The following is a 71,646-nucleotide window of genomic DNA, read 5'->3' on the forward strand; positions in this document are numbered from 1 at the left end:
AACTTTATTTTAATAATTCTGTTTAGTATATTTATTTTAGGCATAATTTCCTCAAAGCAGCTAATTCTGTAAATTACTTTCATATATTCTAAAGTTCTTAGAGCATTAATTTATTGCTGCTTTCTAAGTTTATATCTTCCAGAACACTTTTTTAAAAAAAAAAAAAAAAAAGGTTAGATCTTGTTATTTAGGCAAGTTATCATTATTCCACCCTAACATATCTGTGCTAATGCAGCTAAGTCATAAGACAAGCAGGGAAAGGCACAGCTTACATAACTTAGACTGTAGTCAAATAGGAGATCCGTTGTTCTGGAGTAAATGTAAACAAGTGATGGTTTCAGCTCTCCTACCATGGGGTGCTGCAAGCAAAGCAATGACTTTAGCAAAACAAATAGGGTGTTGGACTAAGGGTGAATTAAATAAGACATCACAGATATTAGATATGCTAACTGCAGATGTACAAAGTGTTAATCACGCTGTTTTACAAAATAGAGCTGCTATAGATTTTTTACTGCTCGCACAAGGCCATGGTTGTGAAGAGTTTGAAGGGATGTGTTGCATGAACTTATTTGATCATTCTGTATCTATTCATGCTAAGTTAAAAGAGCTACGACTAGAGCTTAACAGCCTTAAGGAAGAAGAAGGATTGGGAATTGATGAATGGCTTAAAAGCTTAAGATTGGGACCATGGTTAAGAAATCTTGTAATATATGCTATAGGGATATTAGGTGTACTTCTATTGCTTTTATTTATCTTGCCTTGCTTCTGCAGCTGTATCCAAAATATGATCAGTAGAACTATTGAGAAGACCTGGCAAACTAACCTCTTTTCTCTCGAAGAAAAAAGCGGGGGAGATGTGGAGAGGTTAGTTCAAGAATGGCTTAAAGAAAAAGGCCATGAAACATACAATTGAGAGAAAAGTAAGAGGTAAAAGTAAAAGCAGTTTCTAACAGCTCTCAGCCTTCTGATTTGTATAAACAATTAGACTCTCTCAGGCATCATTCTATAAACAATGGAGTTCTCAGCTTGTCTTCCCATGGCAAGCAGAACACCGTCCTTGGGAAGGCCTGTTATCCTGGGAACAGATGCAGAGGTTTTGGGAACACTAGTTTCTGTTGTAGTTTCGGGTTTCTGTTTTGGTTTCTGCTTATGATAAACAATTGTAGGTATTCTAAAACAAAAGGTGTGGTTACAGTTTTCTCTGTTAGCCTATCATGGAGTTGGATTGCAGAATATTCATGAAGTTCGTTAGTATTGTTATATAAGGTGATTGATTGATCAATAAAGTCGAGTTTCGATGCATAACTATGGTCGATTCTCCCCTCATTCTCCAACAGCAGCCTCAGACACAGATTTCTATTAAATATCTACATTTTTCTAGGAAAGAAATATGGCAAACCTTGTTTGCATCCAACTTTGCAAAATCAACACAAGCTCTTCAGAAAGGGCTGCCGCCCACTTTTCTTATTTTTCCCCATTTGGTGGAACATTTTCATTCTGCTGTTGTTTGGAGCAATATTTTAATATATCTGGCTGAGCTGCTTAAAATAGTACAGCAAGACACTTGTGTGAGGGGTGGAAAACTGAGCTCTTGCACATCTAGTGTCTCTGTTGTTGGAAGTCTTCAATCCCACTTCTCTGGTGGGATGAAATAGGTGCTACTAATCCAATTTCTAAAGTATCATGCATCAAGCTGACACTGTTTTAAGACTTTAAAAACCCCAGTCAATTTAAACAAACCTCTGCTCCTTTCCATTTTCTCTGTTCCACAGTTTATGACAGAAGACAGGAGAGAAAGATTGTTTTGCGAACAATGTTTTCAGCACTCTAAAAATAATATAAAAACTGCTGTGCCACACTCTCAGCTGTTACAGCCCCAAAAAGCACAGGCTGTCTTTGCTCACAGACTCACAATTGTGGTGGGATTTCTACCACACCAGAGGACAATCAATTTTTTGTTTTCTCCTGAAAATAACTACAGCACTTCTGGGTAGCAAGGCAAACATGAGCCTCTTTCAATGGCCCTTGAAACTGGCCATGTGAAATGAGGGACACAAAGCCAAAGGCCAGCTGAACCTGTGATCTCTGAATGTCTTCACAATCTTCCCAGGAAGATGAATGGCAATCACTGTTCTGCCAGGGAAACTGCATCTGCTGGGAATGGGGTGTAGAAAATGTGCTTTCTGCTCCTCTCAGAGCCAAAATTCCTACACATTTCTTGTAAGTCCCTCTTAGAAAAGGACCATGTTCAGCTGAGTGACAGTGAAGCAGAATGGCAATCCAGGAATAAATGTTCCTGTGCACAACATCCTCCATTCACATGGATGCTTCCTCACTGGCACACAGGAACAAGGAAGGAACAAAAATGCATCACTGTACATAAAGTCAGATGTGTTGAGGGATGAACAGATCTCACAGGCATATGGAAACCTCCCCTGAAAACCCAGTCCAGGGAGAGCCTGAGCTGTTTTGTGGTTCTAGGCATGAAGATGCTCAGGATCTTCCACAGATGCTCAGGATTGTGCCTGGATCTTGCTCTGGAAATGCCAGTGGCTCAGCTGAGAGCTGTGGGGATGATTTACACTGCACTGAGAGGGGCCACAGTCCTGCAAGGGTCTTTTATCAGGAGCAAACAGCAGCCTGGAGGGTGGGGAATGCTGGGTCTGAACCACTGCTCATCCTTCACCTTAATGTGGAGCTGCCCCCAAAGTTGCCATGTATCACTTTTTATTTTTCTCCTGTTGGGTATATTTTGGAGCAGCTGTTTTATGTGGCTTTTTATGGTGATCCTGTGGGAAGCAGCCATTTGCCTGATGTGATATCCTCACAACTAACACGAACTCCTCATTCCCTTTGGTTTTATTTGGGGTTTTTTATTTGTTTGATTGGTTTGCATGGGTTTGTTTATTTGGGTTTTTGTCTGTTTTGGTTTGAGCTTTTTATTTGCTTTTTTATAAATGACTAGTTAAGTTGGCATAGCCAAACTCAAGAAAATGTAAACCAGGCTTGACTTTCCAGAAATTACTTTTGGCTGGGTTTAGCTGCATCCCTAGACTCAGGATCACCAGTATATTTGCAGGTTTTGCTCTGCATCATCAGCCTGCCCAGACTCTGCTTGGTGTTTCACAAATGGAGAAGACAGTGGACATTATGCCAAGCTTCCTTTCAAACAGAAAAACCATCAGCATGACAGAAAAGAAGAAAAAAATAAAATTCACCAGTTAGACCAAGTGTCCCACCATCTTTCCCTCCACTGTTATTAATTTTGTACATTTAGAGGCAAATCTGGGTCTAAAACTTCCATCTCTCAGTTCCTGATGCTATTTGCTACCCTTCAGCCTTGACGTCCCCTGATCTGACTGACTGCTGTCCAAGTGGGACTGGGGATGCTCAGTCTGAAAAGAGGAGACACTGGGAGGCTCCACTGTGGCTGTGCAGGACTGGGAGGGTCCCACAGGAAAGAAGGGGACAGAGAGTTACACAGGGCCTGTGGTGACGGGACAAGGGGCATGGCTTTCAACTGCCGATTGATTGAAGCTGGATCTAAGAAAGCTGCTGTTTTACACTGAGGACAGTGAGGCACTGGCCCAGGCTGGGCACAGAGGCTGTGCATGCCCCATCCTTGGGAACAGGGCTCCCCCAAGGTCTGGGGGAAGATTGCTCAGCTTGGAACAAGATGATCTTCAGGGTCCGTTTCAAGCCCAACCATTCAGGGATCCCCAGTGACCACTTCTGTTGACCCTGGAATCTTGGGATCTGTGTGATGTCACTTCCCACGTTCCAACTGGAACTGCCACCCCCCAGCAAAGAGAACAACTCAACCACTGGCCCTTGTGTCAGCCCACCGTTCAGTCCGCTCCTGCTCATCCTCGTCACCGTTCTTGCCGCCCTTCTTGTCACCTGCCCGCTGCTAATCCCATCAGTGCTGAGAGCTCCCTAGTGCCTGGATTTTGTCATCCATCACTTCAGGATGCTCACGTTTATCCTTTGTCTCATTTGTCAACTGAGGGAGGTACGGTGCCATTCCATGGAGGTGGACACCTCCAGCTGCCCGAGTGGGCTGCAGCTCTGTGGGAATGGTGTGGGACAGGGACCCCACTCTGAGGTTTTGCCACCTCTGCAGGCTGTCATGGACAGAGAGGAAGAGATGGAGGTGGACATCCAGACTCCTACAGTGGAGGACGTGGAAATGGAGGAAGAAGAGACTGAAGAGGAAGAAAGGGAGGTGGATATGGAAGAAGAGATGGAGGTGGATGTGGAAGAGGAAATGGAAGTGGATGTTTATGAGGAAGAGGAGGAGATGGAAGTGGAAATGGAAGAATACATTGAGGACATGGACATTGATATAAAAGATGAGGAAGAGGATATGATTTTGGGATGAAGACCAATGCCAGCAGCAGGACAGGCACGTGATCCCCACAGGCAGAGTGGGTCCCCTGCTGCCCGACTGGAGCTAGGCTGGTCCCTGTGCAGAGACATGGTACCTCGCGAACTGGAGTCTGGTGGCCACACACTGCCTGTCCTGTGCTCACTTTGGGCCACTCAAGCTCCATCCCACAGCCAGCCAGGCTCAGCTCTGGTAGCAGAGTCCTGCTTTGCCCACATGTGCCTACCTGGGGACACATGGAAGAGCCCTCTGTGCCTGACTGCAGTGACCACGGCACCTGCTTTTCTTCCAGCACTGATGAACATTCCGGACAGAGATGCCACCCTTTTGTACATATGTTCTACAGTTTTTTGTCTTTAGGAATAGGATTTAGGACTTAAGACTTTTAGAATTTTTTTATCTTCTACAAATGCATTTCATATATTTTAGCTAGTTAGGTTCTTATGTATATACATTCTAAGGATTGTTGTTGTTACAAGTGTTCTTACATTGTTCAAGTGTTCTGTATTGTTGTTGATGTTCTTCTGTAATAAACAATTTTTTTTTCACACCCCGTTCTCTTACCATTTGCATTGGGCACAGGCAGCATTTGCAAAGCTGTGGTTTCCACTTGCTCCAGGTTCTCAGGGCTGGAGGTCCCTGGGGGAGCTGGCACAGCCACCCCAGGAGTGGGGGCACCTGTGCACAGAGGGGTCCCACTGACAGAGGTCACCCCCTCCCTGCAGTTTCTCTGGACACACCTGGTAGCTGCAGGGGCAAATCCCAGCGTGCCCTGTCCCATGGGATCCCATGTTGGAGCAGGGCTGAGCCTGCCTGCTCCTGCAGAGCCTCAGCCATGGCTCTGCCCTTGGGAGCCCCAGGGCTAAGGAGGGTGCACTGGGCTGTGGGGAACCCCTGTTCCTGAGCACCCTGAGGGGCTGGACCAGCCTGGAGGGAGCCCCAGCCCTACATGGACCAAGATTTCCCTTGGAAACCCCGTCTGTGCCCAGACTCTGGTACAAGCACAACAGGAATTGATCCTCCTAGTTAAAGGTGTTAATTGGCACAAATTTTTCCCTTGGACTTTCTAGTACAGTAAATGTCAGCACTTGTAATCCCTGTTCTGCACTCCCTGGTCAGGCACCAAAACATCTGAACCTGACAGAACATCTTTAATTAGCACCAACCTGCAGAGAGCTATGGGGGAGAACCTACCCCCAACAGCCAGAGAAACACTTGACATTGATAGTCCGGGGCAGAGCTGAAACTAAAGCATTTTAATGCCAAGACAGAGGATTTTTTTATTGAACAATAATGAAAGCTTTTGGTCTCCTCACCTGCCACAGATGTGTATTGCCAAGGTTTGCTTCTGGGTTATGACTGATTTTTATTAATCTGTTCAGAACTCTGCTGCTGTTCCTGGCTAAGGTGCAGAGATGATATTTCAGAGCCAGATGAGCTCAGCACAGCTTGTGCAACACACAATTTCCACACCAGACATTCACGCCATGCAAACTGATACTTTTTCATCTCTGTGCAAAGATGAGTGTTAGGACATCACTGACGTACCACACACTTCTCAGAGCTGTCCCTTTCATCCAGCTCTCCCCAGTCACTTCACAGACTTCACTCCAAGCAGTTTATCTCTGATAGAGTTCAGTGGCACATGGGATTTAATCCTGGTTTTTCTTCATCTTCTCCTGAGCTGTCTCCAGACACAGTGTGTGGGCACTGTCTGACAGCAGCAGCATTAACGTGTCACCTCCCTGACACTGAGGTTCATGTCACAACTTTTCACCAAAAACAGCAAATAAATGATTCCCACTGTGTCCCACACAGCTCCATGGGGAGTTTGTGTGGCTGCAGTTCCAGCACCAGCCCTCGTGCACAGGAATTTCAGGAGGAGATACAGAAGGAATCAGCCATTCACAGAGAAAAACATCACTTTGCATGGCCCAGATCCCCACAACACTGCAGACTCTGGTGACCCAGACTCTGCGTTTACACTTTGGCCTCTGTGCCTTCCTTTTCTTCTCACTAAACTCCTCCCAGTTTCCCTCATGCTCAGGTTCCCAAGATAATTAAAAGCAGCATTAGGAGCAGAGATAGATGACAGGAACGGTCCCAAGGCTTGATAAAATTTATCTTTTCAGAGAATTCCAGCCAAGGAGAGAGGAAAAGCCTGCGTGAAAGAGGTGTGAAATCAAAGCAGTAATCAAATTTAAGTATAATGAGAGAAGCTGAAGAGGTTTTCAATGTTCAGAACAAGATTAGCAGCTCCAGGCACAGGAGGGATGGGACAATTTCCCTGCTGTAACAACTCTGTGATGCAAATTGCATCTCAAACCATTCTCCCCAACTCTGGGACCTCCTCAGCCACAAACGTGGTGCTGAATTTTTTAAAGCAAAGTGGAAGCTGGTCAGGGAGGTGGTTTGCAAATAAAAACCACAGAGGACAGCTGGGAAGCACCACCTGGAGCAGAGAGAAGCAGAGCCTGGCCCTGAGGTGCAGCACAGCCTGAAACTCTAACAAATTAAAGAACTTACCACTTGGGTTTTTTTCCCCCAGGAGCTACAGAAGCTGCTTTATGGAATCCCTGCCTCCTTCACATCGCATCAGCCTGCAGGAGAGCCCAAGGATGAAGATTACAGCCCCTTCAGCTGCTGCTTCCATCTCCTGACTCAAATCTCACCAAAATCTGTCACCACTGGGCCTTCCCAAAGCCTCAGATTCACTCGGTCTGTGCAGGATTTCAGTTCTGAGGAGCACGAAGGGAGATAAAGGCACTTGCGGACACCAGAGAAGCAATTGCTGCCTGAGGTGCATTTCACTGCCCAGGTTAGTGCCTCTAAAACCATCAAAATCAGCCCCTTTGACAGCACCAAGCCAACAGCAGGACATCAGGGCCTGCACATGGTTGGAAATGCCATTTTTTAATATTCCTCTCTCCGTCTCTCATTTCATGGTGCCATTGCAGGAGTTAATCCCATCACTTGGCAATCAGCTTCAGATGGATTTTTAGTGCTGAGCAAATAAGAGGCAATTTTACTTTGTCTCCAATGAATGAAATTTCACCTAAATCAGATAAACTCTGTGTTCTGAGGCTGGCCAGCCACTAACCACTGCTAGGTCCCCAACCTGGATGTCAAACTGCTCTAATACTGAAAAGTTAAATTTATTTGGCTTTGTGTACAAGATTATTCTCTCTCAAAAGAATTGGAATCCATATAATTGCATTTCCAAGCACTAAACTCAGACCAGCTACAAAGAGCACAAGAGACAAGAAAAGAAATAGAGATTTCTAAGGAGATGGAAATTGAATGCTGAGTTTTTTCCCATTATAGAAAGTTTCATAAATTATCACCTGCCGGCTCCTTGCCTTCACTTGTGTGGCCACCACTGAATACACTCACAGATAATGTGAAAATGTTTGTCCTACTGAAAAGTGGGACTAGAAGTAGAAAAAGGCTCAGATATCTGAATTAAGACAACATAATGAAAAGAGCTGCCTTATAATAGCAAGATATGATGGACAGCAGGAATGGCTGAAGCCAGCAGAGATAAGTCCATGAACTATTCATGCTACAAAGATTTCTGACAAAACCCCCAATAACCCAAATACAACGTTTTGTCTGGCAGAGCTGATAGGAACCCTGTGCATTTAATTCAGTCATTGGCAGCAAACAGAGATCAGCTTGAAGCTCCTTTGGTCCACTACTACTTATTTTTGCACCCAAAAAATGTAATTACATCTACTCTTTGGGAAGAAATTACTGCTTTGAGTGGTTCAATGCAAAGAGATTCTTCCCATACCCACTCATAATCAGTCACCAAGAGAAATATTTTCTAAAAGGATCTCTTCAAAATTTTGGAGTGACTTTCAACATAAATAACTGGGTTATTTTGCTCAAAATGATAAGGGAATTGAATTGGGCTCCCTCATCTTAAAAAGAAGTGTTTCTTCCTGGTTCTTCACAAAGAGGAACAAAACACTGTTGCAGCAGACTGAAGGGAGGAAGAGGTTTTTTTCTCCCTGAGCTGCACAATAGGAGACAATTTTGTTGCCAAGAGGCAACAAAACCCAGACGATTTCCAGTTCTTTTAGTGTAACGGAAAAGCTCTGAGGATCTCAGCTGTGGGAGACACAGAGTGGCAGGAGCAGGGGATCTGCTGGGGGGTTTTGGGGCAGGGGACAGATTAAAAAATACTCAAGCAAAACCTGTGAGAGTTCAAGACTCCATCCCTCAGAGGAGAAACTCGATTTGACCCAAATGCCATTCAAATCCAACCAACACTGAGGCATTTCCCCAAGCTCTGCTGAGCCATCAGGTACAACCCAAATCACTCTGTGGGACCAGGGCAGCAGATCCCAGGCATGGGACAGGGATGCTCCCCTGGGAAGTCACCTCCATTGCCCATGGGACTCACAAAATCTGCTTCTTAAGACCCCAACATCCAAAAAACTCCACATTAAAAGTCTTTAATTTGGGGTTTCCCTTCTCCACCTGTCTGCTGTCACTAGGCAGCTGCTCCACTTCAACACCCTTCTGATGAGTATACATTTTCTCCTGATTCCCAGCCTAAAGAGGAAGTTATTTCCATTTATTCTTCTGCAAGTACTGGGAGCTTGTACCTGCTTTGCTCTTTCTCTCCTGGTGTGCACATAAAATGCCAAAGCCAAGAGCATTTCCTTGTTTAAATCATGTCATTTGTCCTTATTATTTCTTTCCCATAAAATTGCATGGATTCGGTGCTGGCTCAACACTCAGAATATTGACAGCACAAAGTCCAGTTCTTACACTGACCTCTCCAAGTTTTGGACCAAGCCTGAAAGGAAGGAAATACAGCAAAGAAATTCCAAATAGGGGCCCTAATAAAGGTAATAAAATGCCACCTGTGTTTGCTGCATGGAAGAATAGTGCTGCTTATTAAATCATTACAAACAATTAAAGCAGCAGAGGGGAGGAAGACAGCGCTATTGTTTCCAGCTCCCCAGCCCTCTGCCACTGGCAGGAATTTCATAAAGCACAAATCTCCCAGCAGAAATCCCTCAGCAATTGATTTGCTGCTCGTGGAACACAGCAGGCACACACCCTGGTTTTCCTGACCAGAAAAGGAGAATTTGCCTCGATGTTTTTCCCTCGATGTTTTGTGATGTCAAATCCCCCTCCCTGCCCTGAAGTGACATGTTTCTGTAGGGTGACAGCCCTCTGGAGAGGCACAGAGAGCTTTGTGTCAGTGTAAGGGATCCCCACAAGGGCAGATCCCTAATTCAGGCTCCATCTCTGCTTACATGCAGTTCCTAGCAGAAAATTCATTGCATTTCCCCAGAACAGGTAATTTCAAGCACAGAGCTGTTCTGCCTTCCACAAAAGCAGCGTTCCAGGGATTGCTTTGGAGACCAGCATCAGGAAACACAGCAACACCTAACAGCCAGGACCATCCAAACCCACTTATCAGCTCGCCCCCACATCTCCTGGACTCACTTGAATGCCCAGGAGAGTCTGAAGAGCCAACTGTTTTCTAAGAAATGGTTGTGCAATCAAAAGGTAAATGACAGGGACAACCAACCCCACACAGGTGCCCCAGGCAGGAGAAAGAGCAGGAGGGATCCATCCCTTACTGACAGAGGGCTCAAGTGATGCTCTCTCACTGTTTGGGTTGTTTTTGTTGCTTTTACATTAAAAACACATCCTCTCAGGAGACAGTCTCATTTAAATCTTCTACCTCTTTAGCTTTGTACACTCAGCCCATTACATTGAAAGATTTTATCTTAATTTCTTCTCCAGGAAAGAAGTAATTGATCTTTTATTTGTGGCACTTTAAATTGGCATGTTGACTACAAAAATCCACTGCTCATCACATCAAAAGTTATCCAATAGTGCCAATTACTCCAGTAATGGAGATCTTTAGAAGGATGGGTGGAAAGGAACAGGATCAAAATGGATGGGTCTTCTCAGAGGAAGAAGCAGCATCTGGGAAGACAGCACAGCTTTAAATTAGGATATCTGCTGTGCATGGCAAGACAAAACACAGCCCATTCCTCATTCTGGCTCTGGATGTGGTTCAACCCACTCGTCCCCAGCTCTGCAGGTGTGGTGGAGTCTGATCCTCACTCCCCTGGCAAATGACAGAGCTGAGTTGATCTCAGCCTGGAATCCCTGAGGGTTGACAGCAAGGACTCCTACCAGATGTAACTTGTGTTTGCAACAAGCACAGCATCCACTGGCAGGGAATGATTTGCTCTTCATCCTTCCCACTCTCCAGGTATTTCTCTAGGAAAATCCACTCTCTAATGGGGACAAAGCAGTAGATATGGAAGGCTCTGTGTGCCCCAAAAAGCCACCAGCCTGTTCACCCCACAGCTCTGCCACTCACAGCCACCAGCTCTGCACAGAGCAGGCAGCAAACTGGTCACTACTGGCACTGCCTGTGGTCTGAACTGGGAATGGTGGATCACCATCAAGCTGCAAGTGTTTTCTAGTGGGAAGTATTTTACCCAGTTCCATACAGATTCTGGTTCTGGGTCAGCCCCACAGCAGCTTTGGGGAGTGTTTAGGTCAACAGGATCTCCCCAGGCTGCAGCTGGAGGTTGGGGCCTCCTTCCAAACTACAGCACAGTAAAAAAGATATACGAAGGTCACAATGAAAAATCCTCTGCTTAGCCTTCTTTAGTGTCTCTCAACTCCTAATTCTGATTGTAAAATGCTATTTAGGAAGATCAGACTGATCAAAATCAGGACACCTTTGTGGATTTTTGTAAAAATGTGTTTTGAAGCTTTAAGATGACGGATTTTCACTGAAGTCGTTATTCCTCTTACAAGTTTTTCAGCATCCTGTTGTTTTGACTTTCCAGTCTTATCTCCTGCCAACTTTTACCTGCCCAGAGCCAATTGTTTTGCTGACAGCTGCCATGCCCATGTGCCATTTTCTGAGCATCACCTGCATGAAGCCTCAGGGGCTCACTAAGGAAAACTCACTCCTTCATATTCTTTGCAGAACCAGGGAAGATCTTGCTTGGAAGATCTCTTGCCCAATAGAAAAAAAGAGTTTTTTATTCAAACCTACTCTATGTGCCATCACTGATGTATTTTTGACTCAAAGAAATTTGTTTATTTTCTGTTCTTAAATCAGGAGTGAGCAGCTCCATGAGCAGCACCACAGCAGAGGAAACACAAAGAGGCTGTTACTCAAACGCCATCTCTGAAGAGGTTGTGCTCTGCTTTTCAGATGAGATTAAGAGCTCAATTACAGTAGAGAAAAAGGCTTTCATTAAATCACAGATAGAACATAATAAGGACAAATTACAAAGCTCTTCAGAAGCAAATCTGTGTCAGACTGCTGGGTAAGGAGGCCCTTTAGAGGAGGCCTTCAGAGGTCTCTCCTGCCCTTCTGAAGAAATGAGTCCCGCACACTTCATCTCACCATGTTTTTGAGGAAAGCTCACAACCAGATTCCTATGGGGCATCCAGTGTGCAAATCCCATGGACAGAAATATCCAGTGGCCTCTGGATTTGCAGATGTGAACCTGGAGGTGAGGGACTGGATGCTTTTCCCTCCCCAGAAACCCAAGGCACTGCATGGCAGAGCTCAAAGTGGCCAGCAAAGGGTTACCCAGAATCCTGCACCTGAGAAAGGGGAAGCCCAGGTTCAGTCACAGAGTCGTCACCACTTGATTTTGTTCCCTTGTTATTTTGCTCTCCTGGAATGTATTATGGTTAATTAAAGGCAGTTAGCTAATTGGATGGTAAGCAGATGCTGGTTAAAAAAAACCAAACCACTGTTCCCCTTTGAAATGTCAGATAGGAGATTAATTGAAATTCCCTTTGAAAAGATATCCCCAAACCTCCTAATCTGTTGATGGAAAAAGTCAAGGAGAAAAGAAAGAACAATGTTTTTCAGGAGGTTTCACAACTGAGGCAACTGCAACCGCCATCAAGCATTAGGATTGAGGATTGTCATTGCCACACCAGGAAACCTTTCAAAGTCTCAAAATCTTCCACTGAACAGCAGTGCCAGAATGCCCCAAAGCTGAATAACAATCCCATGAAGGCATAATATTTCCACCAAGACCAGGATGAGATGAGTAGGAGAGGATGACTGGGGCTCTTCAAAAGCCAGACCTCAGAGCTGAGACAGGATTTAATCCTGATATCCCTCTGGTTATCCAGAAAAGGATCAAGACACCTGAGGGAGCTCAGAAAGCCAGAGTGCTCAAAAAAGCAGCATGTACACAGAAGGAAGAAGAGAAATGATACAGCTGGATGCTTCCTAATGCTCTTCTTTGGACCGACCTGGTGCAGTGAGTCACAGAAAACTTGCTCTAAACATGAGTGACAGAACTGAAAATGCTCACTGATAAGTGTGGAGAAATGGCTACATGACAGAGGTCATGTAGACATTCGCTTGTTAGCCAACCAGGGGCTGGGAAAGTACCAAACACAGCTAGTTTGAGTTTTTGCACCTGCAAGATAGCGTGTCCTTGGGCCTAGCTGGGTATGATAACAAGTAGACAGAGAGACGTGGGAAATAGGGAATGTAGGCCCAAAGGAATGAGGAAGAGTTGATGGTATAGTTTAACCAATAGATCGCTTGGCTTACAGAATATTCATAAGCTTATTATTTGGTGTATAAGTGTCTGATGCTCTCTTCAATAAACGGAACTTGCTTATCACTCATATTGAGTGTCCGAGTCTCCCCTCACCAACAAATGGCCCATCCCCGACAAAGGCCTCATTCTGCAACAAATGGCTGCCCGAACAGTGACCCTATGGACCCTACAGACTCTACAGACCCTACAGACCCTACGGACTTTACAGAAGATTTGGGCCTGCGAGCCATGGTCGGTACAGTATTTGGGTGTCCGTCCCGACGCAGCCCGGGAGGCACAAAAAGCGGGCCCTGCCTTAGGCGACCATACAGAGCAGTCTTGGAAAAAGGCGAAAGGGTGGGCTTCAGTGCCCTGGCAACCTCACAGGAGAGTTCAGCTGACTGAATGCCTGGCGACCTCACAGGAAAGTCCAGCTGATTGAATGCCGTCAACGTTTTGCAAAGGGTTGCAGCAGCGCTGACTATCAGGTTAGAAGGTAATGGAAAGGCAAGAGGCTAATCACCTTTTTAGATGCTTTTTAGAGAAACGAGGATTACAGGGTATAGATTTCCTTTTTAGAAAAGCGGGGACTATAGACTGTTGACTTGGGAAGAGAATTCCAGAGATTGCTGCATATACACTTGCAAAAACGTGCGTTATGGTGCTGGCACTGCAAGTATATGCACAGTGGGTCAGCGACCCTGCTGTGATGGCGGCAGCAGCCACGGCTCGGGGCACCTGCGGGGCTGTGCCACTCCGAACTCGGCATGGGCGCTGTGCCGTGGGGAGCAGCCACGGCGGGCAGCTCACCTGAGATGCTGCGCTGCAGCGGCGGTAGCGGCGGCAGCCGCAGGGGGAGCGGAGCCGCCACTGGGGGAGCGACCCGCGCCGCCATGGGTGCAGTGCTGGGTGCGGCGCGCGCAGTGAGTCAGCCTGCCGGCGAGTCTCGCGAAACAAGGAGCCCAGCGCAGGGGGTTCACCCGCTCCGACACAAGCGGCGCAAGACCAGAGCGCTTTTCCAGTGCGAGCGCTTCTCCCTCCGCCCCGCAGCCAGCAGGGGCCTTAGTTTCGACTTGGCAACCTAAACAAACTGTACCTTAACAGACTCCAAGTATAGCTGCGCAGCTCAGCCGGCGCCGCCATGGACAGTGTCTCCGGGGCGCAAAACTTGGTGCGGCCGGCTGGCGCTCAGCGAGCAGCAATACGAACAGCCACAGAGCCCGAGCGAGGCGGGTGGTGCCGTGCCCGCGGTGCGGTGCGGTACGCACCGGCAAGGCTGAGTGTGCGGAACTCAGCGGCAGGCGGGCAGCCCGTGGTGGGGGCCGCCGTGCCCTGCTGGCAGCCTGAAGCGACGGCAGCGACGGCGCAAAGAGGGCGCAGCGCGGTGGGGGGGGCCCACTGCCGTGGGGCTGCGACTCGCGCCGCCGAAATGCTGCGCTGCGTCCAGCAGCAACTCCGTTAACCCACTGCACCACAGCGACACCAGCAGCGGCGACCCAATCCCAGGGCCTTCCAAGCGTGACTACTTTCCCACCTCCGCCCCGCGGCCGGCAGAAGCTTCAGTTTTAGACCTAACAGCCGTAATAAATGTGACTCTTGTCAAAAAAAGAAAAGATCCCTACTGCAGTTAGGAAACCAGTGATAATAAATAGGCGACACCAAGGAGCATTACTATCAAGACGTTCCTCACCTAAGTTAAAAAGACTTTTTGTTCTTCCTGTCAGAGACTGTGAAATAGAATGAGTAGTGAATGCGTGGGCCAAATTTCGGCCGATTTGGCTTAGCATCCATTATTGCTGCCTTAAAATCACCTGTATTAACATAGACTTTAACATCAGAAGCCCAGATAACTCAGTCGGTGGAATATCAAACTCTGAAATTGTATTTTGAAAAATTTAAAAATGTTAAAGACATGTTAAAGCGATTGTATAAGCAAGATGTAATAAGTGTACTTTTTGTATTCTTTGAGCTTTGCTTGGATGTAGTAGATGTAAAAGCAAGCACTGAATTCAAAAGAATTTTTCCACAGCTACACCTTGGACAAACTCCTTATGTTTAGGTGCATTCAAGTGTAAAAATGCTGTAGCAAACACATGAAAGAAGTTGTTTTAGCTTAGTATTTTAGAGTCAGGCCTATAAGTAAGTTATAGTAAATTCTACATTCTATTCTATTTCTATAGTAGGTTCTATCTGTTGCTAATAGTTTAAGTTAAATTATCTATTTAGTGCCAATAAATGTTAAATACTGTTAAGGTTGTTTTGTTAAGTTTATGTCCTGTTAGGTTTAAGTGCTGTTCAGTTTAGTTTCTGTTAAATTTAGGTGTTATTAGGTTTAAGTGAAGTTAGATTCTGTAACATTTAAATTATATTAAGTTTAAGTTATGTAGAATTTAAAGTCAGTTGATTTCTGTTAAAATTAAGTTCTGTTAAATTTAAGTGATTTTACATGTAAGTTCTGTTGATTTGAAAATCTGTTAAGTTTAAGTTCTGTTAAGGCTAAGTTTTGTTAAGGTTAAGGTCTGTTAAACTTAAGTCATGGTAAGTTAAAGTTCGTTGAGATTAATTTCTGTTAAGTTTAAGTAAAGATAAGTTTAAGTGATGTTAAGTTCTGTTAAGTTTAAATATTTTAAGGTTAAGTATTTTAAGTCTAAGTGCTATTAAGTTTAAGTGATGTTATACAGATTTATGCTTTTATGCTAGGCATTTATTTTATGACTTTTGTGCAAGGTGTTGTCGTGAACATCAGAGAAACTCTAGTTAGAAGAGACAATCAGAAGCATTTGTGAGTAGAGCCACTCCTGTTTGAAGTATATCTGCTGTTTGAGAATGGAAAGCAAACTTACCAGACAATCGATGCAGATGAAACCTGCGCACATGTTGCTCCTGTAGCTTATTTTTGTAGGTTGTATTGGCACACCTGAGTTTTGTTTGAGCCTTGTAGCAGCATAGAATCCTTTTTGTATCTGTCTTATGGCATACCCTATAAATAGTGATAGCCTTTTCGGTTTGTCTCCCTGGCTTAGATCCCTTGTAAGAGAGAAACCTTGCTAGTGGAGAACACTGCTTGTAATGTAATAGTTGTTAGAATTGCCTATTCTTGAATTGCAAAGAGTATGACGCAGTTAACCCATCAAACCTTGCCTGTGCAACAAGAAAACAGGGGAATTTTGGAGAAATGGCTACATGACAGAGGTCACGTAGACATTTGCTTGTTAGCCAACCAGGAGCTGAGAGAGTACCGAACACAGCTAGTTTGAGTTTTGCACCTGCAAGATAGCGTGTCCTTGGGCCTAGCTGGGTATGATAACAAGTAGACAGAGAGACGTGGGAAATAGGGAATGTAGGCCCAAAGGAATGAGGAAGAGTTGATGGTATAGTTTAACCAATAGATCGTTTGGCTTACAGAATATTCATAAGCTTCTTACTTGCTGTATAAGTGTCTGATGCTCTCTTCAATAAACGGAACTTGCTTATCACTCCTATTGAGTGTCCGAGTTTTCCCTTACCGACAAATGCCTCATCCCCGACAGAGGCCTCATTCTGCTACAGAGACCTATTCTACAAAGTTCCCTTAGCCAAGGTGCAAAGCTCTGTCCTTGGAACAAATCATCTAACCATGACCCACCATCTTCCTTAATTGGAGCTGTCAAATCTTTCAGCTTTTGTATGCTTTTGTGGATGGATTCAGAGTGATCAGAAAGGTTCATGCAACACAATCCTTCAAATTCCTCACAACCATGTCCATGTGCCTGTAAAAGAAAATCAATTGCTGCTCTGTTCTGTAAAGTTGCATGTCTGACAGCACTAACATCAGTCATCATGTCACTAATTGCAATGGAAGTAGCACTGTCTTCTTTCTTCAGACAACACCCCAATCGGTATAGTGGTTTCATGCCTCGCCCGAGGCAAGTTGATGGAGAAATCAAGTTGATGTACCTCATTTTGCAGGGCCCTAGGGTCTGAAATTGCTATTACAGTTTTCTTTTTAATGATGGGCACATCTTTTTTCTCTGTGTTTTCTCTTGATGGCTTACTTAACACTAGGTGCTATCACAGTGAGTTGTCTGATGCTACATGAGCCACATTTAATTTCTGAGGGAATGTCCTGCCAGGCTTTATCTCCACAAATGAGCCAATATTCTGTTGCTTATTGTCATGGGGACTCATCTAGGTCATCTACTTGTCAGCAGTTTCACCCTTAGGGGACACTGGGGTAGTACAATTGCACCCCAAACTTTAGTATCTGTCCTCAGGATGATGGGGAGTAACATTTAACTGTGGATCTCCCTGGTACTGAAACTCAGCACAAAATTCCATCACCAATGAACCAGGAATTCCAATTCTTGAGGTTCAGAAGGTGCTTTAAGAGGATCAGGGGCTCAGTGATGCCAGCTGGTTATGGGATTGGTCTCGTTGGCAGCCTCACACCAATATTTGTCACGATTGGGTATTGGCTACTCCTTGGCTGGCACAGGCACACCGACCAAACAGGTTGCAAAGGATTTGTCTGGGCTCAAATTGGTCAAACACATGGTGTCTGAGCCTGCTGACTTGGCTAAAGCAAGGCAAACATTCATTTTTGGTTGATCTACAGGCATGTATGCATGCAAAAGCAAGCAAGAAAAACCAACAAATGCCAGTATATCATTTGATCAAACTCCATGTTCCTGTTCAGCTGTTTTTTGGCAAAAGCTTCCCCATCTATTTCAGTTCTCAAGCAAATCTTTTAGCACTTGTTCAGGGACTGGCCAACTATAGGGCACTAACCTTCAATTTTTACAAATTTGGATATCTTAGACTTCTTTTGAACACAATGGACACCACGCTTTTGCTGAAAGAGCTCTGTGATACAAACCATTTCCACAGTCCAAAAATCAACATCAAACTCAAGATTTGTAGCTTTCACAGGTTGAACAGGGAACGTCTGGCATGAACCGTACCTTCTCCGTGCAGCTCACGTCTGCGTGCTCATTTCCCTGCAGCTGGAATTGTCGCTGTGCTCTTTCACATCCTTCGTGGGGACCCACTTAGGTCCAGCACCTGTGCAAATACAAGCATACCCTTTGCCCCAAGCGATTAGTGCAAATGGTCCTTCAATTTGTCCTAACTGAAGGTTTCTGATCAAAACTGAAGGATTTTCTTTCAATTTTGCCTGTGTGCTGTTTGAAAAGTGCCTAAAAATTGGAGGATTAGGTCCTGCAAATGAGCTATTCAAAACATAAAGACGTCTAAAGCTTTGCTCAACCTCATCTGGGGTATTGCTTCAGCCATTCCCCCTTTTGTTGATCTAGAATGGGTTTTACAGTGGTGCATCCTTTTAACAATTTCCTGACCTGTATGGGAATAGGGAATTCCAAAAGTGTGGCGAACATCCCGGTCCATCAAAAATGTGGCCAATTTTTGAGCTGTGTATGTGGGACCATTTGTCAGTTTTCATCTCGTGGGGGATCAGTTTGGCGAGCTGTGGACCCAGTGACACTGACAAGGACAAAAGCAAAAGACAAGAGGCGCTCTCTCTTCCCGGGACCAAAATCCCACAGCTTTAATGGAGAACAGCTCCAGGAGAGAAAAGGAGTGTCCAAGGGAGGAAAGAGGATGTCCAGGGGAGGAAAGAGAGCGTCCACCTCGTGGCAGAAGACTTTAAACCCTTGGGGAAGGGGGTGGTAGAAAGGAACTGCCATAGTTCAACATGATAAATCACCACACTGTAGTTTTCTGCATAAATTGCTGCACTTGTTGCAAACAAAATCCTAAAATCTCCCCAAACACAACCGTGCAGTCCCAAATGACCACAGTGTGGGAGAAAAACCATTCAACCCCCCTGTATACCCAAGCACCAGGTGTCACAGGGAGCACCAACCCCTGCAATTAGAAAGTCCACACACACAGGCTCACTGGGAAAGGAGTATCTCTTTACGAGGGGACAGAGTGCTCACTTTTCTCAACACAACACACACCATCCACCACATCAGCATCCACCCACATCATCTTCCTCAAACATTCACACACTGAAAACACAACCACAATTACGACACACAGGAAAGAATGCAGCAATAAAACAGGATTTGCTCCATTCACCCCCAGAATTGCTAGCAGGTCCTTATTGACACAGCAAATGCTTTCTGCCAGCAGCCAGACCCAAACCCAAACGGTACAGGTGTACGTTGTGCACAGGACATCTCTGTGTGACTTGTGAACAGCCCTTTCCCTGTGTACGCCTTACAGGTTACTTTATACAGAGTTAAACGTTCCCTTTCTCCTCAGTCCCAGCAGTCTTGTCTGTCCCCCACGAGGAACAGCCAAGAGCGGAGGTGCCTCCAGGAAAGGAATGTCCTGGCAGCGCCCAGAGACGTCCAGAGCCCGGCTGTTCTCACTGGAGCAGAGAAGCGTTCCTGCTGCGGTCACCAAATGAGGTGTGGAATAGAACTCACCACAGTTAAAGGTAGAAGGTGGTATGTTTATTACAGCCAGGCACACAAGGAGTTGTCTCCTAAAGACATGTGTGAAGAATCACTGCCTCTCTACTATCTAAAAAAGTCTTACACATTAATATAATTTCCGAAATTATTAATACATATTCATTAGGTAACCCCACCTGCTCCCTTTGTATTCAAATGTATTATAACTGAGTCCAAAGTTCCTTCACATTTGCGGATTCTTTCACTTCAAATGGGTTGGTGGCTTTTAAAGTGGGGAAAGGTGTCCTTCTGATGAAGGCCAAGATGTCTTCCTCAATTTGACCTCTTTCCTTATGACCTGTTTGCAGGCTTTCGAACCCCTTGGCTATAGCTGAAGTTTCAGGGCCCAGGTGCAGGCTACAGTCCTCTTCTTTGTCACAAAGAAATCCGCATCCCATCCCGCTTCTTTAACCATAGTAAAGACAGGCAAGTGATATATTAGCCTAGCCTTAACTACCTTATCTGCTAAAAATTAACCATCCCTTATTATTTCTACTCTTCTTGCTATACTCTTTCCCCCAAACTAAATCTTGCTAAAATGTTAACTCTTCCACTTCTTTTAAATCTTTGATTCATTGGCCTCATCTCAGCCATCCATGTGTGAGCTGATGCCATAACTGGGAAATTCCACTCTTGAGCAGGAGATGTAAGGCCTGGTTCTGAGCTGGAAGGGTGAGAAGAATGAGATGCACAGCGTTTTGATCCAGGGGATGTCCTGAAAGTGCACTGCCTACCTGCTCCTGCTGCCGAGCACCACGCTCCATCTCCTTCTCCTGCTCAGCAAATTTTTAGGAATCCAGGGCTTGGTATGTATTATTTGCTACTGCAACAAATAGAATGAATTTGCTTTGCAATCCCAGTTTTGTCCTGGGTTATTTTGTGCATGGGTCTCCTCCTGAACCCGTGTCAAAGACCGGCAGGGACCTACAGGACGCTCCTATTTTCATGACAGTAAATTCGGAGAAGTGATTTAAGTATCAATAAGTCAATAAGTATCAATGAGTAAATCAAATAATTTGGGGGAATATTTAGCCTGTGAGTTTCAGCAAAGTATTGAATATGTCTTAGATCCATGGATACAAAGTAGTAAGTGAGATTGCTGGGGGTGCATGTGTTAGGGAAGTGATTCCCCACATACCCAATGCTGAGATCAAGGATTGCCTCTCTTCTAACCCTGAGCTGGCAGCAGGGATCAGGCTCTTCTTGGTAACATTCATTTTGAAGACCTATGTTGAGCAGGTAAGAATGGTCAAAATGAAATCTTTTCCAGCTGTTTCCCTTTGATTTACCTGTTTGAGGGTTAAAATTCTGTGCTGCAGGTGTCCTGGGTGTGTGCAGAGCAGTGCAGCCCCAGAAACTCCTTGGCTTGCCCACAGGTTGTCATGCCTTGTTCCCAGGTGTGCCCAGCTGTGGCAGGAGAAGGAGCCCGCAGTGCAGTGGGCACCGTGCCCTGCCCAGCCGGACTCTCTGGCACAGAGCAGCAGCAGCGCCAGCACCGTTCAACCCGCTCCTGCCTTGGCTTCCCCTGGCACACAGAAGCCTCTGGAAATCAGCAGTGCCAGTGGCGTTCCCAGCTTGGAGCAGCTGCTGCTGGCGGGCAGATGCTGCCAGTTCGACTGCTGCCAAAGGGGAAGAAAGGCAGAGATGTACCCGCACCGGACCCCTGGGCATGTCCAAAAAAGGTGCAAATATGTGGGGAGATTTGTTAGGAAGCATTTCAGCTGTGATGCCAACAGTGGCTTCTCTCCTGGTTCTGTGTGTTCTGGATGAGTAATGCAATGGTTGGCTCTGACAATTACGAAGCAGATGTTATGTGGATGTTCAAATGTGTAGTGATGATACTGTAATATATCCTTCCATAGTCCTCTTTCCCATCCCCCTTGTAGTCAGGGCATTTGGGGAGGGCTGGCTTGTGACCAGCAGGCAGCACACCAACACCTGACCTCCAGTCAAGATGCAAGAAAGTAATCTCCACCAATGGAACAGCAGAGAAAGAGTTGACTGACAAAACTTTTGGAGGAGCTAGGGGTATAAAAGGCAGAGCATCGTTTTTGTAGATGAGCACATGGCTGCTAGTCACAGAGACTCCAAATGCTGCAATTTTTCCTTATTTAGTCGTTTGTTGAGGTTTACTAAACCTTTAAAATTTTAAAAGTGAGAGTCATTTCTCACATGTGCAATGCTGTGGGCCATTTTCTTGGCCTGGTTTCCTTTGCTTGTGTCCCATCTGAGTGCTCAGCTGGGGTACAGGCTGTAGGTCTATGGGACACTCTTGGAGTTCCTCTTGGATCCCCTGAACAACAAGGTTTGGCCCATGAGGGGAATTTTGTGCTGCTTTGTGACAGAGAAGAACTTTCCAGACTCTTTTGTGTTTGCTGTAGGGAAGGTTGGTTATTGCTTTGCATAAATTCACAGATCAACGTGGAGCGTTTGCTTTGTGATGTCGGTGCATGGTTGCCACCTTGTCGTAGTGACATCAGAAGGTTGCCTTGGTGCACGGAAGGCCTGAGTGTCAGCGCAGCTCTAGTGCTGCTCACATCAGGAGAATCCTCCTGGTTGGGGAATTTGTCAGTGGGCAGCTGCACTCTGACAAGAGTCTTGTGTCTTTCAGTGTTGTGGTGAACTCCCAAAACACTGCTACCATGTTTCACCATCTGGCCACGGCAGCTTTTGCTGCTTATGGTGTTTGTTTTTCCGCGTATTACGTGACACACTTTGTTTTTAAGTAGAGTTTTCCATTCTACTTAGGTCTGGTTGCATCCTAACCTGGCTTTTGTATGTCTTCCTGCTCTTTCTTGGTGGCTGACTTTCTGATTTTGAAACAGAAAGAGCATTAGGATGCCACTGGTTTGGTAAAGCTCCTGTCAAGAGGTTCAGCTAAAAAGGGGGTGTCTGTAGCCACAGGGGCAGCATTTGCAGGGGAACCTGCAGGGCTCCGTTCCCTCCACGGGAGAGTCTGTGGCAGCAGAGTCTGTCATTTCCTCAGTTTGCTGGGTCAAGCAGGACACCTTTGAAAATGTAGACTGGCAGACATTCTTTAAGGCCTTCCAAAAACTCTGCAGTTGTTCCCAGAATTCAGAGAAAGCTTCTTTCTTCTTAAATTTTGTCATGAAAGGATTTGACTGTCTAACTTAATAATCTTTTACTGAGTGCTAAAATAGTTATTCCCTTTGAAAGGAAGTGCAAACTCTAAAGCAGTGAGTGTCTACTTCTGAACCCTAGAGGTGCTGCTGTGCTCTTCCAAAATCAAACTGCCACTGCTCAGGGGAATTTTGGGAAGCTTTTCTGGGCAACCGTTTCCTGCAAGTTAATGAGAATTAGTGCATGTAACTGATTGGAAAAAATAAAAAAAAGTACCTGAAGGAGAGGATTTCAGAAGCTGTTTTATGTCTTTGGTAGAACAGGAGCATTGAGTGTTAAAGAACAATTTGCATTTTCTTGATCATATTTGTATTCATTTACTGGCTAAACTGGCTGCAGTGTAGGCACAGCCAAGAATATTGTCCATATCCCTTGCTGGCTGTGTGAATGAAATGTGTCTCCTGGAGGGATGTTGTGAAACGGGAAATCATCTCTGTTTGGGTTGACTTGTTCTGTGGGATTCAGCAGCCCAGGCAGTTTCATGAGAGCATCTGGTTCATTTTCCCTTCCCACTACAGGTCACCTGAAGCGTGTATTCAGCAGTGCTGAAGATCCTGAGGTGAGTGAGAAAGGAACATTTCATGTTCCTGGTGTTTAAGAATTGTAGAGGAAGATGTGAGCTTGGCCAGTAGCAATAGACTGTAGAGGGCCTGCTAGGGAGGCTGAAAGAAAATCCATTTCCATGCCTGAGACAAAAGTACAAAGGCAGCGATAGATATTTGTAAATTTCCTTCTCAGAGTTTGAAGAACTAAAAACCTACTTTTGAAAAGAGAACGATGCTTGCTGACAGCAGATAGGGAAAATTTAAATAAGAGCAATTTCCTGTACAGTTGAATTAGATCATTTTAATTTAAACAGAGTGACTTAGACTCCTATTCCTATCAAACTTCACGATATCTACTTGGAACATGAGGTGGTGGAAAAGGAAGGCTATCTTGAAACGGCACATGCAGTATCTGAAGAGCATTGGGCACCTTTGTGGCTGGGGAGCTGCGTGGGCCAAAAGGACGCAGGGCTGGCGGCCTTGAGCAGCTGAAGATGAGGCAGCATGGGGCCAGGGGGCCAAGAAGGCCAAGGGCACGGTGGCTGTGCCAGCAGCAGTGGGGCAGCAGGAGCAGGGCAGTGAGCGTGGCCTGTGCTGGGCAGCGCTGCGGCCACAGCTGGAGTGCTGTGTGCAGCTGTGGGCCCTGGGAAGCAGAAATCATGGAGGGGCTGCAGCGTGTGCACAGAAGGACAGGGGAGCTGGGCAAGGGGGGGCAGCACAAGGCCAGGGAGGAGGTGCTGAGGGAGCTTTAGCCTGGACAATGGGGGCTCCTGAGGGACCTTCAGGCAGACTTCCATAGATCCCTGCCTTAGATCCATAGAGCCAATGCTCAGCACAAGGGCTGTTTCCCTGCCAAACATCCCTTCACTGCATCCAAGTGCTTAAGACACTTGAGTAGGTAACACTTTCATGTTTTGTTTATTTGTTTGTTTATTTGCTAGAAGGGGAAGGCTTGTGTAATTTCTCCTTCTCCAGGGAGCAAGGGAGCTTTTTCTCAATCTTTCCTACCCTTTTCCAGCACTGGCAGAAACACATCACTTTCAGGTTAATGACTCCCGTGTCTTTTGGCTGCCCAGGGAATCAGTGTGTATTGTGTTTGGGAATTGAGCAGGAAATCAATGCCCTTGCATTCCAGCTGGTGCTCAGAGATCACAAGAGCTGGGAGGGGCTGGGCTGCATTTCTGATTCCAGCCACTTCAGCACTACCAGTGTGATCGAGTCCAAGAGAAGAACTTGCCCGAGCACAGATGCACAAAGAGTGCAGTTCCCAGTGCAATGCTCTGGGTGTCTGGTTGCATTCCATAGGGACCCACATGCTCCAGATTCCCCAAGAGTGCGCGTTACTGAAGCAACAGGAGAGCAAGTTCAGGATTGTAGCTGAGTGGGGCACTGGCTACCAAGTTCTGATGTGTGTAGCAACAGAGGGGACAGTAAAGAGAGATTTCAGTAATGAGATCTGTCTGTCTATCTATCTATCTATCTATCTATCCATCTATCTATCTATCTATTTATCTATCTATGTAACATTTACATAATTGAATCTTCCTAGCTCTGGCCCAAGGCAGTTGGAGGTGCAAAGCTCACCTAAAGCATCCCTTTCAGGAGAGGATTAGAGACATGCTCCCTCGACCAATTCTGAGCAGGCAGAGATGTTTTCCCCTCCAGATATTTTTTTCCCCTCAGAGTTGTTTTCCTCCTCCGGCCTCTTCTGCCCTCAAGTCCCCAGTTAATTCTATAAATTTCTGCCTGTCCTAGAGAGGTGCAACAATTCCATGTTTAGGTGGTGTTTGGTGAGTCTGGTCACACATGCATTATGTGACACATGGTTTCCTTCACTGGCATCCCCAGGGCTGCGTAAGTGCATTTATTCATGGGGCCTTAGGAGAGTCTTCTCTTTCCCTCAGCAGCAGCAGCAGCAGCAGCAGCAGCAGCAGGGAGCGGTGGCAGGGCCAGGACGAGGAGGAGGTGGCTGCCCTGGCCCTTTGCTCCCAGGCCCCAGGCCAGGAGGGCTCTGGCTGCAGCAGGGCGCTCTTCGGGCAGCCCCTGGCAGCCTCTGCACGGAGCACGGCACGCTGCCCCGTCCTGCTGGTGCCACTTTTCTTCAGCAATACCCTAGCTCCTCTTCACAAGGAAAAAACTCCAGCAATCTAAAAAGAGATCATTCAAGTACAGTTCTACCTGCCTTTGCATTGTAGTTCAGGGCATGTGTTTTTTTGTCTATAATTTCATGATTTTTATGAAAACATGCATTCATATCTGCACATTTTTGTGGTTTTAATTATTCATATACCTAAACACTCCGTTTTAAACTCTTGATTTATTGCAGTTGGTAATTATGAGGTAGTATATTTTAAAATGTCACAAAACAACACCTTTTGGGTAGTTTTTCTCACTCTTAAAAAAACCCCATAAGCCATTTTAGTCTCTGTTACTCCAAGTTGGTTCATTATGCCCTATTTTAAATCAGGGCTACAATACTTTTATAGGATTGAGAGAGCTCCAATGAAATGCACACCAGTGATTCCTCTTGTGGAATATCATGGCCCTACCATAAAGCCTCTATTTACTTTTTTTTTTTTCTCTCATTAGCACAACTGCAAACACATGTTTAGTTGCAAACTTACACAAGATGAGCAAAATCAAAATGATGTGATGGGCCTTTGGGATCTCCTTGCTGATCCTTCTGCTTCTTCAGCTGAGCAAGGCTCTGATGCAGGCAAAGAGATTGCACTCAGTGCTACACAACCATTTGGCTGGAACTCTGCTCATTTCTAGGAACAGCTGGAGGCCTCTGTCTCCCCAGGATCTTTTGGCTGAGCCAAGCTTTGCTGGGTTTTGGCTGCAAATACCATTGCCCTTGCTTTCCTATATCCACAAGTACCATGGCTGGGCAAAAACTGCCACGTGGGCCATCTTCCAAAGGCATTTTGGTCTGGAGTTTGTGAATGAACAAGAGCCTCATCCACTTCCAAACCACATGAAAAAAAATCATGAAAGAAAACTTCCCATCCTTAACAAACAACTGACAATTCACAAGTGGATCTAGAGCTTCTTTACGCAATGAAAAGGAAGGCAGTCTTCCAATGGAGTTGTGCTTTCGGGAGTTTTTCTTCTGACTCGCACTCCCAGCTGGCACTGGAAAAGCCACGTCTCTGCAAGTGTCAGTGTCTTCTGTCTGCCTTGAGTTGTTTTGCTGCAACAATCAGAACAGGCATCAGCCTGGAGAGAGGCTCAGCTGATGCTAGCAACAGGAGCTGCCCCAAGGAGAAAAAAGACATGAACTTTTACCTCCCAAACCCATCTCCCCAGAGGCTCAAGCAGGATTTCTCTGGTTCCCAGAAATACAAAGAAATAGGGCTGAGAAGACCCTTTGAAGCTATGTGTTCATGCCCAAGACTTTCCTGATGGCATTTGAGTTTTGCCTTTTTTCTTTTCTGTCTTTTCTGTATTCCCTGCCCATCAATTTAGAGCTCTGTAGGCTACTCGATTAGTGACTACTTTTCCCAGTCCTTTTCCATGGCCTTTGCCTAAGCAGAAAGACAAACTTCCAGAGCTCCAAGCGCCAGGGGGTAGAAGGCTCCAGTGTTATCTTGGTTCTTCCTGGGACAGACCCCTCCAGGGAGCTGGTGGACTCACCATCCCTGCAAGCCTTTGAAAGAAGACTGGAAGTGGCACTCGGTGCCGTGCTTTAGTTGAGGTATTACGCCACAGATTGGACTGGATCATCTTGAAAGTGTCTGTCTTCCAAGCCAGTGATTCTGTGAGTCTGTGACTGAGGCAGCTTTTCCTGCAGCCCTGGAAAGGGCTGCGGGGGCCCTTGGCCAAGGACGGGGATCAGGGCTCATGGAAAAGAAGCAAAGGGCTCAAAGCGAAGGCTGACAGGGCACAGCTGCCCCAGCGCGGCGCAGAGGGAGCCTCATGTCCTCCTCCTCAACCTGCGCCCTCTGCGCTGCCCTTTGCGGCGCCGGCGGCTCCTCTGGCTGCGGGGCTCCAGGGCGTGCTGGGGGCCGGGCCCTTCCTCTTCGGGAAGCGCCGGAGCCTCAGAGGCGAGCGGCCGCTGCTGTGGCCGGCAGGGGAGAGCTGCGGCTGCGGCCCCGGGCACGGCGAGCTGCTGCGATGGCCGGCTCCTGCCGCGGCTCCTGCCTCTGCTGCGGGCTCTGCTCCTGCCCTGTGCGCACAGATACGGCCGAGGGCTGCCCGGCAGCTCCCTGCCGCTCCGCAGCGGGCCCGGCCGGGCTGCTGCTCTCTGCGGCCTCTGCCCGCCGCTGCCGGCCCCGCCGCGCTCCCGCCTGCCTCTGCCGCAGCCGGCCCCACACGGGAGGCAGCACATTACCGCTGGCTCGGAAAAGCCCTGCCCGCAAACCGCCCGCCACGGCCTCGGCCTCAGGGCACAGGCTGCCGGCGTCCTCGCAGCTGCGAGCCGGCCCGGGCCGCCTGCCAGCCTCAACCACAGCTCCCGCCTGTGTCTCCATGGCCGTGGCTGCTCGGCACAGCGGGCTGAGCACAGCCAGCGCCAGCAGCAGCTCCTCACGGGCCCAGGCCCTGGGCGCTCCGAGCCCGCCCAACCCCGAATTCCAGCCCTGAGGGGCTTTGCGTCCCAATGCATCCCCTGGGGACAGCAGAGTCGGCCACTGAGCTCAGCCCATGGTGACACCACCAAGTGACCAATGGAAAATTCACCAAATCCTCATCAGAGACAAGAGAAAACTCCCATGGTGCCTGACAGCCTGAGGCAACTGCCAATTCCAGATCATTCCATCCATGTAGGAAAAGAGGCTTTTGCATTAAAGCAGAAAAGAGTTATCGAAAAGGAGGGCAGGAACAAACAACAAAGTTATTTGGACTCATGCTTCTTGTGTCTGTTAGAAAGGCCAAGAAAATGCACTCCTTGCTCTTCTGACACAGCTCTCTCTGTTCATGATGTGGGACAGCAAGTGCTGATGATGTGCAGGAGCTGATGCAAGGGAGAGGGACGAGGATGCAGCAGGCACAGTGCCAAGCTGACAGAGGGATGATCTCTGGCAGTGGAACTGAAGGAGAAGAGTTTGCAGGCAGGACAGAAAATGGCTCTTTGTTTCACCTCATCTTTCAGTGCTGCTAAGAATGTAGCCTGGAGCAAGCTGGGAACACCAGAGCCTGGAGCCCTTTCCAGGCAGGGCTGTATCAGACACAAACCAGCAGGGGACTGAGGAGCCCCTGGGGTGGCAGTGAGCAACCTCGGGCTCTGCTCACTGCTGCTGGCATTTTCTATTGAACCATCTCCAAGGACTTCTATTGTGCTCTGTATTTCTAAGGGTTTTCCCTCTTGGTTTTTTTTTGTTGTCTCCTGCACCTTTTTTTCTCCACGTTTTCCTATCCTGTCAGCAGCAGCCCTTGTCCAGAACTGGCTCTAAAATATCAGCAAAGTAGCTAGGAACAACAATGGGTGGAATCCTGCGGCTCAGGAATTCGTATGCCAGAGCCCTGCCTCTGCCTCATGCTTTGTCAGGAACTCCTTCTCTGTGCAAATCTAGGGATTAGTGGAGTTTTTTTGCCGAAGAGCTCCTGAGAAGCAAATGTTGTGCTAGGTTTCTCAGGAGTGTATCTGTTAAGTTCATTGCTGGCAAACAGAAAGTAAGGCCAGGGTAGCAGAGCAGCTGGGAGCTGGTCACTCCCTGCAAAGCGCTGGTGTAGGATGTGGGAACACCACGTTCCAGGATGGGCGAGCAGGGTCAATGTGCTCAAGGTGCTGCCAGTGAGGTTTGGGTTCACTTAGAGAGTAGTCAGGAGCAGCGACCACTGCAAGATCCAGCTGCAGTCCCCATCCATGTCCCTGTCAGTGATGGCTTTAGGGTGTCTGCAGCCTGGATCCAGAGCACCCTGGGGGGCTCCTGAGGCTGCCTTTGCACTCAGGGTGAGGATGCCCAGGGGCCCCTGAGGCTGGCAGTGGGCACCAGGGCTGGGGTTGTGGCCTGGCAGGTGTGGCTCTGGGGGCTGTGACATGCCAGGGCATGGGTCACTGTCACTGCCCTCCGCAGCCCTGGCTAGCTCTGTGATGCTCCAGGGACAATGGCAAGAGTGGGGAACTGGCTAGGTTAGGGTTTTGCCTGAGCCAGAACCTCTAGGCCAAATGCCCAGCAGTAGAGACCCTGGAGGACCGAGTGAAGGAAGCAGAGGAGGCTCTTCTGCGGTGTAAAGTGCAGCAAATTCATCAGGAGAAATAGGGGGGAAGGTCGTGCAGGCAAGAATTCCCAAAGGGAACAGATGTTGAAAAACCCCCAACATTCCTGTGACTGAATTTTTAAAATCTTTCAAAACAGGGAGTGGACACCATACAGTAACCAATAAGTGACTCTTGGGGTGTGGTTTTGAGGGCTACAACAAATCAGAACAAGGGGAGGAGAGAGCATTGGGATAGGGATTGGATCTTAGGGTGAGGGACAGGGAACTTTCTGGAGCAAAGGGTAGGGTTTGGCTGATGGATGGGGCAAAGGGGCTGGGTTGTCTTGACAGACAGGGAAAAATCTGGTGAGGAGGGAGGGGATTCCTCGAGGGACACTTGGGTAGGAGGGCATAACATAGGGGAGGAGCTAACTGTAATAACTCGGGGAACACTTGAACATACGACTATATAACAGAACATTTGACTCAATAAACTAACGCACTGCAACACAGAAATTCAGACTTTCGGCAGCTGAGAGGTGGCACTGTTAGAACCTGCAGCAGCTGGTGGAAGCCATCTCTCCCCTTCAGGTTCTTGCTGTGTGGGAAGGTGCTGCGAGTTGTGGTGGCTGCACTCCCCCTTTGCTGGGAGGATGATCTGTACCAGGGCAGAGCAGAAAGCTGCCATGGTGAGCAGAACATGCTCAGAGCATTGCAGTTCAGAGAATGGCACTGTCCCTGAAGGGCAAAAAGCTTGAAAGCATAGAATTCTGTGCGGAACCATTGCACAAATTTTCTCTTCTAGAACATGCTCATTTTTGTATGCTGTAGATGAATGCTCTGGGTTTTATAGAATACATGGGGTTTTTTTCTTAAGGTTTTTGGGAGAACTCTCAAGTTTATTTGTGGAGGATTTTATTAAGAGTTGGTTAGCTGAGAAAGGCCGCAGGAGTAGTCAGATGAATAGAGGAAGCAGCAATTAAGGAAGTGAATAATAAACGATTGTATGAGTTATTGATACAATAAGGAAAGCTTTACGAGAGAGAAATGCAGTGTATTCTGTGATTCATATTGGGAGTCATAAATGGTGTGAAGGTTTAGGAGAAGGGAATGAACGTGCAGATAAATTGGTTACCCTACCCATTGATAACTCTTGTCCTATTGATAAGCATACATTGGCCAGAGAAGCACATAGTAGATATCATCAAAATGCAAAAGGATTAGCAAAGCACTTTGAGCTGAGTTTGTCAGAAGCATTGTTAGAGCATGTCCAACATGTAGTTATCATAATGGTGGAATAGGTTTAGGCATGGGAGTTAATCCTCGAGGTTTAGAAATAAATGAGAAATGGCAAATGGATGTTACACATATAGCTAGATTTGGTAAAGTTAAGTGTGTGCATGTCACTATAGATACATATAGTCATTACATATGGGCTACGGCTCAGGCAGGAGAAAAAGCTACACATGTTATCAGGCACCTGTTAAGTTGTTTTGCTGTTATGGGAGTCCCAAAGAGTATCAAAATGGATAATGGTCGAGCTTATGTAAGTGCTAGGGTCCAGAAATTTTTGAATCAGTGGTCTGTTAAGCATGTGACAGGTATTCCACACTCTTCTACTGGATAGGCAATAGTGGAAAGAGCAAATGGTACCCTTAAGCAGTATATTGAGAAGCATCAAGATTTAACAGACCCACAATCATGCTTAGCTAAGGTTCTGTATGTGATCAATCATTTATGTATTTTTGGGGAAGACGATATCCCTCCTGCAATTAAACATCATCCGAGGTCAGGTCAGGAAATTAAAACCCGACTACAGGATTATGGGAAAAACCTGCAAAAGTATTATACTGGGGTCGGGGATATCTCTGTGTTTCCTCACCTACAGGGCCTTTGTGGGTGCCTGCTAAGTGGACTAAACCTGTTTTTGATACAGCCTCTGGTGGATCGCCTCACGGAGGAGGACAAGGAGCGACTGGGGAAGAAACTGCTTCTAGTCCTACGACCGCTACTGTTACAGTTGAAGGGACACTTGAAAGCAGTGGACAGAGCACTGACACGTCACTATCGGACGGCCCAGGAGCTGATTGGTTTTATTGACTCATTATCAACTTTTCGTTTAACAAATCCAGCAAAGGAACATTGCCTTGACTGTTACGATCCACATTGTGCTGCCTGGATAGCCCTACGTTGTGGGGGTTGTGATAGAACTTTTTGGATAGAACAGTCATTATTATGGGATTTATGGTGTCACACTTGTGAGCACGAGCACACGTGGGGTAAAAGCTGGCAAGATGAATTAAGGAGACAAACAGGGCAAAATGGATATATAGCTTTAAATCTTTATGAGTCTCCTGAACAGAAAATTCTTGCTTATTATCAATGGGAAGTACAATGCGTTGTGAATAGAATTAAGGTTCAAAGTAAATCACGTATAGTCTCTGTAAGGTGTAGAAAATTAGTACCTTTAACGCAACGTTCGATTGTAGGGCCCTTCAGCGGGAATCCTGAAAGAGCACTAGACTGCTGCATTGAAAAGTTGCAAAAATTAAGTTTGCAAGTAACAGGACCAGTAAAGTTAGGAGCAGCAAAACTGAAAACAGATAAGAAAAAGAAGGTAAGATAGGGAACGACCTCATCTAAATAAGGTTATTAGTGGTTGCTAATTAGTTTTCTATGATTAGGGCAATTTCACATCTATGGGACCCTGCCTTGTGGGATGCTGTAGCTCCATGGGACCCTGCTTCGTGGCATGCTATAGGTGTTGAAGAACAAGAACAGCGATTACGAGATAAGATACATTTTGTATTAAAGAAAGAGCTTGAACTATTAGCCCCATACAGTAAGAAAGCTAAAGAGGCTTTGCAATCACCACGATTAGACTGGTTGTATTGGATTGAAGAACCAGACTTTTATACTGGTCCTTACTTACATTCACTTCCTTGTTATGTTTGTAAAAGGGATGTTGATAAGTGCTATGCATGGATAGCTTTGCATTGTGCAGGTTGTAATAAGGTTTATTGGTACTCACAAAGATCAATAGGAAATTTATGGTGTAGACCTTGTTTTGGGAAGTGGATTCAAGATTTTGTCTGGGTTAGAGCTCTTGAGCAAAGTACTGGCCTGCCAGGAAGGGCAGGATTAAAGCTTTTTGAGAGTGCAGAACAAGTGGCTATAGCACATATTAGATGGAAGTTGCAGCAAGTACTTAGAGAGTTTGAAATTACTAGTGCCTCACGCATTATAGCAGCTCGCTGTAAAGCTGATTTGCCTTTAAACTTACCTCATGCTATACCTGTAAGCAAGGATGCTGATTTGGAATTAGACCAGTGCATTCAAAAATTGACTCAGCCTTACAATAGACATTTTAACAAACCAGGGAAAAGACAACGAAGAAAGGAAAAACAGAGAAAGCAGAAAGAAAAATGAGGTTTGTTTTTATTATACAGCTCAATGCTGTAGCAAGTGAAGCAGTAGGAATAACACACTTTAGTCAGCCAAGAGAAAATTTATGGGTAACACTTGCTAAACAGATTAACCAATCATCGCTTTGTCTTAGTCTTGGAGGAGTCACTAACCCATTTCGAACATGCCTGGTGGGACTTCCGGTGTGGTCTCCTGGAGAATTTTGCGGTTTGATAAATAATCGAACCTTATGTATGTATAACATGTCAAACATCACATTGCCAGCACAGCAAGGGTATACTGCAGGTCAGAGTGATGGCTATCATCAGTGTTTACTAATCCAATCACTTAACACCTCTTTGCATTCTCCTCCTGAGGAATTGGATCTTTTTGGAAGTGCAAATGCCAGTATATCTAACGCTACAACTGGCAGATGGTTTAGTTTCAAACCCTTGGATGTTCAAAATTTAAATCAACCTAAAGACACATGGGCCACCTTAGATTCATCCCTGAATTTGAGTGAATTCTCTCCACAGCATTACAGTCAATGTAACGGCACAAACATCACGGCACCAATGAAATTACCCACAGGAATATTTTTGATCTGTGGAGACAGGGCATGGAATGGTATACCAGCTAAACCACAGGGTGGACCCTGTTATTTGGGAAAATTGTCATTGTTTCATCCTAATGTGTCTTTGCTAATGCGGTTGAGTCAAAATTCAAATAGAAAGAGGCGTAGCATGCATGACTTAGACTGCAGCCAGATAGGAGATCCACAGTTTTGGGGTACATTCAGACAAGTAGCAGTTTCAACTATTTTGCCAGGAGGATCTGCCAATAAGGCTATGAATTTAGCAAAGCAATTAGGGTGCTGGGCAAGAAATGAGCTAAACAAGACATCCCAAATTCTAGACATGTTAACTGCAGATGTGCAAAGTGTTAACCATGCTGTTTTGCAAAATAGAGCTGCTGTAGATTTTTTGCTTTTAGCACAAGGGCATGGATGTGAAGAGTTTGAGGGAATGTGTTGCATGAATTTGTCTGATCATTTGGTGTCCATTCATACCAAGATAAAAGAACTGCAACAGGGACTTCACCATCTCAAAGAAGAAGAAGGTTTAGGAATTGACGAATGGCTTAAAAGCTTAGGGCTTGGACCATGGCTAAGGAACATTGTGACATATGCTATCGGCTTACTGGGTGTGATCTTAATGTTTTTGCTTATTTTGCCTTGTGTCTTTAATTGTATTCAAAACATGGTCAGTCGTATGATAGCAAAAATGCAGACTAGTCTTCTTGCTCAAGAAGAAAACGGGGGAAAGTGGAGGATTTTATTAAGAGTTGGTTAGCTGAGAAAGGCCATACTGACATAATGTCGCTGGTTAAGCTTGAAAGGGAGGTCAGCAATCTCTGATTCAGTTCTTGCGGACAGGCAAGAACCGGATGACCTTACTGCAGCATGAGGAAAGGGAGGTGAGATTAGTCCTGAATATCTGCAGAATGCAACAAAAGAATAAGCACAAGAATGTAGAAGTAGGTGTAGTTGCTGATATGTAACTAACCAATCCTGAGCTCAACTTTTGCAATATGTATGAAGCTTATTAAGAGCTGTATTTAACCCGCTGTATTTGATCAATAAATTGGACTTGGATGAACCAATTGGTGTCTGGGTGTCCTTCCTCCGACATTTATTTCTGTTTGTATTTTATATCTAGCATGTATACATTTTTTTTTATTATTAGTTTTCTTTAGTAAATACTTAGGGAAAAAATACCTAAGCATTTTTTAATCCTTTGGGATATTGTGATTAATATTCTTAGAAAGAAAACCTTGTTGAACAAGTGTGAAAACACAGAGAGAGGGAAAATAGCATAAAAGTCTTTTAGAACAGGGTGTGTAATAAAGACTGCAGACCTGAGTAATTCCTCCAAGTGCAGAATTAGCAAGATATATTACTGTGATAAATAGGTACGATTTGTCCTGATAAAGATTGAAACAGTAATCAATAATGATACAGTAATTAATATTTGAGAATAATAAAATAGTTAAAAGTTGTGATGCCAAGGAGGAGAGGGAGAGGAGGGGCTCCACCCCCCCCAAAATGAGCCTTGCTTGGTCTTATCCTAGGCAAGCTATTACAGCTCCAGAGCTCAGTCTCCAAGGGGACTGGGTGCCAGAAGCCAGCTCGCTCTCAGACCAAGGCCGCAGGATAGCCCTAGCAAGCAGGGAATATTCAGCTCTTAGTGATTAGGCAGCTCTTGTGATTTCAGCATTGCTTGCTAGGTAGCTTTTCCCTTGGCCTAAGGCTCCAGCAGACGGTAGAGAGAGAAGAAGATGCCGGCTGTTCCACAAGTATGGCTTTATTGGAGGGGTTCATGAAGGGTCTCAGCTCTTCTTCTTCCGAGTTAGTAGGGGTACAGTATGCTACTTTTATACCCTTGGCCCGGATCCAATCCTGACCAATGGCAAAGGTGTTAGAGTGACCATAAGTGACCAATAGTAGGGTTAACAACATATTGCCTTACATGGCTATAGGGATAAGGTACAAGGCGGATGTCCCTGGAGACAGGAAACTTCTTTGCTGCTGTGTCAGCATTCTATTCTCCAAGGGGCCTTGGCTAAAGCTGAGGGGTTTACTACACCTCCCCATCCCCCTTCCCAGCAGATGTTCTCAAGGACCACAGGAAACAAGCTGAAGATACAGTTGCTAAAAATTACCAAGAACCTGGTTGGGTACCAGAAAATGCTAATTATAAGGGATTTATTGCCTTGATATGTAGATGCAGTGATACGTTAGTCTTGGCTTACATTGTACAGGCTTGATGCGCATGTGTAACCCAAAGGTGAATTAAAAGACAAAGAGGAAGAAGAGAGGTCTTCATCCAAAACGACCCCCAAAGACTTGTGTGAACACCAAACCGAGTGGTAGCGCATGCATGATAAGGGTGGTAATGAGGGCGGAGATAGAGATACGATGAACCAAAAATGAGAAGAGATGGTATTGACACATGACATATAAGGGGTGATTTTCATTTGGCAAGCTTGTACGTGAGGTGGCAAGAGTCCCAGAACTCTGCCCTCCGTACCCCGCGGTTATCGTTTGTTTATGCGCTATTATTGGAACCAAATTATCTCTTATTTTTATCAAATTATATTGTATCAAATTTTAATTTTTTTTATTTTAACTATTCAATTAAAATTGTTACTACTTTTAATATTGTTTGGCTTTTTTATGATGGGATAATTGAGCAAACGTAACAATTTTGGTGCCGATACCCGGGACTCTTTTAAATCCAGGGAGGTGGATAGCTTCTGGGAAGGAGCTCCCCACCAGACTTTTAAGTGGTCCCAAGGCTAGACCACTCTCCCTTGGGAAAAGAGAGTCTTTTTTACAATAATGCATAAGCAAATTAGTTTTTAAGAGCGTGCAAGAGAGGCTCCCATCAGAGTGCCGGCTTGTAGGAGAGAGAGTACCCATAGAAAACTGCCTTGTGCACGAAGACCCTTGTGAGAAAAGGAGGCTGTGAGTATCAGGAGGTTTTGGGTCGGGGGGCGGCTGTATGCATGTGTGAGTGTGTGTGGAGTGTCTGAGATGGGGGCTGGGCAGTCCCGGACCCCCGAAGCGAGTGGGACCTCCCAGTACCGCGTTTTCACACTGTCCGAGAGGAGGCCGGCCGGGAAAGGAGGGAAATGAAAGAAAAGTGAATGAGTGGGGACCCCGGGAGGGTTTGACCCAGGGGGAAGGAGGGGATCCCTGGTCCAGGCACCTGTGGGAAGGTCCTTGGGCAGGAGGGATTGACTCAGTGGGGAGACTGAGAGAGTGAATGAAGAGGTTCAATTTCTTTGGATGGGTTGGTAGCAGGCAATTTAGTATGTGATTAGATGGTGAGAGAACGGGGCTAATAGATTGAGAAAGAGGAAGAGATAGGAGTGGAACAAGTAGATTGCAGAGGGAGAGATAGGAGTGGAACAGGTAGATTAAAAAGGCAGTGTGGCAGAGTAGTAAGTGAGGAAGTTGAGCCACGAGGTGAGTGTGGGAAACTAAGACTCTCCTGGTACCGGGAATTTCTTAGTTTGTTGCCGCCAGAAATGGGTCAGGGAAAAAGTAAGTTCCTTGACCCAGGGGCTGCGAATTGTAGGAAAAATTTGCAGTGGTTTGAGGTATCTGGGAACCGTGAGGGGGGGTTCTCGGGGGGGGGGCATTCCTCAGGACAGCCCACTGGGGATGATGATACGGTTTTGGGATGAATGAGAATCCCAAAGGAGAAAAAGTAAACAGAAAATAGTTAAGTATTACATGTTTAAATGGACAAAAGAAATGTTCCGGAAAGATAATTTATATTGGCCCAAGTTCAGATCATTTGAGGATTGGATTTGCCAGGCTCTAAATATGTATGTGAGTTCAAAAGACCCTGTTAATCAGGAAGAGAGTAAGTATGCTGCCTTTTAGAGTCCTGAGGGGCGGCATCAGGCAGAAGCTGGAAAAATTAGAAGACTGGCAGGACAGGGGACTTCAGGAGTTACTGAGAGAAGCACAAAGGGTGTATGTGAACAGAGATGAGAAAAAGCAGAAAGCAGATGCCAGAATTTTGGTGGTGGCAGTTAGAGAAATTCAGGCAGCTTTGAATACAGAAAAAAAGAAAAAAAAGAAAAAAAATCCGCAGGGAAAAACAAACTGCAGATGTCAGGATCTATTTTTAAGAACACGGGACCTGTGTGTTTTTTCCCGCCACAAGAAAGGGCACTTAGGAAATTCTTGCCCTGCCTTGAAGGGTGCAGGACCCACCTGGTTTTACTATTATAAAAAGGAGCACCTACAAAAAAAGTTGCAGGAAAAAACAGCACGATGCGGAAACTTTTCAGGGAGGTCAGGGGCTCTGTTTAATGAAGGGGACAGAAACGCCACCAGAAGAGCCCTTGATAAGTTATATTTTTAGTAAATATAGGAGTTTCTCAGTCGACAGTGACAAAATTACCCCAGGGATGTGAGATAAGTCGTGAGCGAGTTTCAGTAATCGGAATTACGAGAGAAGCTTTCCCTGTTCCTGTAATAAAAGGAGTGCAAATTAAAACAGATGACAAATTGGGAGTAAATGATTTATTGTTGTTATCAGAGGCCAAGAATAATTTGTTAGGCAGAGATCTAATAATAGCCTTAAATTTACAGATAAAACCCTGTGAAGGAAAACTTAAAATTTATTCTTTAACTGAAGAAGATAATCTAGAAATTAATGACACGGGTTGGCATTCAGGTGAAGTGGGAAAAAGTTGAGGGTAAAGGAGTCTGGTCCCCTTAGTCCCTCCTGGTCAGCACAAGCCTGTGAATTGTATGCATTACTCTGTGCATTATTAATACTAAAAGGGCAAGAAGGGACTATTTATACAGACTCCAAATATGCTTTTAGTGTAGTACATACTTTTAGAAAAATTTGGAAAGAAAGGGGACTTATAAGCACTCAAGGGAAAGGGTTAGTAGACGGGGAATTGATAATTCAGATACTTGAAGCTTTAAAAGGCTCAAAGAAAATAGCAGTAGTTCATGTAAAGGAACACCAGAGAGGGAGGGATATTAGGGTCAGAGAAATAATTTGGCTGATGAAGAAGCAAAAAGAGTGACCTTAAGAAAAAGAGATACTGAAATAATGATCTTACAAAAAATAGAAATTCAGCAGGAGACACTTTCCCTTCCGCTAGCAGAACTGGCAACTATAAAGAAATTAGGAGCAACATTTAAGGAGGGAAAGTGAGTTTTTCTTGATGGCAGGATTATGATGCCAAAACCAGTGGCACATTAGATCTTAGATAACTTGCATAGACAGACACACTGGGGAACAAGAGCCTTTTGTGATCACTTTTTAAAATTTTATGGGTGTATAAGGATATTTGAAATTGGAAAGCAAATTACCCAGGGGTGTCTCACCTGTCAAAAAGTAAAAAAGAAAGTGTTAAAAACCCCTCCCTCTGGAGGATGCAAAAGAGCCTACAAGCTATTTGAAAAGATCTAGGTTGATTTTATAGAATTGCCTAAAGTGGGTCGGTGGAAATATTTGTTAGTTATAATAGATGAATTAACTCAATGGGTTAAAGCATTTCCAGCAGCTCGGGCTACAGTTCAAACTGTAGCAAAATATTGTTGGAACATGAAATTCCAAGAATGTGATAATATGGTGGGATTTAAGTTGATTTATATTAACCCTGATTTATTAAGAATGAACTAGGCATCCTGGATGGCTGCTAACCGCAATTCCCTTGAGCTCGGAGGCAGAAGAACGCCGGTGGAAAAAGAATAAAAGACTTTCTGAATCAGTGGGAACGGCCTAAAAAGATTGAAGATCTCCTCCAGGGTCATGCACCAGCAACATTATTAGAATTGATTACAGAACTGCAATTCCAGAAACTGAGATTGATAACAGCTGTTGTTGAAAGAGAGCAGAGACAAGTAAAACATTGGGAGTGCAGTAAACATGGTTTAAAGTGTCATCCCTGAATATGTATTGTTTGCACACTTTGCTTTAACTCATGGTGGAAAGTAAGAGAGAAGAAAAGAAGAGACAATTTATTTGTTTGCTTTGCTATGGTTATGTATTTAGCCAGCTAACTATAGAACATATTGTTAATAATTTTTTTTGGGATACCTTTGAGACTGGAAGATGAGACCCTTCCAGCAGCAATTAGATTAATAAAAAACTTAGATCAATTGGTTCTTGCTATATTTGCTATAGCACAAATAAGAGAACGAGCAACTCATAATATTATAGACCAGTGTCTCAAAATTGATAGTTGTGGTGGAGAAGAAGTCTATACACCACATCATAGGCGCATTCCAGGGGCACATTGGCGCCGCGAGTGTGCCTATTGGAGATGGTGACTTAATGCATTCCCCGCCCCTGAAGCACAAAATAATTAGAAAAATCTTCTTGTAGTTGGCACATCCCTGAAATTTTGGAAAATACAGGTTTATGGTATTCCGGCCTAATCTTTTCCCTGTTCTTTTTGTTTTAATTATTGCTTCTTAACCAGCTAGAACTGGGAAATGGCATTTAAAAAGAGACAAGCAAACTCTGTGGGGCTATGGGTACTAAAAATACTAAAAGCACCGGTGACTAGATGCCGGGATATTACCTTTGCTACCGAGAAGACTGGCATCTCGGCCCTTGGCTGCAACCTAAGGGGCCTTGAGAAAGGTAAAATGGTAGATTTCCTGAAGATTATTTTCACTGTGATCATTCTGGTACCCTGGGCAGTTGGCCAAAGCCAGAAAGCCACACTGGACAGAGTTTCAGCAATGAAAAAGCAAACAAGGCAAAAACCAAGTCCCAGCAATTGCAACATTTGTGACTATTGTAATCAACCTGTGTGGATTAAGGACAAGGTGGAATCTGTGTTTGTAACACACCCATATGCTAGTTCTGCCTGCTAAAATCGCAGCAGTGTTATAGATGTTTGTATTAAGGAAGGAAAGATGTATTGAGTAGAAAAAAAATTGGGATATAATGGACGAGCTCCTTATCCCCCTAGTAATCAGATTGGCCCTCAATATGAAAGGTTTTTTTGTTTTGAAAGAAATCATAATAAAGATGATCCAAGTATAAGAATAGGAGGCCGGGCACTAAAAGAAAAATTGAAAAAGAAAATAAAAGAAAAAAAAAGAAACAAAGGGGAATAGAAGAAAGAACAAGAGAAAAGAGTCAACAGAATTAGCTAAATTATATAAACAGCTAAAACAGTACTACAAAGATTGGAATTTGCCAGCCTTGAATAAGAATCGGTTTGTAGGATTGATGCAAAGGATTGCTACAGAATTGGAATTATCCAAATGTGAGATTTGTAGAGGTCTAAAAAATGGCTAAAAGATGGCCGTAGAAAAGTGAGAGCTTAGCTCCAGAGCAATTTTTAAAGTAGAACCACACCCAAATTTCTGGAACATTGAAGAGACCTGAAGGATGGATTTTAAGCCATCAAGTAATTGGAACCATTTGTATAACTTGAGAAGGAAGGAAATTTAATAAAATAGTAGGGCATACTCCTTGTAAATCCACGTTGGTGGTTAATATGGATAATCATTCAAAAATTTGGCGACCTGAAAACCCCATCGGATATTGGGGACCAATAAAAGAAATAAATTGTGAATAAGATGAACAGACTAATTTATGCTGGTACAGAAGTCCTGGAGCTAACCCCTACCAGTCCATCAACGGCCTGAGGTCTTATTGGGAACAACCGGAGAAAACTGATAAGAAATGGAAAGCCCCAGATGGGATATATTAAATTTGTGGGCAACGAGCATACAGTGAGTTATCTCAAAAATGGGGAGGAACTTGTACTTTGGGAGTAATACAACCCTCCTTCTTTGTTTTACTGAGGTCTAGGAGCAATGTGCTAGGAACTCCACTGTATGAAACCCTGCAGTGGAATAAAGGAGATTTGAATTTAAATTTTCCAACAGCAGGAGGGAATCAAAACTGGGGGGAGGACAAATAGCCTGCAGAATGAATTATAGCATATTATGACCCAGCAACATGAGCTCAGGATGGGTCATGGAGATATAGGACCCCAGTTTATCTGTTGAATCGATTAATAAGGCTCCAAGCAGTAGTAGAGGTGGTCTCAAATCGCACCTCCGATGCTTTAAAAATGTTGGCCAGGCAATATACACGAATGTGGGTGTTTGTGTACCAAAACAGGATCACCCCAGACTATCTGTTAGCAAAAGAAGGAGGAGTTTGTAGGAGTTTTAATGAATCTGAGTGCTATGTAGAAATTAATAATTATGGAGAAGCTATCACAGAACTTGCAAAAAAGATTAAAAGAGTAGCTCATGTGCCGGTACAAAAGTGGAATTCAATCTTGAAAACAGATTGGTGGGGTAACCTCTTTAGAAGTGTTTGGAGGAAACTGTTAGAGTTCATGTTGTTATGCTCAATTCTAGGACTTATGTTTCTGCCTTGTATGATTTTGTATTTTATTAGGCTAATTCACTCAGTGATTCAAAAGATGCAAATTTCAACAATGTCTCTAGATTCAGAATCAGCAGAAAAAGTAAAACCAAGATCTATAATGGTATTAAAAGCTAAATCGACCCCTGTTAAAGACAAAAAAGGACTTAAAAAGATTGAAATAGACCAGGACATGCTAACTAAACTTGAAAGTGTGAAAGACTAGAAGCAGTAATAGAAATGCTAGAAAAGTTTGAAGCTGAAAAGAGACAACAAGAAAACCAAAATTCTGAAAAATATAAAAGACATCAGGGCACAGCTTTTTAAATGCAGCATGAATCATAATGATCAAAAAGAGAAATGAGAGATTTGTGATAAATAGGTATGATTTGTGCTGATAAAGATTGAAACAGTAATCAATAATGATACAGTAATTATTATTTGAGAATAATAAAATAGTTAAATGCCAAAGAAGAGAGGGAGAGGAGGGGCTCCATCCCCCCCCCCCCCCCCCAGCAGATGTTCTCAAGGACCACAGGAAACGAGCTGAAGATACAGTTGCTAAAAATTACCAAGAACCTGGTTGGGTACCAGAAAATGCTAATTAGAAGGGATTTATTGCCTTGATATGTAGATGCAGTGATACGTTAGTCTTGGCTTACATTGTACTGGCTTGATGCGCATGTGTAACCCAAAGGTGAATTAAAAGACAAAGAGGAAGAGGAGAGGTCTTCATTCAAAACGACCCCCAAAGACTTGTGTGAACACCAAACCGAGTGGTGGCGCATGCGTGATAAGGGTGGTAATGAGGGCGGAGATAGAGATATGATGAACCGAAAATGAGAAGAGATGGTATTGACACATGACATATAAGGGGTGATTTTCACTTGGCAAGCTTGTACGTGAGGTGGCAAGAGTCCCAGAACTCTGCCCTCCGTACCCCGCGGTTATCGTTTGCTTATGCGCTATTATTGGAACCAAATTATCTCTTATTTTTATCAAATTATATTGTATCAAATTTTAATTTTTTTGTATTTTAACTATTCAATTAAAATTGCTATTACTTTTAATATTATTGGGTTTTTTTATGATGAGATAATTGGACAAACATAACACTTTCCATTTTCATTTCACCTGTGGAAAGCTGTTTCACTTCCCCAGGAATCTTCTCCACACTCCTGTCTGCCCTTTTCAAGAACCTTTCCTGGAGAACGAGGTGCAGCTTCTGTCACAAGATGTGCCCCCAACTGCAGCTTCTCTTGGCTTTCCACACCGTGAGCAGCACGACTTCTGCAGCAAAGCAAGACAAATGTTTGGATTCCTTGACAACTTGTCCTTTCTTTTCCTTGTGGGCTGGACAGTTGTGCCATTGCTGAGTTTTTCATTGTGCCTGTTCTAACCCAAGAAAACGGGAGGTTTTGTTGGGGACTTGCTGGGGAATGCAAGCCTGATCGAATGCAGAAAGAATCTCCAGGACACTCTGGGAGCTCCCCGGCCTGGGCTCAGGTTCCCGCTGGGACTCTGCAGAGGGCAGGGCTCCAACTGGGATCAGCAGCAGTGCAAGATACCTCTGGGCATCTCCATTTTCTGCTGCTCCGAGGAAGCAATGAAGGCAGCCAACTTCAGTATTTTCGTTCTCCTGGTGGATTTTTTCATTTGATTTGCCACTCCAGAGGCAATTTCTGTGATGGTCTCTGTAGGTTGATTCTATTTCAACAGCACCAGCAGCAGGGCTGTGTTTGAGTGCTGCAAAAGTGGTCTGTGATGCTTTCATTCCCCTCGACTTGGTGCTCAAGGACTTGTGAGCATTTCAGTCTCTGCTAATCATGATGCCTGTGACAAAAACACTGAGTTCACCATCACAAAAGCACAGTGGGCAGCAGTGATTGAAAGAGGCAAGTGCAGTTGTACTGATAAAATTCAGGTGGCAAGCAGAAGAGGGCCAAGAGCAACCGTGATCTGGAATTCCCAAGGCAAAGGCACCAGCAGTCTCCTGCTGTCAGCTCAGAGTGAGTAAAAGAGCCTTGAAAACAGTGCTGGAGCCCGATCCTTTCTTCCTCTGAGGGCTGGCTCAGGGCAGCACAGGTGGGCCCTGAGCAGTCAGGGCTGTGTGTGGGTGCTGGCTGCTCTGCTCCAGAATTGAGCTGTTAAAAGCCCTTGGGAGCCGAGGCAGGAGCAGGTGGGAAGGGGCCGGTGCTGCTGCTGCTCCTGGCCGGGAGCCCCGGCTGGGCCGGGCCGGCGCCCCCTGCGCTGCGGCTGCTGCTGCTGCCAGAGCCGGGCGGGACTCGGGGACAGGGAACGGACACGGGGGGACAGCAAAGGCCTGGCGGCTGCAGGGATGGTGGCGCTGGAGCCAGCGCCAGCACAGAGCTTCAGCCCGCAGTTAACCCCGAGGGAAATGCTGGGGAAACGCTCCATTTCAGCTTTCTTTTCTTGTTGCTGTAATGAAGGGACTGAAATGAAAGGCGAACAAGCAGGGCCCGACCCCTCCTCTGGGAGGGGCCCCGGGACTGGGTCTGTGAGGGGCCGTGAGGGGCTGTGAGGGGCCGTGAGGGTGTTATGAATCAAAAGCTTGACTAGTCCAATATTCAAGCAGCAATCAATTTATTATTTAATATGGTAAAGTATGAGCAATACAGTGCCAGGTACAGTGGGGGAAGTTTTCCCTCCAACTGCACACCGATAATTGATGGTTACAGGTATTTACAGGGGTACCCATCAGTTTTTTTCAGCAGTTTCTATTTCCAATCTTTTACTCATCAGCAATTTTTATTCCAAATTATTACATCACAATTCTAAAAACTATTGTGATTTTAATTTCTCAGGATGTATCTCAAAGGAGAATTCCCAGATGGTGACGGTCCAGTTTCCAAAAGAAGAAAGACTAATTCCATCTGGTGGAGTCCAGCTCCCCAGATGTGTGTCCACCTTTTAATTGCAGAGACTCTAAATCTCATAACAGTGATGTCCAGCGTCCCTTTGGTCGAAACCATAAACCCTTGAGGTGATGTTCATCTTCCTTTTTCAAGCTGTTTTTCTCTGCTTCAATAAGGCATGAGATAAGCATATTTCCTTTATATATATTCCAAAGCTACAGTTTCAATAATACAAGTAATATTCTAAAATTATACTTCAAAAGATTATTATTGCAGAACTCTTTATGGATTAAATGCACGCAAAAAGCAACATCTATAACACTTTAAGTCAAATGCTCCTAAATCAACTAGGGTTAATTTGCAAACAAAAGATAGGTTCAAAAGTCTTTTTCCATGCTTTATTTTCCTCAGTTATTACTAGAATTCACAACTATCCCATTGTCGGTATCCACACATTTCTCATTCACAAGTACACACATTGCCTGTTTGTACCTGACACGAAACACAGCTTTGCATCTCACAAGGGGTTGTGAGGGGCCGTGAGGGGCTGTGAGGGGCCATGTGGGGCTGTGAGGGACCATGAGCAGCTGTGAGGGGCCCTTGCCCCTCTATGGAGAACTGTCATTCCTGTCCAGGAACCCATGGCTGAAATGGAATTCCACCCCAAAACTCCCCATATATCCAAGGGTTGCTTTCAGACAAAAGCTGCAAGGACAGACAGGTCTGGCTTGCCTTGGCCTCTGGGGACTGCTTCTCATGTGCCTTCAAAACCCTGGAGTTCTGTGATTTCCTTCCTATAGGAAAGAACTGTCCCCATTGTCCAGGTGCTCCTGGCCTCAAGCACTTGACCACTATACAGGGATGCAGTTTGACAAGAAAGTCTCACAGATGTGTATGCTTGGCTGAAAGATTTTTGAATTTAATGTCTGAAGAGGAATATAAATGAAAGCAAGTTTTGATATAAAAGAAAAGAATTGATGAGCCAGTCTTTTTGGATAGCTAAGAAGGTAAAGTGTTAGTTAGAAGGGGTTTTTCTGACTTAGAGCAAAGGATAAGCCCACCTCAAACAAGAAGATTTTACCAAGCAGAAAGATAGCACAGGCAAACAAGTCAGCAAATTTTGCAAGTAGAAAAAAGGTCTCAGAATTTTCCACTGCAAGAAAACTGGAAAACAACTTTTAGCTTAAACTGTAATGTACTAACTTTTAGTGATTGGAGAATAGTAACATGAATATGGTAATGATAGTAGTTATGATTGGCTATAGGTAAAAATTAATGTATAGATTGGTTCTATTGTGTGAAGATGCTCAGCAAAGAAAAGTATATAATGCATTTGTAACCTAAACTAAGGGTCTCCAGGCCTGCAGCTGGAGCTGACAGCTGTAGGCACAGGCTCTGTCACCCATGACTCTGGACTGCTGTATCACCTTGGATACAATAAACTGCACTTTGAAGAGCCGCCTGGAGTCCCACATCCCTCATTTCAGCTCTCACAAACTGGTGTTGCCCGGAACTGCCATTGCCCAGATGCAGAAATTTCCCAGTGCTCACAAAGCCCAAGTGCAGCAATTTGCTGGCACAGAAATCCAAAAGCTGGCAAATACCTGGGGCCGGCACCACCCAGATCTGGTGTTTTCCAGCACTGCCAGTGTCCAAACATGGCAATTTCCTGGTGCTGGCACAGCCCAATTCCAGCAAATTGCTGGCAAAGAAAGCCTAAATCAAGCAAATACCTGGATTTAAAAGGGATTTAAAGCAACCCAATCTCATGTTTGCTGACACCGCCAGTGCCCAGATCCGGAATTTTTCAGATGCCTGCACAGCATAATTCCAGCAATTTGCTGGCAGAGAAGGTTCGCATTTGGCAATTTCCCGCTGCCAGCACATTCCCCACCCAGATCTGGTGTGCACTGGCACTGCCAGTGCCCACATCTGGCAATTTCCTGATGCCAGCAAAACCCAAAGGCAGCAATTTTCTGGCAAAGAAAGCCCAAACTTGGCAGCACCCAGATCTGCTGTGTTTGGGTTGGTTTAAAAGAAGGAGACCTCGGCTTAAGGCTGTGGGAAAACCCTCTTTAGGGTGAGCAGGAGCTCCCGCCCATAATCCTCTTGTTCAGTTATGCAGATTGTTACTAGAAAGTTCTGAGTTCTCTTTGCTACCATTGGTTACTTTTTGCCCCAAAATTGTAATATTCTTAATCATTCCTTCCTCTTGGATCCTTCCCTCAGATCCCACCTTAACCCCTCCCCATAAATAAATGTATAAATATCCCTGCTAGATCCTGGACCCAGGCTTTTTTCTGCTTCGCTCTCTGTACTGTGCACGCCATCCTGTTTGTTGTGTTTGCCTTCAGTAAAGTTCTGTTTCCACACAACCAGATGAAAGCAGTCTCTGTCTGTAAAGTGGCCAGAGCTGGTTCTCAGGGAAACCACTGGTCAACGGTCCGGACGAGGACCAGAAGGTTTCACTGGTGTTTGCTGGCACTGCCAGTGCCCCGATCTGGAAATTTCCCTGTTCCAGCACCACCCATGTCCAGCAATTTGCTGGCACAGAAAGCTAAAACCTGTGGCAGCTTCCTGCTACTGGGTCTGGCACCACTCACATCTTGTGTTTGCTGCACCAGTGCCCAGATTTGGAAATTTCCCGGTGCCAGCAGAGCCCAAATCTGGCAGATTTCTGTCACTGGCAATGACACCACCCAGATCTAGTGTTTGCTGGCAGCGCCAGCACCCAGATCTGAAAACTTCCTGGTGCTGGCACAGCCCAAGTCCAGGGATTTGCTGGCACAGAAAGCCAAACTTTGGATATTTCCAGGTTCTGGCATCAGCATCATCCAGATCTGGTGTTTGCTGGGACCGCCAGTGCCCAGACTTGGAAATTTCCTGATGCCTTCACAGCCCAGGTCTAGCAATTTGGTTTTAGCTAGCTGGGGCAGAGAAGTTCCTCGGACTGTGACTTTCCTTTTTCTTGGAATTGTTTAAACCCGCTCTGGAGGGAAGTCTTTTCCTCAGCTAGTAGGGGGAGGGGCCACTGGAACTTGTTTTCTAGACTGACCCCTTTTGGAGGTTTCCTTCCAAAATTTGCCTGAAACCAGCACAAACAGTCACAATGAAAACTTCACCAGTGGCACAACTCCCCAGCCCAGCAGGAAAAGAACGGACATGTAAAGTTCTCCTAACATTTGTCCTGCTTTGCTGCAGAAGTCCTGCTGCACACACTGTGCACTGTGGAAAGCTAAGAGAAGCTGCAGCTGGTGGCAAATCTTGTGACAGAGGCTCAACCTTGTTCTCCATGAGAGATTCTTGAGAAGAGCAGACAGCAGATGATTCCTGGAAAACTGAAACAGCTTTCCAGAAGGGAAATGAAAATGAAAGAAACAATCCAAGATGTTTTCCTCTATTTATTTCTATGCTCCTCTTTTCCATGTTGCACTGCTTCTCCATCCCATTCATTCCAAATGCACCTCACCTCTAAAATCTGTGACTTGGCAAGTTTTAGACACTCTAAAATCCCATGAGCTACACACAGTTTTCCTTTCCACACAGGAAAGCAACACTGGAGGTGTAAGTGCAGTGTTTGGGTCAGGTAGGAATCCTACCCCAAGGGAAGGTGCCCTGACAGTGTCTGACCCTCAGCAAGGACAATGCTCAGCAGCAAGCGAGGGGATCGCTGTGCCAGTGTGCAGGAGTCAGGGCTCTGCATCTGGGCTCAGCGCTGCAAAGTTCCCGTGTTTGGACAGACGGAGGGGCTGTCCCCGGGGCGCGCGGGGCTCGAACGTGGGGCTCGTGGGGCGAATGGGGAACAGACACGGGGACGAACGGCCCCGGTGCTTCAGTTGCAGCAGCGGCAGCAGCGGCGGCAGCAGCAGCGGCGGCAGCAGTAGCGGCAGCAGCAGCAAAACAGATAGTTTTGAATAGTCTTTCTCTCTCTCTCTCTCTCTCTCTCTCTCTCTTTCTCTCCCTTTCCCGCTGTTGGGCACCCTACTCTCGGGGTCCCTTGCCCAGCGTCCCTCTCCTCTCCCCGCCTCCCTCTCCCGTGCCGGGCTCGGCCATGGCCCCGGCCCGCCCCCGGCCCCGGGCGGGGCTGCCCCGTGCCCGGCCCCGGCCGTCCCGCCGCGGTCTCGCCTCCGCCCGGCTCAGGCTGTACTGGCGGTGGCGCTGCTGGGCGGGCATCAGTGCCTGGGGCCGGGGCGGCATCGCCGCCCTTTGCCTCCGCCTGGCCCGAGCCCGGCCCCGGACCCGACGCAGGGTCAAGTCCCGACCCCGGCCCCGGCCCCAGCCCCAGCCCCGCCCCCGGCCCCGCCCCCGGCCCCGGCCCCGGCCCCGGCCCCGGCTCCTCCCGCGGCCCGCGGAGGACACAGGCGGCGCGGCCGCTCCCGCCGCCTCCGCTGCGGCTTCCCCGGCCCGAGCTCCGCCGCTCGGCAGCGCGGCCGCCAGCCCCGAGCCTCCCGTGCCGCGTTCCGAAGATGGAACGCCTGGGCATGGCCGGCCCGGGGCGGGTGAGGAGCGCTCGGGGGCCGTTGCTGGCCCCGGGCCGAGCGCTGACAGCCGCGTCCCGCCCGCAGGGACGGCGCAGGAGGCCCTGCAGGAGCGGTACAGGCTGGGATCGCTGCTGGGGCGCGGCGGATTCGGCAGAGTCTTCGCGGCCACGCGGCTCTCGGACGGCACCCCGGTGAGCGGCGGGGCCGGCGGCGGGCGCAGGAGGAGGGGATGGAGGAGGAGGAGGGCGGAGGGCGGAGGATGGGGCTCGCAGTGCGGGCGGCGAGCTCACCCCGCTGCTGCCCTTGGCTTGCAGGTGGCCATCAAAAGGGTGCCACGGAACCGCGTCCGGCACTGGGGCGAGCTGGTGAGTGAGCGGGGCCAGCAGCCGGGGCTGCCGGCCGGGGATGAGCCGGCGCCCGGCACGGTGGGAGCCACCAGGACGCCCCGAGAGAGAGCGGGCGTGGGGCCAGCGCAGGGCGCAGAGCATCCCGGGCTGGCTGAGGGCTTCCCCAGGCCTGGCACGGCACCGGCCCCACTGACGGCATCGTGCTCCTCCCGCAGCCCGACGGCACCAGTGCCCCGCTGGAGATTGTTCTGCTGGCCAGGGTGTCCACTGGCTTCCCCGGTGTGGTCCAGCTGCTGGAGTGGCTCGAGCTCCCCAACTGCATCGTGATGGTGCTGGAGCGGCCAGAGCGGTGTCAGGACCTGCATCATTTCATTCGGGCACGGCGGTTCCTGCCTGAGGAGGTGGCACGGGAGCTGTTCCGCCAGGTGCTGGAGGCCGTGCGGCACTGCACCAGCTGCGGGGTCCTGCACCGCGACATCAAACCAGAGAACATCCTGGTTGACCTGGACACCGGGCAGGCCAAACTCATTGACTTTGGCTGTGGCACCTACCTGCAGGACACAGTCTACACTCACTTTGCAGGTGAGCCTGCAGAGGGCTGTGCTCCCGCTGCTGACATCTCATGGCCCAACATCTCCCAGCCCAAGCTGGCTGTGGCAGTGGGGATTCTCCCTTTTGCTGCCAGTCAGGGCACTGAATCTTCAGCTGGGTTGCTTTAGAGCAGGGCTGGGTGGGCAGCCATCTTCCAGCCCTGCTGGCAGCCTTTGCCAGCCACTCTGCCCAGGACTAGGGCTGGGCCGGGGCAGCCAGCCCAACCAAAAGCCCCGTGGGTTGGGGTAGCAGAGAGGGAGGGCGGAACCTTTGCCCCAGCCACTTTGGTATGCAGATGACAGGAAGGGCTTGGGCTGCTTCACTCGCCCTGTTTCCCTTGGCTTCATATTATTTTTGGGGAAATGCAGGCAGGGAGGATAAGGGCATGTTTTTTCCCCAGCATGGAGTGGGTTTTTCCTTTGCATGTCATGGTCGGGCCTAGCCAGGGCTGCCCTCTTCCAACACCAGAGGCTTCTTTTCCAACCCTAACTTTGTGCACAAGTCCCAGATGCTGGCGAGAGGGCAGTGGTCACGCTGTGTGCCCCTGATGCAGCCCCCGCACACCCAGGGATGCTGGGGCCAGGCTCTGGGAGCAGCAGCATCCCCCTGATGAACTCCATCTGTATTCCATAGGAACACTGTCCTACAGCCCCCCGGAATGGAACGACTTTGGCTGGTACCATGGCGAGGCAGCAACAGTCTGGTCCCTGGGCATCCTACTGCACCAGATGGTCTGCGGGGAGCACCCTTTCAGAAGGGGCCAGAACCTCAGCTGGGGCCAGCTCCCGCTGCCACAAGGGCTCTCTCAAGGTGGATCCTCTTCTCTGGGCATGGGGGGAATCCCAGTGCTGGGAGCCAGCAGCGGGCTAGTGGGCATCCCGCTCTGGCAGCTGCTGAGGAGGTGGCACATGTCCTGCTCTCCTCCAAAACAGGGAATTGATGGGAAAGTTTAGGCCCAGCTCTGAGCACATCCAGCATGGCCTGGGCGTGGGAATAGTGGGGCAAAGCAGACAGGAGCCTTCTCTGGCTGACCGACAGTTTCTGCTTTCTCTTCCCAGAGTGCAAAGACCTGATCAGGTGGTGTTTATCCGTGAACTCCTTGGACAGACCCACACTGGAAGACCTGTTCTGTGATCCTTGGATGTGGGATATTCCTCTGCCATAAAAGAAGGGGGAGAGCCACAGGCACACTTTGATCCAGGGCCCTGGTAAGTTCCTGCTCCACATATGCCTTGGCAATGAGAAGCAAAGGAACCCAGAGCTTTTTGTGCTGCCTGTGTCACTGCACCGGGGTCATGGAATGGGAACACACAGCCCTTGTGCTGGAGCTGAGCTGCTCTGCCCAGCACTGGTGGCCGCCATCCCAGCTGGTTTTGCTTGTCCTGGTTCCCTGACAGCTGGGGCCCTGGGCAGAGCCCTGAGAGGCTGGTCTGCCCCCAGGGAAGGAGAAGGAGCCCCTGGAGAAGCTGTACCGGGTGGGGATGCTGCTGCTGCTGCTGCTGCTGCTGCTGCTGCTGCTGCTGCTGGAGACAGCGAGGGTGACATCAAGGATGACAAGCTCTTCCTCAGCCTGGCCACTGGAGGCTGAAGGTGGTGCACTTTGATTCTGGCACCTTCTTCAAAGCCAAACTCCACAGGGAATTTGCAGATGAGTCCCACCCGGGAAATTCTGCCAGATCTGGGCATACCCCAGCGTGGCGAGGAACCAAAGGCTCCCCCTTTGCTGGGGCAGATGCAACTCATTCTTCAGTGGCTGCCCAGCTGCTTTTGGCAGGGTGGGGCATGGGCTGGGGTGGGTACGAAATGGGATTGGGCTCCTGGCCCTGCCAACAGCCCCCAGCACCCACCGTGCCCCGGGCTGGGGCTGGGGCTGGGGCAGCCAGCCCGACACAAACAAAGCCCCATGGTGGGAGCAGAGGTGGGACTCCAGAACCTGTGCAGAGCTGCTTTGCTGTGCAGGCAAGGAAGGGCTTGGGCTGCTCCACTGCCCTTGTTTGCTTTGGGGTCACCGTGATTTTGGGGGGCAGTGCAGAGGGGAAGAGAGAAAGTGTGGGTTTCCCACAGCCATGGCTGGGTTTTTCCCTGGCATGCAGGGGTTGGGCCTTCCTCAAGACCCTGACAGAGATAAGACTTTTTACCAATTTTCTTGTTTTCCCATTTTGTCTCTAAACTCTTTTCAATAATGTGTTGTTTGTTATTCCAGAGGAAGCGTTCCAGGTGGTCCAGTGTGGATGGGGAAGTGCTTGGGAGCAGCTGTGGTGTGGATGGGCCGTGCCCCTGGAGAAGGCTGAGGCCATGGTTTGGGAGCAGCTTTTCTTCCAGCCATGGGTGGTGTGAGGTGGGTTCCCTGTGTGCTTGGCAGGGTGGGATCAGAGCTTTTGGGAGATGGCAGCGAGCACAGGAGTATCCTGCTCCGGGCAGCTGCTGAGGGCTGGATGTGCCGTGGCTGGCTGCAGGCTGGGCACATGTGCTGCCCTCCTGCTCTGTGCCTTTGGCAGCAGGGATGGGCAGCTCTGGGCACAGCTCTGGGTGCAGCCAGCATGGCCTGGGCACCGCAGGCCTTGGCACAAGGGCACAGGAGCCCTCAGCTGATGGGCACTTTCTGCTTTCTCTCCTTGCAGCCGGGCTCTGCGGGTGCTGAGGCTGCTCTGGGCTCTGCCAGGGCTCTTCTGGGCTCAGCCCTGGGCCCAGCTGGGCTGGCTCTGCCCTCACATTGCTCTGACAGCTCTGCATCAGACAAGCCCATTGCGAGCACAGTGCCTGAGCTTTCTGCTTTGGCAGGTGAGTGAGACTCTGCTGCAGGCCCAGAGATTGCAGCTGGGGACACACATGCAACTGGCAAGGACCCAAATTCTCCACAGTCCCAGCTGAACGCCTGGATCTATACAGGGTGTTTTGTGTGTCCCGTTCTTCCTTCTTGATTGGCTGGAATTGTGCAATTGCACTTTCTTCCTCCTCTAGAAGTGCCACGAGTGGGCCAAAGCTGGCGAGTGGGCCGTGTTCCTGAGGTACTGCAGTCTGGAGCTGATGGATGGAGAATTGCCCTTCTGCACTGCCAAACCAGAGCAAAAAGCTGTCAGTGGGACTTCGTGTCTCTAAGAAACTCCTGGCAGTTACAACAGGAATGTGCAGCTCATTTGCAGGGTGAGAAGGAAGGTGATCTTCTAAAGGATTTGGGGTTTGACAGAGTTTCCATTCCCAGTCCTGCTTGGAGCTGGAAGGGCACAAAGCAATTTCCTCTTGCTTCGAGCACAATTTCAAATACCAGTGTTGGGAACAAAGCCCAAAATCTTTTAAGAGGCTGCTGAGGTCAGTAAGATGGATCCATGCCATCAGCACATTTACAATGTAAAGAACTGAGTTCTCTTTTGAAAAAGATCATTTACCTCTTAATGCAAAGAATGTGTCTTTGCCTTTATGTTTTGTTTTTTTCACTAACATTGTGTTATGTTTTTTCACTAACACTTGGATTTTATTCTTATCTTTTACAATTTACCTAGTTTTTTCCTTTTTCCTTTTTTTCCTTCTAAATAGAAAACATGTCCTACAGAAGAAATGTCCTTTGCTCCTGGTTCCTGTGTGGAGCAGCTCCCTTCCTGCTGGCTGAGCTGCTCAGGCAGAGCCCGGCAGCTCCTGGCCCTGCAGGGCTGAGGCTTTTCCCCGTTGCTGGGCACAGACTGATGGAGCAGCACTGCTGAACACAGGCACACAGAGGGACCAGCAGCAGCTGCCTTTGGCCACCTGAGGCTCCAAGGCCCAAACTCTGAGCAGCCAGGGCTGGAAGAGACTGGCAGGATTTGATCCCTCTGGCCTGGGGGTGCACAAATGACCCCACAGCAGCAGCACCAGCAGCAGCAGCAGCAGCAGCAGCAGCAGCAGCAGCAGCAGATGGAGCTGACTTTGAGCACAGCCCCTGCCCCTATTCCCTCCCGTGTGCAGCGGTGTCACAGCAGCCTGAGGCACCTGGGAGCCCCCAGTGCCAGCAGGGACTGGAGATGGCAGCCCTGGGCTCCTGGAGGCTGTGCAAGGAACAGAGCTGGGCACTCCCTGTCCATGGGGAGCTTCCAGATGGAAAAGGCTGCTGTACCCAGGCAGCTCCAAGGGCACAGAAAGGAGGCTCTGGAGCACTGGATCTGTGCCAGTGCCACAGTCCTTGGCAGCAGCCAGCGAGCCCTGGGGGAACAGAGGGCACAGCAAGAGGGACAGAACCAGGCAAGGGCTGAGACTGGAGAGAGCCAGGCCTGGGAGCAGGAGCAGCTGCTCCATTGCACTCTTGGAGAAAGCTCTTGGCTGGGCTGATTCAAAGCGCTGAAAGATGTGAAGGGCAGAGAGGAGGCCACAGCAAACAATGCTCCTGTTTGCACAGCCTCCCCTCTCCGTGTCCCAGAAGGAATTGCATGGACTGTGCTCTTCTCTCCGATTCGTCTTGTTCAGCATGAGCAGCTCAGCACCAGGAGCTGAAGGAGCTGAAGCCTCAGGCCACAGGAGCTGGGCAAGAGGAGACTTTCTGAGCAAAGTAATGCTGCTAAAATAGCCCCAGCGGAATGCAGTGGATATTAGCATGGAGCCACAGAATCCTTTCTGTTGGAAAAGCCCTCTGAGCTCACCCAGTGCAGCCAGTCAGCCAGCAGTGCCAAGCCCAGCACTAAACCACGTCCCTGAAGTGCCAAGGTCTGAACACCAGCCCTGAGTGCGGCCTGAACAGCAGGCCCTGAGCCAAAGATGGCCTCTGGATGAACCTTCCAAGCAAAGGTTATCTTTGTATCTGCTCCCTGATGAAATATGCATGGTCATTAGCACTGAGATAGATGTAGCCACTCATTAGTGAAACATGTATTGACCTTTGTGTATTTAGAAGCCAGACAAGGCCATGAAATCTGACATCTGGCCTTGTTTGGGGCTGTATGGTCAAAGTCACCTCCCTTGGTTCCTCCTTGAGCCCTGGCCAGGCTTTGGGAGGAACCCAAGAGGAGGATGAAAGCAGATGTTGCCACACTAGCAGTGCTGTCAGTTTGTTCATTCAGCACTGTCAGAGCTGGGCCCTCTCCCAGCGGGGTTGGAGCCTCACCTGGGGCTGGAGGCACCTGCAGGAATTCCCAGTGCCCAGGAGTGGCTCTGCAGCCCTTGGCTGTGACAGCTTCCCCAGCTGCTGTGTGGGTCTGGGGGATGGTAAAGGCTGAGGGTAAATGCTGCTGGATCTTCGTTAATCACTGCTGCAATCTTTGGTGGTGATTGCTGGGTGCATTGCTGAGCTGCTCCTGTTGCGATTCTTTGCTGCTCTGAACTGCAGGAAATGACACTGATTCCTTCAGCTGGAGTCTGTGGCTTTGGTGCTGACCCTGCCCACTGGTAAAACAAAACTGGCACAGTCTGGCCAGATCCCAACAAAATGTCACTTGTTCAGTGTAAATGTGAGGAATCGAGCCCATCAGAAATTCCCAGCTGGGAAGCCCTTTCCTGGAGTTCCCTGGCTCTGGAGTGGGCTGAGGTCGGAGCCCCGTGGGAGCAGTGGGGCAGTCGGGTAAAAGAAGCTGCACCCCTGGATGTCTTCAAATGCAATCCAAAAATTGCACATGGAAAAGGAAAAGACCTTGTGGGTTTGGGCAGACAAAGATGAATTTGTTGAGAGTACATAGGAAACAGCACTTTCAGAAGGAACAATGATTGTTGGAATGCTCCCACATGGAGCAAGAGAAGAAGGTTTTAATCTTGAACTGATATGCATTTGTGCAAGTGAAATATCTATATACATAATAATTATATATGTATTTATAGTATAATAAGACCTCAATGTATCTATTTATATAAATTTATTTATGTCTGTATCTATCTATATTTTTATATCACTATCCATCTATGAAATTATATAATAACGTGAAATAGTGCTGACAATACTAATTTGGTAGCTTTGGCTGCTCAGGGATGTAACACTAAATACCCTACAGAACAGGACTGGCCAGGACCCTAATGTCAGTGGTCAACTTTTTGAGATTGTATACAATGAAAAAGGGAGAAAGGGAGAAAATTGGCTATTTTTGACGGATTGCTGATACTGTGGTGCAGGGTGCTTTGTCTGTTCCTGTGAAAAATACTGTGATTTTGCCTGCAGGGTTTTTCATGTACCAGATTATGCACAAGCTGCCGGATTGGTTGCACGGGTGAAGGGGTTGTTAAAAGAGCAGTTGGAAAAATAAGGAGATGGGAACCTTTGTCCATGGAGAACCCATCTCCCAGATGTGCTCCATGCCCTTCACAATGGCCCACTGGGGAAATGGAAACCCCCAGGCTGTGCATGGCTGCCCCCAATTTGCAAATCCAACCATGGGCAGTGAGACTTGGGCTGCCTGGGAAATTGTTCTGGCTGTGATGGCCCCTGGCAGGGCCAGCCCAGAGGCTGCAGGGCTGGGCCTTCATGCACTGGAATTAATTAGGAGAAATTCAAAGCCAATGAGAGCTGTCAATTCTGAAACAGGAATTCAGATTCCTCCAGGACACTTTGCTTTGGTAACTGCTCCCTTGGAGCTTGGCCTTGCAAAGTGTTCCTGTCATGGCAGGAGGAAATGATGCAGAATATCAAGGAGAAATTACAGTAATTCTGTAAACAATAGTGCCAGGATTGGATTAGTCAACCCTGTGACAGGGTAGTACAATTATTGATACTGCATTTTTAGGAATGATTGTGAAAAAAGGAGATCCACCTCCAATCACCACTGTTTGTGCAAATAAAGGGTTTGGGTGCAGCAGTCCTAATAATGGAGCCAGAGTGTGGGTCCCGAGGCCAAAAGGCCCTCCCAAGGCAGCTGAAGGAGCAACTCCTGGGAAAGACAACTCTGAGTCCTGAAACCTGGGCAGGAACAATGGGAATGTGTCCCTGCATCCAAGGATTCTGTGTGAGAACAAGGAGATCTGACAGGATATGGTTTTACACATCCTGCCAGACCAGATCTCCCTGTATGCCCCAAGGGCCCCTTTGGAAAATTTTCTGATCCACAGGGCTCCATGTGAAGGCTGCTGTGACACTGAGGGACTTGCACAGCAATTCCATCCAGGAGCCTGGGTGCCCCTCAGGGACTGGGACCCGGCCCCTTCCAGCCAGAGGGGAAAGGGCTCCCCCCAAGCCTTGTTAGCCACAGACAGCATGGTAAAGCTGAACAGCAAAGGGCCTGGGGGCATTATTCTGGAATTAAAAAGGTGCCAGCTCCATGCAAAACAGAATTCTTGTTCCTAATTGGAATGAGATTGAGAAAAAAGAATGAAGAACGGTGTCACTAAAGTACTGCTGATGTCTGTAAGGTGTACCTTGATAGTCAGCCAGAATCTTTGTCTGCCACAAACACCTCTGGTGTTTCACCAAGGGATTGGTCATCAAAATGTAATGATGGGTTATGATGGATTGCTGAGCTTCTTTTGTAATTCATTGCTAATGATGATGTGCTTTGCTGAGCTTATCCTTTTGTAAATCTTTGCAGCTGTGCATGATATAAATGACACAATTCCTTCAGTTGGTGTCTGTGTCTTTGGTAGTGACCCTGCCCACTGGAGAAACAGGGCCCCCTGTTGCCTAAGTGTTCCCTGGGAAGGCAAAAGCCCTCCCTCCAAAATTCCCCCCTTCCTCCCTGTTCCCCCCTTCATACCCTGAGCATGATGTGCTCTGGTCTGGGCTATGCCCGGGTCAGTTGGGGTCCCCTGTCCTGGCTGTGTCCCCTGCCCAGCTCCCCCACAGCCCCAGCCTCTCCCCAGCGTGGCTGGACGAGGGGCAGGACAGGCCTTGGCTGTGCTGCAGCTCAGCAAGAACAAAACCATCTCTGCGTGCTCAGCCCTGTGCTCAGCACCCAGCCCAGCAGTGTCTCAGTTCCAGGGGCTGTGCCCTCAGTCCCTGCCAGGGGTTTCCATGGCAACTGCCAGGCCAGGTGACCCAGGTGTCCCCCCAGTGCCGGTTGCCATGGAAACAGTGCCCAGCCCTGCCCCTTTCTGTCTGGCTGACCTGGCCTTTGGCCCTGGCAGTGCCATTGGCTGCTGGTTCCTGGTGCCTGAGCGGCCAGCGCGGCACAGGGCAGGTGGCCATGGTACAGCCCCCAGCAAGGGATCCCCTCTGGCTCTGGGCACTGACACCAGCCCTGAGCAAGGGCCAGGGCAGCTTTCCATGGCCACCAACCATCACAAGGGCTCCGGGCATTGGCTGCCATGGCACCAAACCAAGGAACGGGTCCCCATGGCCATTGCCATGGCACCTGGTGGCACCAACGAGTGTCACTGCAATTGTACCTGGAACAGCCCTGGCACTGCTTTGTCCCAGGGTTGCCATGGCAGCTGAGGACAGCAACAGCTCTGCAGGCAAGTGGCCATGGAACCTGGCTGCAGAAATGGCTCCTTGGGCTGGTTTCCAAGGAAACCTGAACTGATGGGGGTTGCCATGGCACCCAAACCCAGCAGTGGGGTCATTGCAGTGTCCATGGCAACAGTCCCTTGCAATGGCACCACTGCATGTTGGGATGGTGATCCACCCTCACAGCTGGCCCAGGGCAGGTCTGGAGTGCTCCTGGTGGCAGCTTGGGCTTGGCACACACTTGAGGAGGATGTCTGTTTGCAATGGGGAAACTCAGGAGTTTTAGATTGCTTCAAAAATCAAAGAAGGAAAATCCCTCTTTGGCTGTGTGCAGCCAGTTCTTCAAGCAAAGCAGGTTCCAGGTGAGTGAGGAGAGACACAATGGGCTTGGGGAATGTGGAGCAAGGTTGTCTACACTGGCTCAGAGCTCAAGGCACAGCTTCTCTGAGCAGGCCAGGGCTCCTTAGGAGAGTCCCTGGATCAATATCAGTCACTGAATGCTGCAATCACCTCTTGTGTAATAGGAACAGCAATAAAAGACACCCTTTAAAATAGGACTACATATTTCCTGGAAGCTCTTTGAACTATTTCTCCATAACTGTCAAAGGAAACCGTCCTAATGAACTGCACTGGAGCAGAGGGAAATCAAGGCAGAGCCAGGGTTTGTCAGGACTTGCTTGATCCTCATGAGCCTCACTGTGCATTTGGAGCTGAGCCCTTGAACATCAGGGCCTGGCAGGAGATTGCACAAACCTTGCCAGGAGTCAAAGGCAGAGGAAACACCCCAAGTTTCTCCAGGCATTCATGGCTCCCACTGAGGTCCCTCTCCAACACAGGCTCCTCATGCACTCCTTGCAGGAGAGAATTGGTGACCAGGATGGCACAAAAACCTCTCAGACACTCAGTGTGGAAAGGAAAATCCAAAGCACCTTCAGCACCTTGAGTGTCTCAAAGCATTAATGAGCCCCACTGAGTGTCAGTACAAAGCTCTCCAGGGACTAATTCACGCAGATAATTGGGGCCATGATTGGACAAATATCTCCCAGAGTCTATCCCAAGGGAAACACTAAGTACCTTAAAAGAACTGAAGTACCTTGAAGCATTAATGAGCCCCACTGAGTGGTGTTACTGACAAAGCCTCTCTAAGAACTAACTACAACACATAATTGGAGGCCATGACTGCACAAAGCTCTCAGAGACTCCAAAGCAAAAGCAAAACTCCAAGTCCTTTGAAAAGCCTGAAGTGCCTGCAGGGAGCATTCAGGAGCCCCCAGGGCCATTGCTGAGCAAGGCTCCCCAGGGACTCCTTCCAGCAGATCCTTGAGGCCACTGGGATGTGGGCTAGGGGGAGATGCTGAGGGCAGGACAAGGGGGTGACAGTGCCCAGCCTGGCTGGGGCTGTGCCAGGAGGCCCCAGTGCCTCAGGACAAGGTGTCTCCTCCCAGCCCTTGGTGACACAGACCCTGCTGCTGTGCCCCAGGGCACCAAGACTTGGCTTCTCTTTGTCTGCAGCTGCCATCAGTGCCTGCAGTTCTCTGCTCTGCCTGGGGCCTGGGGACACTTTCCCTGTCGTGTCCCTTACAGGGATCTCTTCAAAGTACAAGAAACTTCAGTGTTTCAATAGAACTGAGTTCTTGAGGGTTCTTGAAGGTTCTGTGACATCCCAGAACTGGCTGTGACATCACAGAGTAGGGTCTGAGGCCATAGAACACAGTCTGCCATCATAGAGGGTGGCTCTGTGGCATCAGAGAGTTGGTTGTGACATCACCTGGTGGCTGTGGAACATCATAGAGCAGGCTGTGACATCACAGAACAGATTGTGACATCAGAGGGTGACTTTGTGACATCAGTCTTCGGTGATGTCACAGCACTGCTGTATGACATCACAAGGTGACATCGAGTTGGCTCTGTGACATCAAAGGGGCAGTGTCACATCACAGAGAAGGCTGTGTGACATAACAGGGGCTCTGTGACATCACAGGGGCAGTGTGACATCACGGGGGCTGTGTGACATCACGGGAGCTGTGTGAGGTCACTGGGAAGGTCACTCTGCCCCGGCCCCCCTCACAGCTCCCCCCAGAGCACTCCAACCCTGCTCGTGCACAGCAGGGTTCCCTGTCCCCCCGGGTCCCCCCACCTCTGGCCCCGCAACCTCCCCCAGAGGATGTTCCACGAGATCGACCCCAGAGCCTGACACGGGGACGGGTGACCGGGGCCCTGGGGGTGGCACAGGGGGACAGGGACCTCCCGGCAGGGTCCCTGTGTCCCCCAGAGCCAGAGCCTGGGCCAGGGCTCCTTCACCCTGTTACGAACGAGGGCTTGAGAGCGCTGAAAAAATCCCCAGCAAGGGATCAGCTAAAACCAGATTTAATATTAACCAACAGCAGCACAAAGTTCCTTGGCAAGAGTCGTTCTGCTCCTGACTGGACTCTTCAGGCACACCAGGGAAACAAAGCAACAACAAAACCAAACAGAATCCAGGCAATCAAACCAGAAATTAGAGAACTGAGAACTGAGAACTGTCCCTCTGTGTGTGTGTGTGTGACACAAGGACAGCAAGGGCAAGGATAAAAGGAACACGGCCTGAAAGCTTAACAGAGCTCAAACTTAACCGGACATTACTTATACATTAGCCTTAACTGATAGTTTCAACCTCACAATTTAGCAAAAGAGCAGAGCGTAACAGCATGTAACCTAACTTAAACCTATGACTTCCCAATTTAACAGAGGAATAACATTTAACAATATTGAACTTAATATAAAACTTATATTAAAGGTAACCACTTAGCAAAAGAAAAACTCTCAGCAGCATTTAATTTAACTTAGGCCTTGTGATTTAACCTTCCCTACAGGCCTGACTGACTCAGCTATCCAAGGCACAACAACCCCTCAGAGAGCAGCATTTCTGCCACATTTCCCCAGCACAGGCACTCGTGTGTGCACACAGGCACCAAGAGTCAGTGCAAGGCACCTGTGAGCAATTCCCCTGAGGGCAGGAAATGCTCACGGTGGATCCTTTGGCATCTCCCTAGTGGGCAAAGGGTTGAGCCTGGAGGAGTGGGGGGATCAGCCCAGGCTCTGTGGTTGTTCAGGATCCCCGAGTGCAGCAAACAGGAGAGTTCCCGGCTGGGAAATGCCCCACCCAGAGGGAGTCGCTGGCCCAGGAGAGCTCCAAGGGCTCCTTTTGGAGCGCTGTGTGCAGGGCCCCAAGAGAGGGGCTTCAGTCCCAGCAATGATTCATCCTGGCCGCACTTGGAATCAACAGCTTTCTTTGGCAGTGTGAGAACAGGGATGTTGTGCCACTGAGGGAACAAAAACAGTTCCCAGGGCTGCTCCTACAGAAACCAGGAGCTGGTTGGGCAGCAGCAGTGGCTGGAGCAGTGTTTGTGATGAGCTGCAGAGGAGCTGAGCCCAGGGGCTGTTGGCCAAGACCGAGGCCCAAGGAGCATTTCTCAGCTGGCAGGGCGGCCTGAGAAGGGGAGGGGGGAACGCAGCAGCACAGGGCCATGGAACCAAGGGACCATTGTGACACTGTGGGGCCCTGTGAGACCAAGGGACCATTGTGACACTGTGGGGCCCTGTGAGACCAAGGGACCATTTTGGCAATGTGAGGCCTCATGGTGTCATGGAGACCACTTTGACATTGCTGGGCCTCATGGAACCAAGGGGACCGTACTGACACTGTGTGACTCCATGGCATGTAGGGATCATCATGATATTGAGAGGCCACATCGGGCCAAGGGTCCATTGTGACACCACCGGGCCTCATGGAACCATGGAGACCATTATAACACTTTGTGGTGTCATGGAACCAGGCAGCCATTGTGACACTGTGGGACTCCATGGAACCAAAGGTTCACTGTGACATTGCAAGGCCTCGTGGAACCATGAAAAGACAAATAAGACACTTTACAGCCTCATGGAACCAAAGGGCTATTGTGACACTGAGGGGCCCATGGAATCACAGAGACCATTGCGACACTCAGGGGACTCATGGAGACCATTGTGACACTATGAGGCCCCATGGAATAAGCAAAGCATTGTGAGACTGTGAAGCCTCATGGAACCAGTGAGACCATTGTGACCGTGGGAGGAGCATTGTGATATTGTGGGGCCACGTGAAACCAAGAGGCCTTTGTGACACTGCAGGGCTGCATGGAACCAAAGCTCCAGGGCAGCACAGAGTGGCCTCCTGTCATCAATGATCCATTGTGACACTGTGGAGCCAGAGGAGACCATTGTGACACAGCAAAGCCCCAGGGTCCAAAGGTCCATTGAGACATTGCAGACTTCATGGAACAGAGGAGTCACATGACATTGTGGGGCCTGGGGAACCATGGAGACCATTGTGACGCTGCAAGGGCTCATGGAATCCTTGGGACCATTGTGACACTGCGGGGCCTTATGACACCTAGGGGCCACTGTGACAGTTTGGGACCCCATTGAACCTGGGGGCCAGTGACACTGCAGGTCTTCTTGCAATCAAGGGGCCATTGTGACACTGCTGGAACCCATGGAATCAAGTCACCATTATGACACTGCGGGGCCCCATGGATCCAAGGCACCATTGTGACAATATGGAGCCCCATAAAACCAAGGGAAAACAGAACAGGTCTGGCTGCTTTGGCTTCCCATGGACTGCCTGACTGGTCCAAGTGACCTTTGCATGTTGAGGGTCACTTCTCATCTGCTGCTGAAACACTAGGGCTCTGTGCTTTCCTTCCCAATGGAAAAGAACTATCCTTCTGCTCCAGGCACCCATGGCCAGAATTGGGATTTCACCTCCAAAGTTCCTTATATCCAGAGATTGTTCCCATAGGCATATTGCCAGGATAAGTCTGGCTGGCAGTAGTTTCACAAGGGTCACCTCTCATCTGTCCCCAAAACACTGGGGGAGGCTCCATGCTCTCCTTCCCATGGGAAAGAACTGTCCTGCTTCTCCAGGTGCCCATGGCTGAGATTGGGTTTCCACCTGCAAATTCCCTAAATCCAAAATCTGCAATTACTGACAAGTCTAGCTGGCCTTGGCCTACTGCGGCTCTCACCTGCCTTCCAAATCTTGGGGCTCTGTGCTTTCCTTCCTATGGAAAGAACTGTCCTTCTTAGCCAGGTGCCCATGGGCACAATTGGGATTTCACCTCCAGCATTGCCTGTTGTGATAGACTGGAGGAGATTGTTGGCTCTAAACATTTTGTATGTGGGGGAGGAAGGGGCAGGTCCAGCCTTGCCCTGCCCTGTAAGCACAGCCCTTCCCTGCCCTGTGACCCCAAGGGGCCTCCAGTGGGTTTACGGTTTCTACCTGACCTGCGGCACACTGAACCCCCAGCACCACCGTTCCACCCTGGGCACTGGGGCCCTCTTGGCTCTACTCAGTGCTGCTGCTGTACTCGAGGCACCCTAAACCCCACTAGGGACCCATGTCCCCACACTCCAGGGATTGTGTGCGACTCACACTGCCCCGATCCTCCACGCACCCGGAGCTCCGTTTGGGGTTTGCGTGCTAACTCACAAATTCACCTGCCACCTTTACTCGAGTTTGGTGCACAGGGAAAACACCAGCCAGATATCTGCAAGAGGTCAGGAATTACACAAATTTTTACAGGCAAAGTACAAAAAGCCAAGAAACTTTGGAAGAGGATTTCATGCAACATCCAATTACAAAGAAAACACTTATCATAGCAATAACTTCATTAACTTAGTTCATTTGACATAGAAATCAATGAACACGTAAGCTGTTGAGGTACCCAAAAATGTTCCATAGAAAGAGCATTAGAAGGAGAAGAAAGAGAGAGAGACAGATAGAAGCTCTATAGAAAGACACACATATGACTAACAGCTCCTAGGGTTCCAACGTGTGTGAGACACAAACCCCAGGAGAAGGCAGAGTCCATACCAGGGGCTGACCTTGCACTCCATGTTTTTAAGCCTCCAGGCCTTTGTGGGCCTCTCCCCAGGTGGGATTTCTGATCACACAGGCAATCAGGGCTGGGTTAGCACTGTACCCACTGTGAGACTGATTGACAGCTCATCCCACAGTGTCTCAGGATATTGATCTCATCCATCCTCTGATAGTGACTATGGTGACAGTGGGGAACCTCATGGAACCATGGGTCAGTTGTGACCAGGTGTGTCCAAGGACACCATGGTGACATCAGGGAATCTCGTGGGAACAAGTGGCCATTGTGATGCTGTGGATCCCCATGGAACCAAGGGAACATAGAACAGGCTGATGCCTTCAGTTTTAGCTGTCATATTTCCAGATTCTCTACTGCATTAGTCTGTAACTCTGGACTTCATACACAGGGTTAGCAAGTTCTCTTCACAGTGTAGTCAGACAAAACAATCCTTTTCCAGCCCCAGAACCGGACACTGTTGCAGTTTCAGGCACAAAAAGTGCAAATAACAGCGAATTGAGAAAAGCAAAATGGGAGGATGGGACTGCATAATCTGAGGCTGTAACTGGAAAACTAACCCCAATATTTAAATGGGTCAAACCTTATAAAAGTGTGAAAACTCCTGACCAGTCATCTATTTTGAGTGTAGCCTCAACTGGGCTTTTGTCCTGCTCAAGGTGAATCCTTTGAAGGCCTTTTAATAAATCCCAGCAAGAGGAAGAAGCCACGAGAAAGCTGACAACTCTTTGTGAGAACCGAGATGTGGAGCAGTGAAAAACAACTTGTTTTTCCTGAGAAAGAGCTCTAGGACTGTGGAAAACAACCTACTCTCCCTGAAAAAGAGCTGTAAGACTGTGATTAACACCAGCCACCTGTATAAACTGTATTTTCCCTCTTAGACAGAAAAATGAAAACTATCTCTCACAAACAACTTTTCCTGCACATACACACCAGGGGTTTGAGTGACCAGTCAATACTGGGTAACAACTTGTTGCTGACCAACTGGGGATAGACAGAAGATGTTCTTAAAAAACCCTACAAAAAGGCCTATAAAAAGACTGTATAAAAATAGCACAGGATCGCTCCTTTCTTTTTGCACCATATAACATGTCCTGCATCCCTCTATATCGGGCGCTGTTGCAGTGCCCTTTTATTTCATAGCTTTTTGGATGGTCTGTTCCAGTTCACCCCCTGTATGTTGTCTTTCCCCAAGCTGGATTATTCCCAGGTTATATCCCTCCCCTTTTACCCTTCAATCATTATAATCCTCACCTTGTATTCCAGTGCCTTCCCTATCCATCCCTGTAAACTCTGCCCCTGTTCTGGACCCTTCCCTGTCAGTCTCCTGTAAACCCCTCCCCTGCAGGTTCCGCCCCTCGGGAATTCCCCTCATGGATGATGCCCCATTGGCCCATGTGACCTGCCCTCTCCACCCCCTTATCCCATTGGTCCCTGAGATGTATTCCCCTCCTTTTGCTCCTCTCTCCCTGATTCCCTATTGGCTCAGCGATCATGCCCACCCACAGTTCTAGTGCTCTATAAAATCCTGAGCACACTGGTGCTTGAGGCTCTTTGGTGCCTGTTCCCTCTGATGAGTAAAGCTTCCTCAGAATCTCACACCAAAGGCCTCCCTCTCCTCTTTAGTCTGCTCTCTGACACTGACACCATTCCAGCTGTGGAGCAGGTGGCTCCAAGGTTCAGCTCTCCCTGTTTCAGGGGAAGCTGTTCCCCACTCATGGCATGCGGCGCCCCTGAGCCAGCTGTGTACTCCAGCGCGGTGTCAGTCCGGGGCTCCTGCTGGGCTGAGTCTGCCCTCAGGCAGGGCTCAGCTCCCCCACAGCATCTCGGTGTCACCTGTGAGCCCCGAGGAGAAGACACCTCTGTGCCCTCTGCTCAGAATTTCACTGCCAGGACAGCAGGAATGCAACCCAAACCTGCCTTCAATCTGCTGGGGTGGGCAACTCCTGCACCAGCGGCTTTCCGGCCATTCTGCTGCTCATGGCCAAGACATTTTCCCTGCCCCTCTGCCAGGGGAATGCCCTGTGCCAGTTCTGCTGTGAGGCTTCCTTGGGGCGATGCTGGCACCAGTGGTTCCTTCAGTATTGGAACTGGAGTCAGCGAACATGACTGGTGAGCTCTCAGGATGGCCGGGGACAACTGATCCACCTGGCCCACCCCAAAATTCACCCAAGTCCTGCTGGAGCTGATGGACCCAGTGGCCAAGAACGACCCAAGAGCCAGGTAGAACCACTCACCCTTTTCCAGGACACTGCGGTGGCTCTACCCCACCGTGGCCAGGCATTACAGGTGTAGGGCCCCTCACCCAGGAAACCCCAGAGCCCCACAGTGCCCCATAGACAGGTAGACCCAGCAGCCCCATCCCGCCAGGAAACCAAATTTCAAGACCAATAAATAATTTCAACATACTTTTGACATAGGAAGATTTTTTTGGCATTTAAATTCTTTTGAGTAAATCAAGAATTTTGGGGGTGTAATATTCTATTTGCAGGGTTGCCCAACGAAGGCAGGAATGATGCATTTAACTCCATGTTCTCAGAAGGCTAATTTATTACTTTATAATACTATCTTATAATAAAGTATACTATACTATACTATACTATACTATACTATACTATACTATACTGAAGAACAGAGAAAGGATTCTTAGTGAATGTTCAAAAGATAATAATGAAAACTCGTGACTCTTTCCAGAGTCTCGACACAGCTTGGCCATAATTGGCCAATGAGTCAAAATAACTCACACCAGAATCCAATCAAACAATCACCTGTGGGTAAACAATCTCCAAACACATTCTGCACATGAGCACAACACAGGAAAAGCAAATGAGATAAGAATTGTTTTCCTTTTTCTCTGAGGCTTCCAGCTTCCCAGGAGAAAAATCCTGGGCAAAGGGATTTTTTCAGAGAATGTGAATGCCACAGTGTTAGAGATGAGTAATGAGATGGTTGGCTCTCCCAATTAAAGGGAGAACATGATAAGTATGTTAAGAGAAGTTGTACAGATGTATAGTTATGTTACTGCAATGTGTCCCTCCCACCCAGCATTGTTATCCCGGGCTGATATTGGTAGTCCGGGCATTTGGGGAGGGGCAGATTGTTCCTAAGAGGCACGGCCTAGCAACACCTGCCCTCCAATGCAGTTCCACGAAAGCAGTCTACACCAATGGACAGTGACCAAGAGTCAACAGACAGCCTTTGGAAGGAGCTAGGGCTGCCTGTTGCAACAGCAAGGATATAAAAGGGAGAGCAGCCATTGTGTGGATGAGCCAGCCACGTGGTTACCAGCCACCAAGTGGGGGAGGCTCCCAGCGCTGTAACTTTTTCCTTATTTAATCCTTTTGTTGTAAGTTTTATTAAGTTTTTAATAGACCTTTCAAAATATTGAGAAGTAAATGGTGATTTCTCACGGGGAGAAAAAGTTGTAAAAGAAAGTTTCTTTGAAATTACTTCTTTTTCTTTTAAACCCAGGTCATTCCTACCATGCTGACAGTGAACCACTGCCTTTCTCACCACTTGGACATCCACCCCCCCCATCAACCCACTCCCCCTGGACTCTGCACAACTCCCAACACACCATTTGTCTGGGGGAAGGCACAGACTGTGTAAAGGTAGCAAAGCCCATACCTGGCCTGACTTCCCTGGACCACTGGAAAGGAGGAAATCCAGTTCCATGGACACACATGGACACAGAGCAAAGCTTTGCTCAAAGGATTTATTGATTCTTGATGATTGATTCTTCAGGGGAAATGGCCCAGGGCTCAAAGAGTTCAGGGGTTTCCTCCAGTGATGATCATCTCCTCATGCCACTGGAGAGGAAAAAGTACACTGGTCCTTCACACCCTAAAAGACAAACCCCAGAACGTGACCTCTGGAGCCCACTGGGACATGGATGGGCTTTGTCTCCAGCCCTGTCCCTGCAGGCATGGCTCACCTAGGCATCAAGAGAGGCAGCCAGGCGCTTCTGTCGCAGGAGAGCCCGCAGCTCTTCAGCCACAGGAGGCTGGGGAAAAGGCAGCATTAGAGACACAATGGGTGCAGCGGGCTGCACTGGGAGGCAGGGGAGAGCAGGGGGGCCTTGGGGAAGGGGCTGTGGCAGCAATGGGGTGCAGGAGCTGCTGTGCTGCTGCCCAGAAGCACTGGGCTCCTGGCCAAGAGCCACAGCTGGGGCAGGGGCTGCGTCCTGGCTCATCCAGGGGGTCCTGGGGTGACAGGGGTGGAATGCAGCAGGGCCCTGGGTGAAGGCTTCCCTGGGGAGGAGCCCTGGGGCAGGGCATTGTCTGGGCTGTCAGGAGGGGTGCACTGGGCTGTGCTGGGACACACTGGGATGGCCTGGGCTGTGGTGGCCATGCAATGGGAGGGTCTGGCACCGGCAGAACTCGTGGTACCCACCAGAGGTGTCTCCAGGACCGCGACATTGTCTAAATCCAACTGCAGAGAGACCAGGAGACCTCGCTGGTCACTGGGATGTCCCCGGTGCCAGCAAGGGATGGGGGGACAGCACTGCCCCCCAATTCCCTTAGGGGATGCTCTCCAATGCCAGCAGCCCACTCACCTCCCGCAGATCATCTTGGGTTCCTTCCAGGAGTGCCTGGAAAGGAGAACAAAGGCTGGGTCCGGACTGGACCTTGTGGGGCTGGGGTGGGAAATGGGTGCAGGGAGCAGGGTGCAGGCAGAGGGATGGGAATTCAGGGCCTCCAAAAAGATCTGTTTGAGGTGGGGGGAGACCCAAAAACATTGAGAGTCCAGGGGACAGGGCTGGGGGTGTGGAAGGAGCAGCGTGTGAGGTACAGGGGAGGAGAAAGGAATTGAGATGTAGGGACATGGGAGTGCAAGAGAGGGGCTTGGTGGGGACAGGAGAATGAGGACAGGTGGGGACAAAACCAACAAGACTGGGAGATGGTGTGGGATTGGGGGGTGAGTCAGGGAATTGTACAGGGGGACCCCTCTGCAGTGGCCAGAAAGAAAGGCAAACGATTGAGGGGGGACATGAAAGGAAAGGCCTCAGGAATGGTCAGTGGGAGGGCAGCTGGGGACCCTGAATGGGACACAGAGGAGGGACCAAAAGGGTGGGATGGGAGGCCAGAAAGGGCAGGATGTGGGGACAGCGTTTGGCTGGTGCCTTACCTTGGCCTGTGGATGGAGGAGGATGGAGAAGAGCAGGGCCACACTGAGCACAGCCACCTTCATCTTCCTCTCGCTCTGGGCAGCGCTGCCTGAGGCTGCAGCAGGTGAGGAGCACCTTTATCCCTGCCGGGACTCCTCCCCGCACCCTCCCTGCCAGCCCCCAGGCCAAAGCCCGGCTTGGCACAGCCCCCAGCCCTGGCCACAAGCCCAGCCCTGGAACAGATTCCATCCCACCCCACCTGTGGCACGGATCCAGCCCCCTTGCCCGGCATGCCTCCAGCTTCCTACACGGGGCAGCTGCCCCTGGAAGGGCCCAGGCACCTGGGGGGCCAAGGGGGGCAGGCAGGGAGCCAAAGGCACCTGGGGACCCTGTGGGGACAACCCCCAGTCCAACACAATCCATCCTCCAACAGCCCCCAGTGCCAGATCCCCCATCTCCTGCTGCCCCTCCCCTCCCAGAGCTTTCCCTGGGGGACACCCCAGAGCTGAGCCCGGCCGCAAACCCAACACGTGGGAGAACAAGGGGAACAAGGGACATGTGATCAGATGGCTGATTGGCATCTCCGGCACTGCAGACACTGGGGAGCACTGGGCAATGCTGATCACCTGCAGACAAGGCTGAGGGCTGGGGAATGGCTCAGCAGTGACAATTCCCACATCCACACAACCCGACACCCCTTTCCCCGCAGATGCCAAACCCGACCAAGATCCATGCCCGGAGCACTGTCCAGAGGGGAATATGCCCTGCCCTGCCCCTCATGCTGTCCCACCTGCAGCCACGGAGCCCTCCCAGAGCACCTGGGTCATGGCCCTGGCTCTGGGCCCAGGCCAGCACTGGCCCCGAGCAGGATGTGCCCATCCCAGGCACATGGGGAAGTGGGCACCTGTCCCCAGGACGCCACTCGGAGCTAATTGGGGTAACAGAGGTGCCCTGTGAGGAGGAGGGGTGTTGGTGCCCTGCCAGCATCTCTGACAAGCCCTGTTTACCCAGGGCCTGAGGCACCAGGAGGACATTCAGACATCTTGGGCTTCCAGGAAGGAAAATCCACGGTGAAGTGGTTCTGAAGAGCTGTCTATGGCTGTGATTCCTGTTTGACATTCCAGGGCATTAGTGAGGGGTTCTGCACATCTCTTTCCCCAGGGACAATGTGGATCCATCAGAGAAGTCTTATGACTCAGCTGGGAAAACATTTCAGGCCACTGCCCTGACTGTTTGCTCTGGAACTCACCCAAGGAGGCGCAGGGCCCAAGGGGGAAGATTTTCCTAGGGGGTTTTGCTGCTTTGTGCCCTTGGAGAAGACACCAGAGTGTCCTCATGGGGGATTCTTGACCAGATGGACAAGAGCTGTGACATCATTGGTGGGTGGGGTCATCTTGGAGAGAAATTGAGGAAGTGTCTGCAGGGTCCTAAACGGTGAATGAATGGATGAAGGAGATTCTCACTGTCCTGACCCACTATCCAGCAAAACCACATCCAAGGGAAGAGGCCTGGTGGAATCAGGGGGGAAGCAGACCTTGTTGAGCCTGGTGCACACTGGGCAGTGTGGGGTGATCCCCTGCTGGTGTCCCAGCTCTCAGTGCAATACCACCGCTCTGATGGACTGGATCATTAAGAAACAAAAGAAGTGATCAAGCTCAGGGGAGGAGGGGATCTGGTCGCACTTCTCTTGTCTGGGAGTTTCTCTGCGAGGGGGGACATTCCATGAGAATTGGGATGCGGTAAAGGACAGGGCTGAGGGCAGCTGCTCCCTCTCTCTCTGGGCTTCGGAGGAGGACGCTGGGAGCTGCTGCTTGGAAAAAGGAATTGGTTGCTGCGGGTGGCCAGAGCAGCTTCCCCAGGCAGGTGCTGTCAGGTGCCTGCAGCACCGAAAGCGTCTCCACTTGGGGCTGCCTTGACAACTCCCCCAGCCCAGCAGACGCCTGAGCCCGGATGGTGCAATCAAAGCCTCAGCAGAGGGACGAGAGGACTCCTCGCAGAGCAGATCCAGCTGGATTTATTAAGGGAAAATCCAAGGGTCCAGGGGAAGTGAGAGTGCAGAGGGAAACAGGAGCAAGCAAGAACACAACATCTGCTGAAGGGAACCAGAGGCGAAGAGCCAGGAGCAGGACTGGGGCCAGGGTATATAACTGGAGGAAGGCAGGAGGGGTCAGGGTACAAATGATGCAATGGAGAAGGGAGCCAGGGCTGGAGATAAGGTGGGGTGACACAGGATGCACCAATAGGGGAGCAGCAATTTTTTGGAAAAAGAAGACAAAACACAGCAATTTCCTGGTGCCAAGTCTGTCACCACCCAGACCTGGTATTTGATGGCACTGCCCATGCCCAGATCTGGACATTTCCCTGTGCCACCACAGCCCAAGTGCAGCAATTTGCTGGCAAAGAAAGCCAAACCAGGCAAA

At 48.5% G+C, this 71,646-nt stretch overlaps 1 protein-coding gene across 1 annotated transcript; it reads left to right on the forward strand.

The window, feature by feature from the left end:
- Nucleotides 1-13,850: 13,850 nt before the first annotated feature.
- On the forward strand, nt 13,851-50,627 carry LOC128948599 (serine/threonine-protein kinase pim-1-like; the record flags this gene model as incomplete). Its single annotated transcript, XM_054293370.1, has 3 exons — nt 13,851-13,880; nt 49,506-49,872; nt 50,515-50,627. Coding segments are annotated over exons 1-3 (510 nt in total), but the record flags the coding sequence as incomplete, so codon positions are not given.
- Nucleotides 50,628-71,646: the final 21,019 nt, after the last annotated feature.

This window comes from Melozone crissalis, unplaced genomic scaffold, assembly GCF_028551555.1.
Source record: "Melozone crissalis strain CALT ecotype California unplaced genomic scaffold, PUWL_Pcris_2 ptg000139l_1, whole genome shotgun sequence".
Classification (NCBI taxonomy): Eukaryota; Metazoa; Chordata; class Aves; order Passeriformes; family Passerellidae; genus Melozone; species Melozone crissalis.